The following is a 72,089-nucleotide window of genomic DNA, read 5'->3' on the forward strand; positions in this document are numbered from 1 at the left end:
AAGAAAAAGAGTTTATAAAACATGATCAAATAGATTAAAAAACTAAGAAGAATGGTATTACTTAGACAAAAATATACGGAATTGACCTAGACAAAAATATACAATATTTCTGGAGAGTTCTGGCTCCAGAAGCAAACCCTGGATGCAGCTGCAGTTTGCTGCCATCTGGCGGGAGCTGTCCACTTCAAATAAATCTAAACTAAAGAATCAGGTACTGTGATTGGATGAAACTTCCAGAACAATGGCTAATAAAACAAAGTATTTTTTAGTTGTGGATTTCCCCTTCTGTCCAAACGTAGAGCATTGCCATGAAACCTTTCCTAAATTGAAATGGCAGAAATCAAAGAAGCAGTACCATTATTAATATGGATTTTTTTAAAGCATTTCCCATACTCAAAAAATAACCTCTCATGTTTCTCTGATACCTTATGACACATCTGGTTAACAGATGCACAAAATAAATTGAGATGAAGCACAGATGTTCACAGACAAGTTCAAAGCAATGGTGGCTTGATGTTGAGATGCTAAGTGCAGTTCCCTGGGAAGGAGCTTCGCTGTGCCTCTATAATGGTTTGCTGCCAAACAAACGCTGGATACTGTTTTCATTTTTCACCTTTTTTTTCATAAAAGGGAAAATTCCTTTTTGATATATTTTGCATAGTATAGTGAAAACACATACTAATGTAGGTTCTTCATAAAAAGCAAATTGGCTTAACGAAAACTTTCAAACCACAAGGGGTATCTGTACTGGTTTTCATCCCCATTATATTGTTCTGAACGTGGGAAATTGGTTGGAAATAACTAGAAATGGGCAAAGTCACCTTATACCTTGGCCAGAATAAGTCCAGTTATACCTGTTTTATTTTCCTAGCTAAATTAAACTTCTTTTCCAATATGCCTAAGTAGCAGAAAGGCAGTTATCTTAGTTTTTTTTTTCATTATCAATTTAACTAAGGACCTCCATAGGTATGGTAGATTTCAGATACCTACTGCTTTTCACTGAACATTGAAGAGTCACTGATGGCAACTAAACCTAAATTTCCTACGGATAAAACAGTTCTGCCATTGATGAAGTTGCCTACACAGGCTATATGATATTCAAGGAAGAAAGTTACATATTTCCATTCATTTTTTTAAAGGATAGTCTTACTCTCTGAAGGCCAAATTCTATTAAATGTTGCTTCTCTTAGTTCTCAGCATTTTTTATTCCATCCTCAAGAAAAGACCCACTAAAGTATGACAGTGGATCCAAGAATATACAATGGGGGAAAGAACAGTCCTTTCAATAAATGGTGTTGGGAAAACTGGACAGCCACATGCAAAAGACTGAAATTGTACCACTATCTTACATCATGCAGAAAAATCTAACTCAAAATGGATTAAAGACTTGAACATAAGACCTGAAACCCTAGTGCTCTTAGAAGAAAATATACAGTAAGCTCCTTCAGATTGATCTTTGTGTTGGTTTTTTTTTGGATTTGACACCAAAATCAAAGACATCAAAAGCAAAAATAAACAAGTAGGACTATACCAAACTAAAAAGCTCCTGCAGAACAAAAGAAACCATTAACAAAATGAAAAGGCAATTCACTGAATAGGAACAAACATTTGCAGATCATATATCTGAGGAGGTGTTAGTATCCAAAATCTGTAACAAACTCCTACAACTCAACAGCAGAAGAAACCAATTCAGTTAAAAAATGGGCAGAAGATTTGAATACATATTTTTCAAAGAAGATGTACAGATGGCCAACAGGTGCATGAAAAGTTGCACAACGTTACTAATCATCAGAGAAATGCAAATCAACACCACAATGAGATATCACCTCATACCTGTGAGAATGTCTATTATCAGAAAGGCAAGAAGTAACAAGTGTTGGTGAAGATGTGGAGAAAAGGGAATCCTCGTATACTGTTGGTGGGAATGCAAATTGGTGCAGGCAATGTAGAAAACAGTATGGAGGGTCCTCAAAAAATTAAAAAATAGAATTAGCACATGTTCTAGCAATTACACTTCTAGGTATTTATGGGAATAATACAAAAAACACTCACTTGAAAAAATATATGCAACACCACATTCACTGAAGCATTATTTCCTATAGCCAAGATATGGAAACAACCTACGTGTCTTTCAATGGATGTATGGGTAAAGAAAAATGTTATAATGATGGATTATTATTCAGCCACAAACAAAAAAAGAAATCTTGTCATTTGTGACAACATGGATGGACCTTGAGGGCATTATGCTAAGTGAAAGAAGTCAGAGAAAGATAAATACCATATAATATCACTTATATGTGGTATCTTAAAAAAAAAAAAGAGAGCTCAAAGATACAGAGAAAAGATTGGTGGTTGCGAGGAGTTGGCAAAATGGGTGAAAATGGCCAAAAGCTACAGACTTCCAGTTCTAAAATAAATAAGTCCTGGGGATATAATGTACAGCATGGTGACTACAGTTAATAATATTGCATTGTATATTTGAAGGTTACTAAGAGAGAGATGTTGACATTTCTCATCTCAAGAGAAAAAATTTTGTAACTCTGTATGGTGATGGATGTTAACTAGAGTTATTGTGATGATCATTTTGTAGTCTATATTCATAACATTGTACACCTGCAACTAATATAATGTATGTAAATTATATTTCAGTTTAAATGGTTACAATAAATAAAAAAGAGAAAAATCTGCAGTGATTAACAGCACTATAGTTATAATTCTGTGATTGAACTAAATATGATTTGTTCTGGAAGCCTCCAAGGTGGGAAAGTCTCCTGCAATGTAAGTAAAATAAGAGCGCACATGTTAGCTATTGGATTAATTGATACAGATATAGACAAATAATGTCATGATTTGTCTTGTCATAGCATTGGCTTCTGCAGGGTCCTAGTGCATTTTGAAAGAAATTTGGTAAATTCTCAGTCAAGTAATTTCATATTTTCAGCTAAAAGAAAATATTCACCCACTTCTTCATTTCCTTTTAGTAAAATTATATATATGTATATATATATATGTATATATATATATATATATATATATATATATATATATATACACCTCTGCCATTCCTTATAGTGGGCTGAACGAACAGACTTTCTCCTTGGCCATATAACTTGTCTGAAGAATGAGATGTTAGGGGCGCCTGGGTGGCTCAGTTGGTTAAGCATCTGACTTTGGCTCAGGTCATGATCTCAGGGTTCTTGAGTTTGAGTCCCACATTGGGCTCTCGGCTCTCAGCAGCTCTCAGCACGGAGCTCACATCAGATCCTCTGTCTCCCTCTCTCTCTGCCCCTCCCCCCTCTCAAAAATAAATAAACATTAGAAAAAAACAATGTTAGCAGACATGTCATAAACATGAGGGTTGGGCATATTCTCTTGGCAATTGTGATTCTCTGAGAAGACTATATCTCAAGTAACTGCTACTCCTCCTTCAGCCCAGGCCCCAGAATGCAACATGGAATTCGCTTGAACCCAATCCCAGACAGGAGCTTCCACCTGAGAACATGGAGCCTAAATTAGAGATGTTCAGACAAGCCTATTTTAGATGAGACAATAGCAGTCAACCCGAGAACCTAAGCATGAGAACAAATACTTACTGTTTTAAACTACTGGATTTGGGGCTGAATTTCTGACTGAATTTATTATGTAGCATTACTATAGCAATAGCTGACTTATACAAGTAATGTTATTTTTCATTTATTTCTTTTATAGTGATAATTATAATAGGGGCGAGTAAAGACTCTTCTGCCAAGACCAAGTGTTCACTGAAGAAAATAGGAAACAATGAAGGACCAGGAAAGAGCCAACTGGAAGATTTCCATAGAGACAACCAGTAGACAACTCTAGGTCAAATGACTACTTCCCCAAAGACAAACAGGTCTGCCTATACTCCAATGACAGTGTATGATTTGAGTGGATCAAAACAATGGGACTCTTTATGTTGGTCTTTATTCATTATCTTTTGTATTTGATAATTAAACACTACAGAATATTTGCAAATAAGTGACACTAGGGTGTCCAATAGATATAAGGGGTTCCTAAAAAAAAAGTGTTTCAACACTCTCTAAAGAAATCAAGCCCCCTTTGTCTGATGAATCAAGTCTCTTTTATTTGATGCTTCTCTGAAGAAAAAGCTCACTCCAATACAATTGTGCTATGTAGACAGTGTGTACATAATATGGTACTGACCTTTAATTATTGGCAAGTGAAAATGGGAAAACCATTTATTTTTAAAATTTTGATTATAGTGTAGTTAACATACAGTGTATATTAGTTTCAGCTGTATAATATAGTAATTCAACAATTCCGTATATTACTCAGTTCTCATCAAGATAACTGTACTCTTAATTCCAGCCACCTATTTCACCCATCCTTCCACCCACCACCCCTCTGGTAACCACCTGTTCTCTATAGTTAAGAGTCTGCTTTTTGGTTTGTCTTTTTTTCTCCTTTGCTCATTTGTTTTCTTTCTCAAATTTCACATATGAGTGAAGTTATATGGTATTTGTCTTTCTTTGACTTATTTCTCTTAGTATTATACTGTCTAGATCTGTCTGTGTTGTTGCAAGTGGCAAGATTTCATTATTTTTTATGGCTGAATAATATTCTCTTATATATAAATACCACTTCCTCCTTGTCCATTCATCTATCAATGGACATGGGCTGCTTCCATATCTTGACTATTGTAAATAATGGTGCTATAAACAAAGAGGTGCATTCCTTTGAACTCTTGTTCTTGTATTCTTTGGGTAAATAACCAGTAGTGCAATTACTGGATCATAGGGTAGTTGTATTTTTAATTTTTTGAGCAACCTTCATAGTGTCTTCCACAGGGGCTGCACCAGTTTGCATTCCCACCAACAGTACATGAGAATTAATTTTTCTCCACATCTTTGCCAGCACTTGTTAATTTTCGAATTTTTTATTTTAGCCATTGTGACAAGTGTAAGGTAATATCTTTTTTGTGGTTTTGATTTGCCTTTACCTGATGATGAATGATGTTGGGAATCTTTTTGTGTGTATGTGTGTGTTGTTGAAACTTTGTATGTTTTCTTTGGAGAAATGTCTGTTCATGTCTTCTGTACATTTTTAAATTGAATGTGTGTGTGTGTGTGTGTGTGTGTGTGTGTGTGTGTGTGTGTTGAGTTTATATATTTTGGATACTAACCCTTTGTCTGATATGTCATCTGCAAATATCTTCTCCCATTCAGTGGATTATATATATTTTTAATATAAATTATTGTCAAATTGGTTAACATACAGTGCGTAAATTGTGCTCTTGGCTTTTGGAGTAGATTCCCATGGTTCCTCGCTTACATACAACACCAAGTGCTCATCCCAACAAGTGCCCTCCTCAATGTCCACCACCCATTTGCCCCTCTCCCCCACCCCCCCATCCACCCTCGGTTTGTTCTCTGTATTTAAGAGTCTCTTACGGTTTGCCTCGCTCCCTCCCTCTCTGTTTGTAACTATTTTTCTCCCCTTCCCTTCTCTCATGGTCTTCTGTTAAGTTTCTCAAGATCCATATACAAGTGAAAACATCCTTTAGTTTTGTTGGTTCCTTCTTTTGCTGTGCAGAAACTTTTCATTTTGATGTAGTCCCAATAGTTTACTTTTGTTTTTGTTTCCCTTACTTCAGGAGACATATCTAGAAGGATGTTGCTATGGCTAATGTCAGGGAAATTAATACCTGTGATCTCTTCTAGGATTTTGTGGTTTCAAGTGTCATATTTAAGTTATTAATCCAGAAAATGGGAAATGTTTAAAAGGTAAAGATGTGAAAAAGTTTTTAAAAATCAGCTAATTAATAATCTTAATTTCCTATACAAATTCCCTTTTTCTTTGTAACAATGGCTATGGCACTAGAAAGCAAAGGTTATGGGGGCCAAAATGCTTACCATAGTCCAGTTCTCATACCAGAGAAGACATCATGTTTAACAGGTTTCCACCTGAACTTCTGGGAAGATGATGGTAGTTATTGGATCTTCTTAAATATCCACACAGAAACAGACAGAATATCTAGAAAACAAAACCAAACCTCATGGACAATTTTACAACAAATTTATATGACAACGCATGAGAGTGAATCTCTAAGTACAAGAAGGTGACAACAAACCACCAACAGTCTCAAGAACTGAATGTAATTGGCTGCTGTGTGGGACAAAGCAAATGAAGAACGGGATTTCTAATACACAAGAGCAGAGAAAAAAATCAAAATGGCCAGCAGATATTCACTGGAATGTGTGGCAGACCATTTAGAGAATATGAGCTGAAATTGGGAGAAGTTCTACCCATTAAAATGGGGTGTGTGTACCAGGGACCTGTGGTAAGGGCTTTCAAAAGGAACCAACTGGACTCCATTTCAGGACATAGCCCTACATTGAAATGATCCCAATTCTTGCCCCCTTCCTTTGCCCATGCTCCGTGCTATACAATTGCATGTTCTCCCACTTAGGTGAGGCTGCTCTGCCCCATGCCTTGATTCAGCCATATCGCTCACTCTGACCAATGAGATTATTACACTGAAAAGTGCTAGTACATTTATGCTTTCACTTTTCTCTCTCAACCATCATAAGACATGCCCAGGGTTGCCTGCTGGAGGGGAGGACACACATGGAGAAGAGAAAACTGCTTGAGTCATCCCAGCTAAGGCCCACCTCAACCAGCCAACAGTACAGACTGCATGGCCAGGATCAACAGAGTTGCCTAGTTGATGACCTCAGTTGCAACCTGTGGTTATATGACACTAAAGTTTTATGGTTGCTCTCTATATGTTATTTTTGCAATGTGTATGCTAATAAAAAATTTATTTAAGCATTTTATCTTGTGTATTATATTCTGAAGTCTGTAATAACTGAAATTCAGTATAAGTTATACTAAGAATGACTACAGTTTCATGTGTTTATTTTCTTCAAGTTTATTGCTTCTTTCTTGTATGTCAGTAAAATAGACACATTCTGATATTTGGACCCTCAAACTGGAACCACAACTTTAGTCCACGGGAGACGACAAGGCCTTGAGATAGTAGTTGTAATTTATATTCAAATAGACTTATTTATTGATTCTTAATATTAATTATGAATACACTAGTAGCATTGTAATGTATTTTGTGGGATAATATGCAAAAAGAAATCATTTAGCAGGGGTAAGATCCGATGGGAAAATAAGGACAATGAACCCAGACAATTCAAGACTATGAGCTGTCACATAAAAGCATCAGTAGATAAATTCAGTGAGACTGTAGAAAGCAGAAATTACACCGAGGGATGGAAGTCATGTAAAATATATATCTCAACCTTAAAACAAGTTTTTCTAACAAGAATATATGGAAAGAGACCAGAGTTAATTCAAGGTGAGTAATAAGAGTAAATATAACCCGTAATCCATTCTCTTTGTCTCTTCTTGTGTGGCCCTGTGGGATGGATGTGGAGCCTGCCATTGTTATCGTCCTGTAATTGACTTATTCTTACTTCTTTCTGAGGGACTCTTTCCCAAGCAATGCATGCTGTAACTACCTGAAATGGTTGCAGTAGAGCTAACTAAGGGCACCAGGACTCTTCCTGGTGTGTTCCCCAGGCCATCAGGGACTGCACTATTCACTGGTGATTTTGCTTTGCCCTACTTAAATTCCCATTTGCTGTCATCGCCCTTGTTCTGAGGCCTGTGACATACCCCCTGTGCAGGAGAGGCATCTCATGCAGGGTGGCTCTAGAGACTCAAGGGTGGCTCTAGAGGCTCAGTTGCATTTTATTTTCGGTTTTGATAAAGAAACATTCACAGGGTTGGAAAAGTCTTCACTGAACCACCTCTTCCATCCCCTTGTCTCTACAAAGGTACAAAATTACAGGGGATTTTCAGGCAGAAACACTGATAAAGAAGATAAAAAAGGCAATCTTAATCGAAGAAAAGGATAATATTAACTTATGAGCAGAGCCTAAAACAGAATAAAACTATGTAATTATTTTATATCTTGTATGAAATGTTAACTCCAAAAAATGTTTTATTTTGTCATTGTCCTTAATTTCCTTTATATAGTTTTATACACTTTTTTGCATTTCTGGAATTAAACACAATAGCTTTTGTATTCTTGCATCTACCATTAGAGTATTGCTCAAGAGAAGTAAAGAAAGGAATATTCAGGTAGGAGACGAGATAAATTTATGTTTATTTCAGCCAAATAATTAGTCATTTATGGATATGTCTATGTGCCTTCATGTACAAAAATTATTTTATAACTGGTAAGATTTCTCTGTTACAAATTATAAAAAACGTTAGTATGCACCTCAAAAAACCATACCCTTTTTTCCTGAGGGGCAAATCACAACATACTTATTATTTCATAATAAAAAGGTAAGCAAAGAAAAAAATGCAATGCACTTGTACTCTGGGAAGAAACTCCTTTATGATACTTGTGTATTCCTGTACTTTGGCTGGCGTACCATAGGTGGCCCATAGTGTTCAGTGACTTAACGAACGACTGGATGAATACACATTACTCTTGAAAAATGAGAGCAATCTCAAAACAATGATTTCTTGTCACTGCATACTGCCTGATATAGTTTCAGGCATATATAACTTGGTTAATAACAATGAGAACTATAAATAAAACAAAGAAAAGTTTCTGCTAATACTGCCAGATATCCAGTTGTATGATGTGAATTTGGTAGCTTTGACAAGGCCTTCTTACTTTCTCTAAAATCTCTAGTCTTTTTTCTGTTCCTTTACTCACTTAAATTTGATGTCTGATGCCTGAAATTCCACTGTTAAATGTTTATTCCTTTAAGCCTAGTGTTACAACAATACTTAATTGCAGATGTCCTTATACAAGTTAACATTGGCACTTAGTGCTTTGCTTAATTAAGATTATTTCAGTGGATTTTGGTTTGTCCTGGGAGTGCAGGGGTAAAGAAGAGGCTGAAGGATTTCATTATTGAGATGTTGCTAGTTTTTTCCTCATGTGCACTAAGTTACTAATATTTTGAGAAGGTTGGTATCTGGTCGAGAGAAGAAAGATGGGCTGAGAGCAGTAGGAGCTGAGGGACAAGGGCAGAGGATTGAAGACAGACAGTCACATGCTGATGGAGACTGAGAGCAGAGCATGGTGACTCTGCCCACACGTGCCAAGTTGAAAATGAATACTTTAGATCATTTGGCGCTTTTGATAAGCCACGTGAGCTGTCCCCTCTGTTGGGTGGTTTAAGTCACAATTGATTTTAAAATCTGAATAACAGAAATAGCTGCATCACTTTATTGGAGAAAACAGAGAGTTTCCAATGTTATAGGACAAAAAAAAAATCAGACTATTTCTAACTGTGTAACAGGTTTAAAATAATTGTTTTAAAAATTCTAATATATTTATGGATCTCACTCTAAATGGAGACATCATAAAATTACTTTTCCAAAATTTAATCAATACATTGTTTTGAAGTGCCCCCCTTTTTTTCTCATTTGCACAGATGTTTAAAATCAAATTGGCTTCTTGACAGATTTGTGCACAGATATGTAGAATCTATGGATTTCTTCTCCTGGTAGTGTGTCTGAGCTTTGTCCACTTCAAGAAGGTGATGATGCATTCTGTTTTCCAAGATTTTTATTTTGGATACTGACTAAATCTCTAGGTGACCTAAACTCTCACAAACTACTTAAATAGTAACCTCTATTTAGATCTAATGTTTATTCATGAAGTTTTAAATCACTTTGAAATTAGATTTTTCTATTGTATATTGGAAGCATTACAAGGATAAAATGAGTTTAAAATTACCAATTAAAGATGAGGACAGATACTTATGCAACTCTAAAACCTTCAGACATATCCAACTTACCATGACAATCAAGTGAAGAGTTAAACAGGTTTAAAGAAATAATGTTTTATGCATAAATGTCACATGTGCTATAATGGGAAGAACGCTGGATTTGGAGAATCACATTAGAAAACTATGAGTTGGATAATTTACATGTTGTGTACTGAGGGACAGTCACAATTATACTTTAGATTCACCTTCTATCAAAAGGCACAGCAAATCATACCTACCACAGTTGGATGGCAAGAAGGATAACAAATTTCAATGTTGTCCACAGAAAGGGTGTTTTATGATACCAGGAAATAAATAGGAAGTTCAATGTTTAATCTTGTCTTGTACCTCTTATCAGGTTCTTGCCATGGGTGACAAGGGAGCAGGCAACCACTCAGATGTAACTGACTTCATTCTTGTAGGCTTCAGGGTTCATCCAGAGCTCCACATTCTCCTCTTCCTCCTATTCCTGCTGGTCTATGGCATGGTTCTTTTTGGGAACATTAGTATGATGACAATCATTGTGACTGACTCCCAGCTGAACACACCAATGTATTTCTTTCTAGGCAATCTCTCCTTTATTGACCTCTCCTACTCCACTGTTATTGCCCCGAAAGCCATGGTCAACTTCCTGTCTGAGAAAAAGACTGTCTCCTTTGTGGGGTGTGCTGCCCAGCTCTTCTTTTTTGCCTTCTTCATTGTAACAGAAGGGTTTGTTCTGGCAGCCATGGCTTATGACCGTTTCATCGCCATTTGCAACCCTCTTCTTTACAGTGTGCACATGTCAAGACGACTTTGCACTCAGCTGGTGGCTGGTTCCTATCTCTGTGGATGGCTCAGTTCCATCCTCCAAGTCAGCACAACATTCTCAGTGTCTTTCTGTGCTTCCCGAGTCATTGATCACTTCTACTGTGATTCTTACCAAATTGAGAAGATCTCCTGCTCCAATCTCTCTGTCAATAAGATGGTGTCTCTTAGTTTGGCTGCCTTCATTATTTTGCCTACCATAGTTGTTATTGTAGTATCTTACATGTACATTGGGACCACAGTCTTGAAAATCCCTTCCAGTGAAGGGAGAAGGAAAGCCTTCTCCACCTGCAGCTCCCATTTGGGAGTAGTAAGTTTGCTCTATGGGACTGTCTCCTTTGTGTATCTCACACCTCCAAGCAATCCTGAACTGCGTAAAGTGGCTTCAGTATTTTATATATTGGTCACACCCATGTTAAACCCTCTGATCTATTCTCTAAGAAACAAAGATGTCAAACAAGCTTTGGGAAAAATCCTGTGGAAGAAAAAAGCTTTATACTAATTCACTTTTTTTGTGACTCATAATGGGTTCATTGATAGTTTTGTCCTGATTTGGTTTTAACATGGGGTCAAGTATGAGTCACTTAAGGATCCTTTAAGTTGACCACCTACAGATGAATGAATAGTTTTCATTGAAGGAGTAGTAGCAACCTATCATTCACTCTTCCTTGAGAGCAGTGTTATATCTTCAGCATCAATAGCATTTCCAGTCATCTGATCAACATTATAGTCTCCAGTCTTTGTAGGTATAACTTTATGATGGTGGAGATAGTAGGGAAAGGGGGATTTAATTTTGTTATTATTTTCCTTTGGAACTACTTAGATGATAGACAGAAAATTGGTTTGGTAGGATGTTAATCTTAGAATATATTATCTCTTATTTATGAGTAGAGGAAGTGTCAACTCAAAGCAGGATGATTTCTCGGTTGTAATATTTAATTTCTGTATGAATCTATTCATAGTGACTTAATTTTGGGCCCACCATTCTTGAGTAGAAATATGGTGTCATATTTTAAGATTTTTTTTGTGTGCCATTGTGAGTTTATCTCAATAAATCATGGGTGTTTATATCTTGTTATTTTTTTAAAAATATTGATTGTTATTGATTTATTATCATATAAAAGAGATGAAGAAAGTTATTTCATACCCAGTGTTTACAAAACTGGGCCCCCATATCTAGTCTTCAGTATCAGTGTTCTATCTTGAGGGGACAAAAATTGCATTGGATGTTCCAAATCACTTTTGCCAATTTGCACTGGATTATTTTTTTTCTTTGATAAATGCTATTTACCTGTACAAAATTTTTGTTTGCTTTGTATTTGGTATTTTAGTTGCATATGATCTTTTTGTTTTCCTAATATTTGTTGAATTGGTGTTGTAATTATAATGAAGTAATATGCACTTGGAGAGTAATATCTTTGTTGTCATGTTGCTATAATTTTTAAATTCGGGTTGTGCTTTCCAATGCAAATTGTAGTTAATTCCAATATAAAAAAAGCAACAGAAAATATTGCTGGAAAAAATCAAGGGTTCACTCCTATTGTATATCTTTTATTTGTGTATTATGAGATAAAATTGTAATGATGGGAAGATGCCCAAGGCAGAAGTGGAAGGATGTTGTAAAAGATGTACTGTTTAATGTGTTTGCCTGTTTCTACAATATCAGAATATATCAATACAGCCAGTAAATTCTGGGGAATCTGGGGAGTACACTACTTGTAAGGTTAGGAAAGGAGGTGGCAAAATAGGTGGCAGATGGGGAATGGTAAAGTACGCTGGTATGTAACCTACTACTAACAAAAATAAGCTTCTCTTTTAATTCTTACAAAACCAACTTAGAAAAATTCTTTTACCAAAGACTACTTCAATATTTTTGTTACAGGACTATGTTTTTTGTTTGTTTCTTTGTTTTTAACATTCTGAATGTGGTCTAGAATTTAAAAATAGATGTTCTTGGCTCCATACCAATGTTTCCAATAAAGGAATTATTATTTTACTGTCTTTGACTTTTTTCATTCGTTTAACTGAGGGTACAGTAGTTCCCTCATTATTCATGGTTTTGCTTTCCACGATTTTGGGTACCTGAGGTCAGTCATAGTCCAGAAGCAGATGATTCTCCTTTGACACAACATCAGAAGATGAGTAGTAGCCTTGCACTATGTCACAATGCCTACATCATTCACCTCACTTCTCAGCACATAGGCACTTTATCCCCTCACATCATCCCAAGAAGAAGGGTGAGTACACGACAGTAATATATTTTGAGAGAGAGAGCGAGAGAGCACATTTACATAACTTTTATTAAAGTATATTGCTATAATTGTTCTATTTCCTTATTAGTGTTTGGTTTTAATACTTTATTGTGCCTAATGTATAAATTAAGCTTTGCCATAAGCATATAGGTATAAGAGAAAAAACAGTATCTAGAGACTTTGGTACTATCTGCTGTTTTTTGGCCTCCACTGGGAATCTTGACAGCGATCCCCTGTGGACGAAGGGAGACCAGTATATATATGTTAGGTTTGTTTGTTCATAAAACATTAAAAGTTAATTTGGCTAATATAAGCAAGGGAAATTTATTAGAAGGCTCTGTAGAACACATGAATGGATAGAAAAACTAGGGAACCACCCTTATAATTGAGTAGAAACCAAGGAATCCCAAGACATGAAGAGATAAGAACTGTAGAAGAGTCTGCTAGCAGAATTCAGTCTCACTGAAGCCTATATCTGGAGCACGTGAGCTCCAAGCATTTTCAAACCTTTTCCCCCTTTCCAATAATTTAAATTCTGATTTAGTGTTCCATATATGCTGAATTTTGAGTCCGTGTGTGGCCCTTTACTAGGGGATGGCTAGCCACTTGCTTATAACTTTATTTAATTAGAAAAAAAAGAATCTTCAAAATAAAATGGCACACCTATAAAATGGCTTAAGTCCAAAAACCTGACAATACTAAATATTGGTGAAGTGGTGGAGTGATAGAAACTCTCGTGTATTGCTGATGAGGAATAGCAGAAAGTATAGCAGATAGTTAGCAGATGCTTATTTATTAAACATAGACAAATTCTGCAAACAAGCCTTTGTGGTCCCACATATTTACCTAGCTGATTTGAAAACTTATGCTCACATGAAAATCCAAGGGCTATTCAGTGGTGGAGTTAATCTTAATAGTACTTCTGTGGCCGATACTTGGCACCATGCATTTGTCAAAGCCCACAGGCTTTCGTGACACAAATGATGAATAATCACATATACACATTTAAAAAATTTAGGAGGTTACGGATCCATGGATGAAATGTAGACTGTGATAAAAGAACCACACTGTTACAAATATATGACATAATTGTAATGAAGAGAATCAAGGGAAATATAAGACAAAGTATAAAAGGAACAGTGCATACACATTGCACTCTGGTTGATAATGTTCTTTCTCACAGAGAGACAGGTTACAACTGTGAAACTTGGCTGCATGTATAGTGGGATGGAACAAATTAAAGTAAATGCATGGCAAATGGTGGAGACCATCACATTTCTCACTTCTGAAATGGGAGGTTACAGATCAGCAAAACAGAAGGCTAGCCTAAGTCACATGGCATGGGATTAGAGTTGGGGACTTTAGTATGAACTCGTTTTTAGATTAGTGTAGATGCAGATTAGCGTAGTGTAATCTGCAGATGCAGCCTAGGGTAGATGCAGAAACGATTATAGATTTGTATGTAAACCTACACACGTGTGTGTGTGTGTGTGTGTGTGTGTGTGTATCTTGACACAAGGAGGCAATGACATCTCAATAACGATAAGCATACCTAGGAACCCAATTCTGGTTTCTAATTACATTCTCTAGCAAAAGGAACCAAGAATCAATGTACAAATTGTTGATTCTAGGTTTGGGCAAGGGACATCCAAGGTGAGTATGAAGAATCTTATAGTGCCAGAAAGTAAGAGAGTCCATAATACATAAAAGCATGGGACATTTTATTTTATTTTATATTTTATTTATTTTTTTGAGTGAGGTCAGGGGCAGAGGGAGAGAAGGAGAGGAAGAGAGAATCTTAAGCAAGCTCCATTCCCAGTGCAGAACCTGACACAGAGCTCGATCTCACAACCTGACATTATGACCTTAGCTGAAATCAAGAGTCAGACACTTAACCAGCCTAGCCACCTAGTTTGTTTGTTTGTTTGTTTGTTTATTACATCCAAGTTAGTTAGCATATAGTGCAATAATGATTTCAGGGGTAGACTCCAGTGATTCATCTCCTACATATAATACCCAGTGCTCATCCCAACAAGTGTTCTTCTTAATGCCCTAAGCCTATTTAGTCCATGCCCCCACCCACAGCCTCGCCAGCAATCCTCAGTGTGTTCTCTGTACTTTACAGTCTCTTATGTTCATCTGTTTTGTATCTTAAATTTCACATACGAGTGATCAAATGGCAATATTTCATTCTTTTTGATTGCCGAGTAATACTCCATTATATATGTATACCACTTCTTTATCCATTCACCCATCGATGGACATTTGGGCTCTTTCCATACTTTGGCTATTGTTGATAGCACTGCTATAAACACTGGGGTGCATGTGCCCCTTTGAAACAGCACACCTGTGTCCCTTGGATATGTACCTAGTAGTGCAATTGCTGGGTCATAGGGAAGTTCTACTTTTAATTTTTTGGGGAACCTTCATACTGTTTTCCAGAGTGGCTGCACCAGTTTGCATTCCCACCAGCAGTGTAAAAGGGTTCCTCTTTCTCTGCATCCTTGCTAACATCAGTTGTTGTCTGAGTTGTTAATTTTAGCCATTCTGACTGGTGTGAGGTGGTATCTCGTTGTGGTTTTGATTTGTAGTTCCCTGATAATAAGTGGTGTTGAGCATTTTTTTCATGTGTCTGTTAGCCATCTGGATGTCTTCTTTGGAAAGTGTCTATTTACAACATAGGACATTTTTAAAAAATACAGGAGGGGCACCTGGGTGGCTCAGTCAGTTGAGTGTCCGACTTCAGCTAAGGTCATGATCTCATGGTTCGTGGGTTCGAGCCCTGCGTCAGGTTCTGTGCTGACACCTCAGATCCTGGAGCCCCTTTCAGATTCTGTGTCTCCCTCTCTGTCTGCCCCTCCCCTGCTCATGTTCTGTCTCTCTCTCTCAAAAATAAATATTAGTTTTTTTAAAATGTCACAGGAATCAATTTGAAAGAACTCCATATGACCAGATGTGGGAAAATTTGAGCAAGAAATAAAGAAGCCATACAGAGAAAGACAGATACCATATGTGTTCACTCTTACATGGATCCTGAGAAACTTAACAGGAACCCATGGGGGAGGGGAAGAAAAAAAAAGAGGTTAGAGTAGGAGAGAGACAAAGCATGAGAGACTCTTAAAAACTGAGAACAAACTGAGGGCTGATGGGGAGTGTGAGGGAGGGGAGGGTGGGTGATGAGTATTGAGGAGGGCACCTGTTGGGATGAGCACTGGGTGTTGTATGGAAACCAATTTGACAATGAATTTCATATATTAAAAAAATAAATAAATAAAACTAAAAAAAAGAAGATAGTATTAGATTATAACTCAAAGTATAAAATAAATACCAAGTCCATAATTCATAATGGTTTAAGAAATAAATAAATCAGAGAGAGGAGACAACTTTCCTGTAGAGAAGAATTCCCAATAATTTATGCAGATACCTTCCAACCTCAAGAAAGTAGAACTTAGCCTCTTGAATATGAGATCCTGTTAGAGAACTGCTTATAGAGAACAGTGTTATGGAAGGTGTGAGGATAATTTGTTTTGATAAGGGAGAAACCTGGAAAACACTATCTCAGCCAGATAACTCTATAGTTTATATCATCAATGTTAAGTCATGTTGACAGTATGAATGTGGTCATATGGTGTGATGAGAATAGCACTTTATTTCTATGGTTTTTCTTCTCAAAACCCACTCTCAGTTTAACCAGGATAAAAGCATCAAACAAAGCCAAATTGAAGGACATTTTGTAAAATACCTGACCAGTGTTCTTCAAAACAACAAGGTCATCAAAAACAAGAAAAGCCTGACAAACTGTCTGAGTCAAGACGTGCCTCAGAGACATGAGAATTAATGCAGTGTCCTGGATGGAATCCTGGAACAGCAAAAGGACATCAAGGGAAAAAATGTTAGTGAAATCTACATTAAGTGTGGAGTTTAGTTAGTAGTATACTATTCTTGCTTCCTTTATTGTGATAAATATTCCATAGTATTGTAAGGTGTTAACAGCATGGGAAGTTTGGCAAGGGGTATGTAGGAACTCTCTGTACTATCTTTGTAATTTTTCTATAAATATAAAACCATTAGAAAGGAAAAATTATATTTAAATAGAAGTAATGAGGGCTATCTGACTGGTTCAGTCAGTAGAGCATGTGACTCTTGATTTTGGGGTCGTGAGTTCAAACCCCATGTTGGGGATAGAGTTTTACCAAAAATGAAACTAAAATAAATAAATAAATAAAATATTAAAAAACCCCAAAAAGCTCGTGCTTAAAATGAATAAATTAAAATATCCAACATATTTTAGAAAAGGAAAATTAACACCAGACTAATTTAAAAAGAAAATTCACTTCAGTCCAGCACTTTTTTTTTAATGTTTATTTTTTTTTTGAGACAGAGAGAGACAGAGCATGAATGGGGGAGGGTCAGAGAGAGGGAGACACGACTCCAGGCTCTGAGCTGTCAGCACAGAGCCCGACGCTGGGCTCAAACTCAGGGACTGCGAGATCATGACCTGAACCGAAGTCGGTCACTTAACCGACTGAGCCACCCAGGCGCCCCATAGTCCAGCACTTTCAAAGCCAACTGTGACATGCCCATTCTGAAACACATATTTCTGTTTCTGACACCCAGCAATTATTCTTGGGACTGACAAAAAAGAAAATCAAAATAAAAAACCTCCAAATTTTCCTAAAAAGAGAAAAATACCTTGTGACTTCTTACATTCAAAATCAAGTCAGAATTTTTGGATGATAGCTATTAGTTCCTCTCTATTTGCTTTAGGCAACTACCTGGACATATGGCCATCTGTGGAATAAATAGTAAATTAAATACCATTTACACATACCATATGTAGAAAGAGAAGTGAAAAGAAGACACATGGTACTATATATATTGGTGCTATATTATATATAAGAATAATAAAAGAAGGTAGCTTAAATCACCTTTAAAAATTCAAAATTTTTCTTCTCCACTTTATAGCAACCTATTTCCCTTGATACTCAGAGTTAATAATCTCAATCTACTCCATAATCCACTTTTTTGGTCTAGTGGCATTTGGAATCTAAGTTTAATATGCATGTTAATTGTTACTTTTAAGTTGGACTGAAATGTATTATGTCTCTCGGTAGGAGTATTCCTCCAGTGGGTACTAAAATCTCTAAGCCAACAGATATTAGAGCCCTAAATATAGGAATCTGATATTTTTAAATGGGTCTTCAAGTATGAATGAGAGATACCACCCATATCTTTACTCCTTCTTCGTCAAAACAGTATATTCTGGTTGTCAGTGAACAACATTATGTGCTGGTCATATAATCCGAGAAAATAATTGCATAATGATGAATAGCTTGCTAGTCTTACAATGATTTGTTTCTCTGCTGAAAAATCAATTCAACAGTTGGTTCCATTTTACGAAGCTATTTCTTTTGAGTAGACAAGGTACTTGAGAAGGTACTTGAGAAGACAAGGCCTCTGGAAGGCAATCCTGATTTTTTTTTTTAGCCAATTTTTCATAGAAAACTCTCGAAGAAGCCACAGACATGTGTTAATGGGCCACCCATGTGACAGAAGCAGGTATGTTGGGAGAGTGATTAACCTGTTAACAGAAATTGCTTATGATTTCAGGCTCTGTTAGTTTTCCAGTTCCACTAATAAAATGTGTGATTTGGAGTACTGGAAATGCCCACTTTATGATTCAGTTTAAAATGCCCAATTTAGGTGAGCAGCTCAGGTTCTAGGGTCGTCTATTGCATTATGAGCAGACATTCAGCCTCCGCTAGAACTTTTTGAAAACCAGACATTTTCTAAAATAGTATTTGATTTTTGAGGAAGACAAAACTTAGCTTCAAAATGTAAGGTTCTTTTTATTTGAAATCTCATTGGGGTTTATTATTTGGCTTCATCAGGCATATTGATCTCCCATAAAAATTTGAAGCTCCCTTGGACTTAATATACCAGAAGAGCTAAACAACAGAGCCTGGATCATGTGGTAAGCTTATTTAAAAAAATGTCTAAGTAGGTCAAGTGCTTTTTCTCAATACCTCTTAGTAAAGATCAAGGGAACAGTCTGCTTTCAGCTAGAAAGGCCAGCAATACAGGTTTAATACTCTGTCCTACCTCAAGGGTACATCAATTCCAACCCCTTGTCATAATTTCGTTTGTAGGCATCTTGATTACCTTTCCCTTCCATGAGATATCACACTGATCCATTACATTGATCACATTAAACTGATTGGATGTAGTGAGAAAGAAGTAACAACTACTCCAGACTTATTGGTAAAACATTTGCATGGCAGAGGTTGGGAAATAAATCCAGCTAAAATTCAGAGGCTTTCTATCTCAGTGAAATTTCTAGGTTCTGGGGCATATCAAGATATCTCTTCTAAGTGAAAGATAAGTTGCTGCATCCGGCCCTTCTTTCTTTAATTTTAAGTTGATTTATTTTTCAGAGAGAGAGAGAATCCCAAGCAGACTCTGTCCTGTCAGTGCAAGGCCTGATGTGGGGTTCAAACTCGCAAACTGTGAGATCATGATCTGAGCCAAAATCTAAAGTCCGATGCTTAAATGACTGAGCTACCCAGGGGCCCTGCCTCTGGCCTCTCTTAAAGCCAAAAATAAGGCACAACATTTAGTGGGCCTTTTGGAATTTTGGAGACAGCTTAGTCCTCATTTAGGTTTGTTACACTGGCCCATTTATGGTGTGACCTGAAAAGCTGTTAGTTTTGGGTGGGGCCAGAAACAGGAGAAGGTTGGGAAACAGGTGCAGACTGCTTGTGAGATCACACGATCCAGCAGATCCAGTGATGCTTAAAAGGTCATGGCAGCTAGAGATTCTGCTTGGAGCCTTCGGTGGGTCCCTATAGATGAGTCACAGCATGGGTCTTTAGGATTTTGAAGAAAAGCCCTGCCATATTCTGCAGATAATTACTTTCCATTAGAGAAATAGCTCTTGGTCTGTTACTAGACCTCAGTGGAGACTAAACATTTGACAATAAAGCCCCAAAGTTACCATGCAATCTCAGCTGGCAATCATGAACTGGGTGTTTGTCTAATTCAAGAAGCCATATAGTTGGTGTGGACAGCATCTCTCCATCATCAAATGAAAGTGGTATATATGTGTTCAGGTTCAAGCGGGCCCTGAAGGCACAAGAAAGTAACCTGAAGAAGCTGCCAAACACCCATGCTCCCCATTCAGGCTACACTGCCCTCCTCTCCCAGCCTGTACCTCTGGCTTCATGGGGAGTTCTCTGTGATTAAATGACAGAGGAAAAGAAGTCTTGGGCCTGCTTTATAGATGTTTCTACATGATATGCAGGAACCACCTGAAAGTGGATGGCTGTAGTTCTACAGCCCCTTTCTGGGACATTCCTGAAGGACAGTGGTGAAGCAAAACCTTCTTAGTGGGCAGAGCTTCAAACAGTGCATCTGTTTGTTCACTTTGCTTAGAAGGAGAAATGACCAGGCATGCAATTCTATACATATTCATGGACTATGTCCAATGGTTTCATTTAACGGTAAGGCACTTGGAAGTTACATGATTGGAAAATTTGTGACTAGGAAATTTTGCAGGAAAGCATATAGATAGACCTTACTTGAGGGCAAAAATATGTGAGGATATTTGTGTTCCATGTGAATGCTCACCAAAGGATGACCTCAGCAGAAGATTTTAATAATTAAGTGGATAGGTTAGCCCATTCTGTGGATACCAGTCATCGTATTTTCCCAGACTTTCCCATCATTGCTCAGAGAGCTCAGGAACAAAGTGGCCATAGTAGCAGGGATGGAGGTTATGCAGAATCTCAGCAGCATGGATTTGCATTCACCAAGGTACCAGCAGCCCAGTATACCAGAAACAGAGACTAAGACTGAGTTCCCAAAATTGTCTGTTTCCCGGGGTGATCATCCAGCTAGCTACCTGGTGGCTGGTTGATTACACTGGGCTGCTTCCATCGTTGAAGGGGCAGAGTTTTGTCTTACTAGAATAGACAATCTACATATGAATTTACCTTCCCTGAATGCAATGCTTCTGCTCACACTGCCATTCATGGAGAAAGAGAATGTGTTGTCCTCTACCATGGTCTTACATACAGCTTTGTATGTACAGTTTTGATCAATGAACTCTCTTCATAACAAAGGGAGTATAGCAATATGCCCACACTAATGGAATTTTCTGGTATTACTATGTTTCCTACCACCCTAAAGCATTCCATGGTGGAATGGCTTTTTGAAGACCTAGTTCTATCACAAGCTAGGTGACAATACCTTGCAGGGCTGGGACAAAGTTCTCCAGAAAGCTGTATATGCTCTGAGTCAGCATCCAATGAATGCTACTGTTTTCTTCTAGAGTCAGGATTTATGGGTCCAGGAATCAATGGGTGAAAATGAGAGTGGCATCACTCATTATTACTCCAAAAAACCCTCTAGCAAGATATTTGCTTACTGTTCCTGTGGTCAAATGATCTACTGGCATGGAGGTCTGCCATCACTGGGCATCTTTGGGTTGCTGTGGCTTTGGAGCTTGGCAGAGGTTTGGTTGGGCCTCAGACTTCTATACCAGAAGAAGTCCATATTGTTGTCCTAAGGCATTGGGCCTCCTGGAAGACTATAGATTTGCACCCAAGCATGTGCAGTTCATTCTTTCCTTCTGGCCTATGAGGTCCCTCAGCTGCAAGTCTTTGGTCTGATGCCCTTTTCCAAAGCCTAGCCTAACCACTGGGGAGAGGTCCTGCATGTTGCAATCCAGGAAACAGTTGGTCACACAGTGGAAAAAGCTCTATGGACTGTTTCATGTAGACAATCTATGTTTAATCTGAAAGGCTGAGATTCAAGTGGTATGCAAAATTTTTAATTGGGTAGCAGTGTCTGGCACTAACTCATTGTTTAGGAGTAAAGCTAGAGGGGTGGAGAAGGGAGAGGTCAACAGCCAAATGGGCTCCTGCCCTAAGTTTCTACCTGGCTACACAGCAGAACTAGAGACCAAACTTTCTGGGTAAGACTCTCAAAATGAGTGAAAAGTAAAAGAGAAAGAAAAATGTGGGATGAGGACAGTGGTTACAGTGAAATAAGCAAATAGAGGGGAGAAAGTTGTGTATTTTGCTGGTTAATTAAGTAAAGCTCTTCGTTTATAAGGAGAGGTTCAAACCATGAGTGAGAATCAAGAATTATCAGCCATAGAAAAGAGGTGAGCTGCATAAGAATGAGTAAAAATCTGTGAGACAGAAAATCCTTGAAATGTAAGGAACTATCTTTTTTAAATTTTATTTTTATTTATTTTTATTTTTTTATTTTACTTTTTAAAAATATATGAAATTTATTGTCAAATTGGTTTCCATACAACACCCAGTGCTCATCCCAAAAGATGCCCTCTTCAATACCTATCACCCACCCACTCCTCCCTCCCACCCCCCATCAGCCCTCAGTTTGTTCTCATTTTTTAAGAGTGTCTTATGCTTTGGCTCTCTCCCACTCTAACCTCTCTCTCTCTCTTTTTTTTTCTTCCCCTCCCCCAAGGGTTTCTGTTAAGTTTCTCAGGATCCACATAAGAGTGAAACCATATGGTATCTGTCTTTCTCTGTATGGCTTATTTCACTTAGCATAATATTCTCCGGTTCCGTCCACATTGCTACAAAGGGCCATATTTCATTCTTTCTCATTGCCACGTAGTACTCCATTGTGTATATAAACCACAATTTCTTTATCCATTCATCAGTTGATGGACATTTAGGCTCTTTCCATAATTTGGCTATTGTTGAGAGTGCTGCTATAAACACTGGGGTACAAGTGCCCCTATGCATCAGTACTCCTGTATCCCTTGGGTAAATTCCTAGCAGTGCTACTGCTGGGTCATAGGGTAGGCCTATTTTTAATTTTTTGAGGAATCTTCACACTGTTTTCCAGAGTGGCTGCACCAGTTTGCATTCCCACCAACAGTGCAAGAGGGTTTCTGTTTCTCCACATTGTAAGGAACTATCTTAAATTGCACAATCCAAGACCACACATTTAGTATCCCTTGTTTTCCAAAATTTCTATAAAAATAACAATGTCCTAACCTCAGATGCTAGGAAGACTACTAATATAATATTAGACCTGGTTCCTAGTAACTTTTGTAAAGATTGGTTGTAATTTTTTATTTTATTTTATTTTATTTTTCCTTAACCTTCCAGTAGGAAAATTTGGTTTTCTAACTATTGTTGCCAAAACAAATTGCCCGGTTTTATCTGTTTTTTTTTTTTTTCTTTTTTTTCCCTAAGTATCACAGGGAATTCTTGCAGGAAAACAACTAAAATGTCTCTGGAGAGAGATGTTCCTGACAAGTGTACCCTAAAGTTTAGATGAATAATTTTAATTAAGTATTCTTGGCAAACGGTTTTTTTTTTTTAAATTAAACATCAGAAAGGTGCATAATGTATAGAACAATAGTAAGGGAAAAAAAGTCTTAGAATTATTTTGGGTTTCATATTATCAATGTTATTTTATTTTAACCCGAGATAAATGTCTGTCAAGGCACTATAGTCCAATTTCATGTAAACTTGCAAAGAGGCAGAAAATAGCAAGAGAAAAGGGCCACAAGGATATAAAATGTGCTATTCAAGCGTTTCATTTGTTAATAAAAAACATACTGAGTACCTATTTTAGGTAAGGTAGAGTTAGTAGATAGGCACATCATCCAGATACAGTCCAGATTGTAAGACTGATTTATAAAAATAAAACTCATGAACCTGGTTATCTGGAAACCTCCTTACCTATTGCTTCTTCCACATTAGAAAATAAGGCAAGCAGACTTTATGTACTGTTTTTTTTTTTTTTTTTTTATTTCTCTAATTTTTTCTACCAGTCCGTTTGGGATCTGATAACTTGTTTCCAGTTACTGAATTAGTTAATTCACATTTTTGTCTTTTTCTTACAGTATTTTTTTACGCATGCTGTGTTAAATTCTTTTTGTCTTCAGAATGATATATTTGCCCTTTCCTGAACTTGCTGTAACAGATGAATCTATGGGAGTGGGGCAGGGGGGAAAGCTGGTGGCTTAGGCTGGTTAACTTATTTTAATAGAACTTTAAATAAAGGCCAGAATTTTTCCAGCCAAAACATAGTACATATTCCTCTTTTTTCTAATATTTTGTAATGTCATGTTTAGCACGATTTGGGCCATTTAAAAGAATTCTCCACGCAGTTTCCAGGAAAATATTTCCTTTCCAAGATATGGCAGGTAGAGTTTAAAGGAGTCTCCATGATTCCTAATTCTTGCTGTCCATGTTCTCGTACAATCTCATCTCCACAAGGCTAGGCAGACTCCATAACTTGCTTCCAGTCAATACAATATGACAAAGATGATGTGATATTGCTCTCATGATTATGTTATGTGCTATAAAACTCTTGCTAACAAACTTGCTGTGGAGTCTCTCTCTCCATTGTTATAAATAAGCCACCAGGAATTTGATAGCCATTAAAAATGTGATTCTGCCAACAATTTTGAAGTGGACCTACCCCGAGTCAAACCTTCAGATCATGATTCAGGCTTCATGATGGCTTGATTGTAGCTTTGCAGAACTCCCAGCTAGACAGTGCCCAGGTTTCTCAGTTAAGAAATTGTGAGATAATTTGTGTTTTAAGGTGTTAAGATTGTGGTAATTTGTTATGCAGCATGGAAAACTATTATACAAGGTCTTCCTTCTGTTCATAAATGATGTCTTTTTAAGAAATCTGGTTCAGATCCTGAAAGCTTTCCAATATTTTTCCTTTGGACTCCCTAGTTATTGGCCATCTGATACACAAAAGTTATTATTTTTCCATTTAGTGAATGATATTCCTTCTATGGTAAACTCTCATTAACATTATGAGTTTGTATTTGTTTTTCATTAAAATTTTTTTTGTCACATCTCAGAGTCCAACTAACTTTCCTACACCTCACAAAGTTCCTACATTACTCCTTGTTTTCGTGTGGATTTAGAGATGATTATTCTAGTCTTCTAATTACATTGAGGGCTTGAGCCCTGGGTAATGATACATACACTTGCTTTTTAAGTTATTGTTTTTAGAAGGTGTGTGGAAGGATTTTTTATTTGGGGAACATGATTTTTCGGAAAGAAACTAGACTTGAAAAAGCATTTATTTCCTTTGTCACTTCAGCTAGATTTAAAAAAGTCAATTAGCAAATGTGTGCTAACTAGCATAGACTCTTCCTTTAATTCTTAAATCAATAAAACATTTCCTCACTTATAAGTTGCTCCTAAAGAGCAACTTTAGGGAGAACAGCATACTCTTGCCTAATGTAAAGCCCCTATATTTTGATCAAAAGCAGATTCAATCTCTTTACCAAGGGAAGGGAACATTGTCATCTGTTTTATTTTTCTTTGGGTGACATTCATTCCCCTTGTAGTTCAGTGGAAAGTCTCTCTTTGATGCCTTGCAAAAACATGTTTAATTACCTCGTTTAAAGTCATCATTGTCTTTTTTTTGGTATAAAATAGTTGGAAGAATGTAAACAGGTAACAGAACAAGGAAAACATGAATAATTACCACTGTGCTTCTTTTCTTCAGTTGTTCATAAGGCCATCATTGCTATACTATTGATGATTATCTGTGGTGTGCTTCATTAACAAACAACATCAAAAGTTCAGTGGTTAAATCTTAATTATTTCTCCTTCCCAACACATGTCAAATGCAGGTTGGCTAAAGACTCTGCTCCACAAGATGCTCTTTCTGGGATCCGAGTGAATATCATTTAAGATAACATCAGTAGTGGGGCGCCTAGGTGGTTCAGTTAGTTGACGTCTGTCTATTGATTTTGGCTCAGGTTGGATCTCAAGATTCATGAGATCGAGGCCCATGTCAGTTTCCATGCTGCCAGTGAAGATCCTGCTTGGAATTCTCTCTCCCTCTCTCTCTGCCCCTCCCCTGCTCGTGAGCTCTGTCTCTCTCTCTCTCAAAAGAAATAAATAAACTTAAAAAAAGGATATGATCAGTAACAATCAGGAGGAAGTTAAGGTGCAATACAATGTAGAGGCTACTATATACTCCCACTTGTAAGTAGCATAGCTTTTCTACTTATATTTCATGGTCCCAAGTAGTCAAGTAGACATATTTATAATCTTGAATATGAGGAAATAAAAGTATACTAAGTGTCAGACAGGAAAATATGCTAATTTTTAATGACAATTTTCAACTCCACTTAATACTTCGCTCTGTGATATTGGGGATCGATGCTGAAAAACTACACCACCCAGTCTCCTTTGCTGTCAGGTTTCCTGATAGACACTGACAATAAGAGGCACTGCAGAAAAAGTAGAAAGTGGGAGAAAACAATCAGATTTATTTTTTCCAGTATTTGGTCTTGGTGTCTGTCTGATGGCCCTAGCAGCGGAAGTTGACCTCCCAAAAGCAATTGGCTCCAGGGTTTTTCAGAACCAGATACATCGTGGCCTTCAGATGCATAAGCAGGTGTAGGAAGCGCCCTGTCCTCAGGTTTCTCCTCTGAGTTCCCAGAAACCAAAGCATCCCTACATCACACCCTCATAAGTAAGAAGCACAACCCCAGGCAGTGGCTGCTCTGAGTACTTGAGGTCTGGGAATCCACCTCATTCCCCAGAAGAGGCAATCCAAGGGCCAGGCAGAAGCAGCAATGTTTTTTGTGACCTAGCCTCAGGAGCCATACATTTCCTTTTATTTAAACCACATCCCTGAAAGGGTAGTTATTATCTCTGCATTACCTCAGTGTTCTTTTGTTTGCTTGTTTCTGCCTCTTGTCTTGCTCCCTTTACAACCTAAATAGCAAGTTCCTTGTGTGGAATTCTCCGTGGTGATATTTGCCTTTTCCTTTCCTGATTGTAATCAGTATGGAGAAGAAAGAAATAGCGAGGAATAGCAGAAGCAGCTACCGTACATGGTATTTATATATCCTGCCTCCATTACCTATTCTATTTTCCCTTTGGCAATGGCCCAGACTTGAGAAAAGTATATTTAGTTACTGACTGGAGAGACACAAAAACTCATTACTAAGGGTTTTGAATTTATAATGATTTTGCCTGCATTAAATTTCAAAAAGCTTCTTTTCCTTTATAAGCAAAAGGGTTTTTTAAAGTGTTTATTTATTTTTGAGAGAGAGAGAGTGACAAAGCATGAATGGGAGAGGGGCAGGGAGACAGAAGAGGAGACACAGAATCCCAAGCAGGCTCCAGGCTCTGAGCTGTCAGCACAGAGTCCAACGTGGGGCTCGAGTTCCCTAACTGTAAGATCATGACCTGAGCTGAAGTCGGAGGTTTAACCCACTGAGCCGCCCTCGTGCCCCCAATTTCAGTAAGTTTTAATGAAGAGACCACTGAGTGTCTTCACTGAGTGGATTTCCCTGAGCTTCTTGATTGAGTCTGTGGGTTGATGTTATAGCATTTTAGAAAATTCTTTGCAGTATTTGCTTTGAATATTACTTCTGCCTTATATTCTCTCTCTTATACTTCTGCGGTGCTAACTTACATGTATATTAGAACTATTGGCTGTGCCCCACATGTACCTTACCCACCATATTTTTCTTTTCTTTTTTTTTATTTTGGGCATTTATTATTTACCTGTCTTCCAATTTATGTTGCCAGCCTTCAAATGTTATTAAAATGATTTACTACGTTCTTACATTTAGATGTTTTATTGTTTAATTCTGCTAAGCTGATTGATTCTTTTATATAGATTTCAAATATCTATTGAAATTTCCATATTTTAATCATTTTATTAATTTCTTTCTATTTCCTTGAACATACCATCAATAATAAACATATGATCTTAATATCCTAATTATAATATCTATATCATTTATTACTTCTCATATTGTTTTTTATTGGTCTTATAACTCTATATTTTTACTTGATTATTTATTCATGTTGAATGCCAAACATTGTTTTAAAGAATTCTTGTATGTTTCTGATAAGTTACTATTTCCTTTAATATGAAGATAGAGGTGAGGCTGACTGACTTAATCCAAACAGGAATTATGTTGAATTGAAGCTAGATTTATGTAGATAGATCCAACCTATTTCTGGGTCACTCTTATATCTAGTGTGTGGCTCTCCAAAGATTCTAATTAATGCTTTGAAGTGGGATGGATGCCTTTTGGCACACAGAATTTGCATACATATATATCAGAAACATAAATATCAGCTGTTTAGGACTCCTGCTTTATTCATCTTCAAAATTTGGCAAATATCTTGAGGAAGAAACTGCTGGATTAGTTTAAATCATTAGTCTTAAATACCAGACAGCTTTAGAGGCTGGCACAGGTCTGTAGTAGTAAAATTAGCCATCTGTTTGAGGTTCTCAATTTTTCGTTCCAATTATACTGGACTTCCCAAAGTGTTTTTGATTTGTTTGACCCACAAAAGTGGTCCTCTACCAAGGTTAAGCCCAAATTCTCATATTTGACCAAAAGTTGGATGTAGCAAATGATCCCAGTGAGTAGACATTAGTTCCTTCTGTGAAAGTTTCTTTTCTTTCTGGAATTTTAATGTCTCTAGTCCACATTGCTTCTGCAGAAATCTGTCATCTTTGAAATGAACAAATCAGGAGACTATAGATGTTGGAGAGGCTGTGGAGAGATGGGAACCCTCTTGCACTGTTGGTGGGAATGCAAACTGGTGCAGCCATTCTGGAAAACAGTGTGGAGGTTCCTCAAAAAATTAAAAATAGAGCTACCCTATGACCAGCAATAGCACTGCTAGGAATCTACCCAAGGGATACAGGAGTGCTGTTGCATAGGGGCACTTGTACCCCAATGTTTATAGCAGCACTTTCAACAATAGCCAAATTATGGAAAGCCTAAATGTCCATCAACTAATGAATGGATAAAGAAATTGTGGTTTATATACACAATGGAATACTACGTAGCAATGAGAAAGAATGAAATATGGCCTTTTGTAGCAATGTGGATGGAACTGGAGAGTGTTATGCTAAGTGAAATAAGTCATACAGAGAAAGATAGATACCATATGTTCTCACTCTTATGTGGATCCTGAGAAACTTAACAGAAGACCATGGGGGAGAAGGGGAAAAAAAAATGTTACAGAGAGGGAAGGAGGCAAATAAGAGACTCTTAAAAACTGAGAATAAACTGAGGGTTGAAGGGGGGTGGGAGGGAGGGGAAAGTGGGTGATGGGCATTGAGGAGGACACCTGTTGGGATGAGCACTGGGTGTTGTATGGAAACCAATTTGACAATAAATTTCCTATTAAAAAATTATTTTAATAAAAAAAATACATAAAATAAAAGTAAAATTTCCCCTGTCTCACATCTGGCTTTCTTCTGAAATACTCTATTTCTGCCACAACGTTAGGGGGCCACCAGAAACAGAGGCAAGAAACATATATTTATAAGCTTTTTTCCCCATTCAGTTCCATAATTGTGCATGGCCAATATCACTAATAATCAGTTGCTTCTGGTATCAAACCCTAGCAAGTATTCCATCCTTCTCTGCTGTTTTCAAAGTCCATGTGAAGAGGTTCTACCAATACCTAAAAAGAGAAAAAAGTTTTGTTAGTTTAGTATTTGAATTTAGACATTTTCTAAAATTATCTGTTCACACATGGAATGTAAGTTCAGTGAAAATAGGGGCTTTAATTTGTTCAACATGTTATTCCCAAAGCCTAGAGCACTCTCTATATGCTACCAAATGGTGCTCAATTGTATTTGTCAAATAAATAGATAAGTAAATAAATAAATAAATAAATAAATAAGTTTATTTAACTATAGAATCATGTTAATCATCCTTCATTAATATACTTAGAAATTTTCTTGAAGAGTTTCATGGTTTTGTTAATGTAACACAGTAACTCATGTTTGCTATTTATAAGGTAATGCTTTTTATATTTAAACTGGATAGGTTATTGATAGTTCATTTTAATTACCTTTTTTAATTCAATCTGATTTTTGTCTTTAGTTTTTTGTTTTTAATAACTATTGCATATTGTTCATCATAGTTTAACATAAGATTTTTCTATGTATATCTTTGCCTACTTATCTGTCATCTATTTATCATTTTTCTATTATATACCCATAATCTATTATCTGTTTTTATAATTATATTTTGCTTATTGACTTTATTCTTCTCAGTAGTTATCTGTGTTTTTTCTTCCTTTCCATTGCTTATTTTCTCTAACTGTGGTATACTATGCTTCCACATTTTAAACTTTCCATTGTTTTTTGTCCTCATCTATTAAATTATTTCCTGCCATTTAAAAACATTCTGAGTTTGGGGGAAACTTCTTTATGTGTATTCTGTTAATCACAGATTTGAAATGATGCAATGTCATTTGCATCATTTGCATTATTCATCTGACTTGTGATTCTATTTTAGTTGATATCTTTCTATAACTTTCTTTTATAATCAAGCTTTAAATTTTTTCTTATTTCCCTTTACTTTTTAGTATTATTACCATGATTAGATTGCTCTTTATTGAACAGTTTTATATTTATTTTTTAAGTTAACCTTGTGTGTGCGTGTGTGTGTGTTTTAAGATATCAAACTTGCCAGCAATCTTTCAAACTTTCTTCTGGATTCGTGATTATTTTGGAAGTAGCTTTTCCTTTATTTTCCTTTGTTTCTTGTTTGTTTTCTTTTAAAATTTCTTTTCTCTTATTCTCCTTTCTTTTCTCTCTTTCTTTCCTCCCCCATTTTTTCTTTATTTTTTGAGTGTGTTGGATGATAGTTATTTTCCGTATAATTTCTTTTTTCTTCCATTTTTATCTGTTCCTTCTTAAATTTTTTCTTCCTGTCTTCCAATATTCCTAATAATGTTTTATTGTCTAGATGTAGCGAAGTTGATTTATCTATAGACTTGCTGAAGGACATCTTCGTAGTTTCCTAAATTTTAACAATTGTGAATATAGCTGCTATAAACATTTGTGGGCAGACATTGTGTAGACCTAAATTTTCAACTCCTTTGGGTTGACTCCTTTGCTGACCATATTATAAGAGTATTTAATTTTGTAAGAAATCGCCAAATTTTCTTTCAAAGTGGCTGTCCCATTTTGTATTTCTACCAGCAATGAATGAGAATTACTGTTGCTTCATATTCTCACCAGCATTTGGTGTTGCCATTGTTCTATATTTTGTTTATTTATTTATTTTTTGAAACAGCTCACTACTCTTGTAAGGCAATGTGTTGTATACAGTTCCCATTACTACTTTTGTGTGTGACTTATTCTAAAATGCCTTCTGCCTGTTTGATCATCTGAATTTAAAGGAATCAGTAAAAAAAATGGACTTATCCACAAGGTGTATGCCCAACATTTTTCCCAAAAGAGCTTTGTATGTGTGTGTTATATATATCAAAATCCAATGAGCCACCACCACTGCTCACCACACAAAATGCACTCCTTTTACATTTTCTTTTATTTATTTTATTTTTTTATTTTTTGGGACAGAGAGAGACAGAGCATGAATGGGGGAGGGGCAGAGAGAGAGGGAGACACAGAATCGGAAACAGGCTCCAGGCTCCGAGCCATCAGCCCAGAGCCTGACGCGGGGCTCGAACTCACGGACCGCGAGATCGTGACCTGGCTGAAATCAGACGCTCAACCGACTGCGCCACCCAGGTGCCCCTACATTTTCTTTTAAAAGTGTGGATGTATAGGGTAGCTTGGGTGGCTCAGTAGGTTGAGCGTCAGATTCTTGGTTTGGCTCAGGTTGTGGTTGCAGGGTTGTGGGATCAAGCCCGGCGTCAGGCTTCATATTGAGCATGGAACCTGCTTAGGATTCTCTCTCTCTCTCCCTCCCTCTACCCCTCTGCTCCTCCCCCCCCTTTAAAAAAATAAAATAAAACAAAAGTGTGGATGAATCTGTTGAAGATGCATGATTATGTAGTAAAACATCATTCTGATTATTTCACACATCAAAACTTATGGGGATAGAAAAATAGCTGTGAATTTCCTTATTCCCAGCCTCCCCCCCCTCCCCCTCGCAGTACAAAAATTAAATAAACAAAAATCCTCTTCCTGAGATGGCTGTGATTTTTCTCCATCTGGATTATTTCAAGGTTTCATTTTTTTCTGTATTTTGAATATGGATAGTTGTGATTTTTTAGGTATGTATCCTGTTTGATGTTCTCTAATCTTCTATATCTGTGTTTTGGTTTCTGTCATTAATTTTGAAAAGTTCTACTGCCAGAAAACATGAATAGACACTTCTCTAAAGAAGACATCTGGATGGCCAACAGGCACATGAAAAGGTATTCAACGTCGCTCCTTATCAGGGAAATATAAATCAAAACCACTCTCAGATATCACCTCATGCCAGTCAGAGTGGCCAAAATGAACAAATCAGGAGACTATAGATGCTGGCGAGGATGTGGAGAAACGGGAACCCTCTTGCACTGTTGGTGGGAATGCAAATTGGTGCAGCCGCTCTGGAAAGCAGTGTGGAGGTTCCTCAGAAAATTAAAAATAGACCTACCCTATGACCCAGCAATAGCACTGCTAGGAATTTACCCAAGGGCTACAGGAGTGCTGATGCATAGGGGCACTTGTACCCCAATGTTTATAGCAGCACTCTCAACAATAGCCAAATTATGGAAAGAGCCTAAATGTCCATCAACTGATGAATGGATAAAGAAATTGTGGTTTATATACACAATGGAATACTACGTGGCAATGAGAAAGAATGAAATATGGCCTTTTGTAGCAACGTGGATGAAACTGGAGAGTGTGATGTTAAGTGAAATAAGCCATACAGAGAAAGACAGATACCATATGTTTTCACTCTTATGTGGATCCTGAGAAACTTAACAGAAACCCATGGGGGAGGGGAAGGGGAAAAAAAAAAAAGAGGTTAGAGTGGAAGAGAGCCAAAGCATAGGAGACTGTTAAAAACTGAGAATAAACTGAGGGTTGATGGGGGGTGGGAGGGAGGGGGGGTGGGTGATGGGTATTGAGGAGGGCACCTTTTGGGATGAGCACTGGGTGTTGTATGGAAACCAATTTGACAATAAATTTCATATATTGAAAAATAAATAAATAAATAAAATAATAAAAAAAAAAAGAAAAGTTCTACTGCCATTATTTCTTCAGATATTCCTTTTTCTCGTTTCCCTTTTCTCCTCCCAGTATTCCAATTAAGTATTTGTTACACTTTTTCAGATTGTCACATAATTCTTGGATGCCATGCTCTGTTAAGTTTTTCTCTTTTTTTCTTTGCATTTAAGCTTGGTAAGTTTCTATTGAGCAGTCTTCAGGAATCACTGATTCCTTCCTCTAAGTTGTTCAGTCTACTAGTGTGCCTATCAAAGGCATTCTTCATTTCAGTTACAATGTTTTTGATATCTAGCATTTCTTTTGATTCTTTCTTACATCTTCTCTTTGTCCACTTATATTAGTCATCTGTTATTGCATGCTACTTTTTCCTTTAGAGCCCTTACTGTATTAATCATCATTATTTTCAGTTCCCTGTTAGATATGTCCACCATCTGATTCTGTTACTTGCTTTGGGCTCTTTCTTCCTTTTGTTACACATAGTAATTTTTTTTGTTGTTGTTGAAAGCAGAACACCTTGTATAGACAATAGAAACTGATGTAAATAGGCCATTAGTGTGAAGATTTATGAAACTCTTGCTAGGATAATCTTTTTAGGATGTGTTTAATATTTGCTGTGTTGCTGAAGCTCTAGGTACTTCTGGAAAAGTAGTATCTTCTAATGTCTTTGCTTTTGTCTTGTCTCTTGACTCTGAACTCTTATACGTATTCTTTCTCAGAGAGAAAAGGGCTCTACAGCTATAATACACTGTATTATGTTATATATTGTGTGGTGGTAGTTGTGGCAAGGGGTAGTGTTCTGTAATATTATGGTTATACCTCAATATTTTAGGCCTGTGTCCGTAAGCTGTGATTTTCCCAACTGTTTCTCCAGTGATGTCAACTAAGCCACCCAGACCCCCCTCCTTTTTAACTCAATCTTAAGTTTGGTTTGTTTCTATTATTATGTATTCAAGTTTAAAATCTTTCCCTCCTGATTTGTTTCCTCTTTGTCAAGAATTATAGTAATTCACTGCTTATTGTACAATCTCTGAAAATAGTTGTTCATATTTTTTTTTCCAGAATTTAGTTTTTTGTCACAGAAGGCAAATCTTGTGGGAATGCTTCTTACATGACTAGATGTGGAAACATCTTAAATTCATTATTTTCAAACATTAAATGACATTTACATTTGTAATGTAAGCACACATTTCAGTGAGAGTTTACTATTCTTTATATATTGACATATTTTATTTGTTTATATTCTGTTTAAAACTTTTGAAGTGAAATTTATGAGACTGACTTACCTATAATTTTTATATTAGTTTCTATATAAGACTCATGACAGACTCATAAATATAGGTTGGAAATATTGCCTTTATGATCACTCTTGGGTTTGTAAGAATGGTCTTGTTTCTTTTATTTATTTATTTATTTCTATTTTTTATTTTAAAAATATATTTAATATGAAATTTATTGTCAAATTGGTTTCCATACAACACCTAGTGCTCATCCCAACAAGTGCCCTCCTCAATGCCCATCACGCACTTTCCCCTCCTTCTCTTGAACATTAATAATAATAGTGAAGCCAATTACAAAAGAGTCATTTTTCACTTGAAGATTATTAATAAAAATTTAATTTCTTTAGTAAATATTTTAAAATCTATGTTTCTCCTTTATACATCATTTGATCTATTTAAATTTTTTTATTTAAAAAATTAATTTTTGGTAAAAATATTGTTTATTATACAGTTGAATCCCTGAGCAGAGGTTGGGAGCATAGAACTCCCATGTAGCCAGAAATCTGCATATAATTCTTGACTCCCTAAAGTTGAAACTGCTAATATCTTACTGACAACCATAAGACTTACTGATAACATAAACAGTTGACTAACATATATTTTGTGTGTTATATGTATTTTATGCTGTTTTCTTACAATTAAGTAAGCTAGAGAAGAGAAAATGTTATTAAGAAAATCATAAGGAAGGGACAATACATTTACAGCACTATACTGTATTTATTGAAAAAGATCTGTGTTGAAGTGGACCCATGCAGTTCAAGTCCATGTTGTTCAGGGATGAATTGTGTATATATTTTAAATATCAGGAGTACCTGTCTATAGTGCTATCCCCTTTTCATTCCTGATACTTGTGATTTGATGTTGCTGTTTTTCCATTGTTATATTGGTTAGGGTTTTATACATCTTACTGGTCTTCCTGAGAATCAATGTTAAGCCATGTGATCATCTCACACCTGTCAGAATGGCTAAAATCAAAAACAAGAAACAAGCGCGAGTGAGGATGCAGTTCTCCATGAAGGAAACTTCATGCACTGTTGGTGGGAATGCAAACTGGTGCAGCCACTATGGAAAACGGTATGGAGTTTCCTCAAAAAGTTAAAAACAGAACTACCCTGTGATCTGGTATGCACACTACTGGGTATTTACCCCAAAAATACAAAAACGCTGATTCAAAGGGATACACACACCCCTGTGTCTATTGCAGCATTATTACCAATAGCCAAATTATGGAGGTGGCCCAAGTGTCCATCGATAAATGAATGGAAGAGAATATGTGGTCTAAATATACAATGGAATATTATCTAGCCATAAAAAAGAATGAAATCTTGCCATTTGCAACGACATAGATGGAGCTAGAAAATATAATGTTAAGCGAGATAACTTAGAGAAAGACAAATACCATATGATTTCAGTTATATGTGGAATTTAAGGAACAAAACTAAATAGCAAAGGAAAAAGGAGGCAGAGACACAGAGAGAGAGAAACAAAGAAATCAACTCTTAACCATAGAGAACAAACTGATGGTTACCAGACGGGAGGAGGAGAGGTAACTGGGAAGATGGGGGAAATAAAAGAAGGGGATTAAAGAGTACACTTATCATGATAAGCATTGAATAAAGTATACAATTTAAGAATCACTATATTGTACACCTGTGACTAATATGACATGTATGTTCACTATACCAAAATTAAAATTAAAAACTTAATAAAACATACAAAAATAGCCAGTAGAAAAAAATGTTAAGCCATGTGAATATCCTATATTATCCTTATTTTTTCTATTTCATGAATTTTTATCTGCATTATTTACTTTCATTTTTTTTTGTTTTGACTTGTTTTCTATTTCACTATGTTAAAATAGAAGATTAATCTAGTTGTTCCTGCTTTTCTTGCTTATAGTACCTACTTAGTGTTTTTCATATATCTCTTTAAGTACTTCTTTTCCTGTATTGCAGAAGTTTAGACATAGCAAACTGTACTATATAGTTCAAAGTCAAAATTTAACTTGATTTGTTTTTGATCCATTGAGTTTTAGCTAATTACCTAATTATTATTTATTTCTATATTAACCTGAGCATCATCAAAGAACATACCCTGTATGATTTCAATCGTTGAATCTGTGGAGGGTTTCTTTATGTCCCATCACAATAGTGAATGACAGTAAGTGTTCTTATGTATTTTGAGCACTAGCATGTTTTTATTGCTAATGCCATTGTGGGAAGTTTAAGGAATTGGACGCTTGTACATTTTATAGATTAGATAGTCAAACTCTACCCTGTGTGCTTTCTAGTTGGAGATGTTGGAGAGTTCAAATATCTCCTGTTACTATAGTTCTTGGCACAGATTTTGTTCTATCGATGAGGTCCACACACACTCAGAATTGGAAAGGGCAAAGTGAGCTGAGGATCAACTTTCTGGTCCGTTTGACATTTTATACCAAGGAAATTTCATCTTAGAAAGGTTGTGAATACATGTGGGCTATTTTCCAAGCAGTATTGAGACCCCAACTTCCTAGTGAAGCTATTTTAATGGATGAGGAAGCAGTGACATCTTTTTGCTTTCATTTATCTGGTCCCTGGACCACAGTTAAGGTTATGCATTTTTAAAATTGTATCTCTAATGGTAGCCTATCTTTGTGAATTTTACTATGTGCTCTTAGGGTCATTATAAGAGTGTCACCCAGAAGTTCCTCCAGTCTTTCCAAGTTTCACAAGCCTCAATTCACCTTAATTAATCATTTCCTGTTTAAAATACTTAAACTGTTTACTTCTCCTACACTTACAAAACTTCTACTAATACAACGTTATAGTATGGAAGAGCTCTGGGCCCATATGTTTTGCTATCTACACACTAAAAAAGTTCCAGGTAATTCTAGAAATAATTTTTAAATAAAAAAGAGATTTTCTAAAAATAGAATTATAATTAACTTATGGAAATATTCAGGGAAAATGGCATCCAAACAATATTAGTTACATTAAATAGAGTATTATGTCTCTGGTTTTATTGTACTCTTTAGTCACATATGATTATTAAGGATTTTTAAATACAGATCGTGATCTTTTATACATATTCTTACTAAGAATTTAAAAAATATTTTTTTAATATTATCATTCCTTCCACTATATTTTCAAACTATTTAGTATTTACACATAAGAAAGCTTAGATTAGCAAAACTTTATCTGATTTTGTGACTTCGAGGGCATTTGTCATATCATGAAATACATTGACATCAGGAAATACAGGTAAATCATTATGTGGAGTTAATTTCTACCTTTTTTTAAAGCATAGCAAATACAACTTATGATGATTTAATATATTCATTTGTTTTAAACTTATATATCACAAACATTTAAATCTGTTTTTTTATGTTTATCAATAAGTATGCTAGGATAATTATCAGAACATTTTTCCTTATCAATGAAGAAAATAAAGTCCAGAGGAAGCCCTCAAAGGATACACGCAACCAGAGAAGGAAAGCTCCTTATGTTTGGGCTATTATTAGATTATTTGCTTATGTCTGAGGTTACTGCAGTCCTCATGGACAACAGCCCTTGAGCCTGCACTTCTGTCCCCATAATTGACTTTATGATTGCTCCTCTCCCAATGGAATCCATCACAGAGGATGAGCAAAACCTCAATGTGGAAAACTCCTGAAGAAAGGTATCAGAAGTCAAGTAAGTACTATTGATATTTTACTGAGTGATCATGGACTCTGGAGACCCAAGGTTGTTATGGTCCTCAAATATCCACGGTTATCCTGTTGTCCTTATATTAAGATATATAAGGCATAATAGAATACAAGAAAGGAACTCTCCTTCATATATATATTCCTTAAGGCCGTTGGCCCTGACTGAAGAGTGAGAGCCCTTGAATTGATGCAGCTTTGATAAAAAGTTTTTCATTGTCATGTGAAGATTGGAATGTTTATCAGCTTCTTTCTCTGCTTCAAAGAAAATGGCTAATATGTAATATATGAAATCACAGAACTACTAATGGAAATAAAATATATACAATGAGGCAATAAAATGCATTTGTTTGGGAAGAATATCCTTGACCTGAGATTTGGAAAGAGCTTTAGAAATGCTATCTAGGCTTACTGATTGCTTTGATGTTATTAATTTTAACATACCGATAACTAATCACTTTTTATTCTATTTTCAGAGTTGGCACAGTAATAATGGAATTCAAATAGAGGTAAAAGAAGGCAAAAATATTTCTAAATATGTTTGTTACTGTTTTTAATGATTCAGACACTGATAGGCAATCATGATGGCTATGGCACTATCATACAGATTATATGTATTCTTTGTATTTTAGATTATATTCTTATTTTAGGTAAAGATAATTATTTAACGATAAATACATTAGGAATAGAAACTCAAAACGTGACAAACATTGGACAATATATTAAATTACTTCCTTGGTAAATACTCAGCAAAATTATGATCTAAAATACAATAACCTTTAACTTCTTTCACTGCTTAATAGAATAACAGTCTTATGGACTTAGTGTTATATAGTTCAAATTCCTGATTCCTTATGACGTTAACATGGTTTTATATGCAATATTTAATTAAGATATAACTAATTTAGTCTACACTTAAGAAAGTATTTGTGTTACTAGAAACAAAGCCCAGATTTCATTTGTTTGTTCTTCCTTGTGCCTTTCAGCAGGTTTCTGCCATGAGTGACAGGGGAACAAACAATCACTCGGAAGTGACTGACTTCATCCTTGTAGGCTTCAGGGTCCGCTCTGAGCTCCACATTCTCCTCTTCCTGATCTTTCTGCTTGTGTATGCCATGATCCTTCTGGGTAATGTTGGGATGATGACCATTATTATGACCGATTCCCGGCTGAACACACCGATGTATTTCTTCCTAGGCAACCTGTCCTTCATTGATCTCTTCTATTCGTCTGTTATTGCACCCAAAGCCATGATCAACTTCTGGTCTGAGAGCAAGTCCATCTCCTTTGCAGGTTGTGTGACCCAGCTCTTTCTCTTTGCCCTCTTCATTGTGGCAGAGGGATTTCTCCTGGCAGCCATGGCCTATGACCGCTTCATTGCCATCTGCAACCCACTCCTCTACTCTGTCCAGATGACAGCACATCTCTGCACGCAGTTGGTGGGTGGTTCCTATATTTGTGGCTGCTTTAGCTCAATTCTTTTGACCAGCGTGACATTTACTTTGTCCTTTTGTGCTTCCCGAGCCATCGACCACTTTTATTGTGATTACCGTCCACTTCAAAGGATTTCTTGTTCTGATATCTACTTTCTTAAGGTGGTTTCTTTTTTCTTATGCAGCATTATTATTTTGCCTACCATAATTGTCATTATTGTGTCCTATATGTATATTGTGTCCACGGTTTTAAAGATAAGATCCACTGAGGGACGTAAGAAAGCGTTTTCCACTTGCAGCTCTCACCTGGGAGTTGTGAGTGTGCTGTATGGTGCTGTGATTTTTATGTATTTCATCCCTGATAGATTTCCTGAGCTGAGTAAAGTGGCCTCATTATGTTACACCCTAGTCACTCCCATGCTGAATCCTTTGATTTACTCCCTGAGAAACAAAGATGTCAAAGAAGCTTTGAGAAAGATTCTAGGGAAAAAAATACTTTTATTTAATTCTATCTTAACAGTGACATAACTGAAAGACATGGGTATTATGACAGTCTAGGGAGGCATTGACACAAAGAATGCACCAATGATTTTGAAATATTTAATTTTAGAAAGTTTATTTATTTAAGTCCCTTGTACTTATAGCTGAAGAATACATTTGGTCTATATTTTGCCTAGCTGTTGATTTTGGGATGGAATGGCTTTCTCCATACTTCATCTTCATTTGAGTAAAGACAAAGATTGCCACGTAATTTGATTTTAAGGAAAATATATTCCAAGGGAATTTTTTCCAAGGGAAAAATATTTTCCAAGGGAAAATAGAACTAAACTGCCATATGTTAGTCCAGTGAAAAAGACATTTATGGAAAATACAAAGAAAGTGTAGTTTCTAAAGGTGAGTAGTTCTATGGTCAATGAACTCTTCCTAAGCACATTTTAAAGCAAATAGCATTAAGCCAAGTGAAATAAATAGCTTTCTGTGCAAATGGAGAAAATAACTTGATGGTGAACTTCATGTGGTTTGTAAGTGATTTGTAACACACAAGACAAAGAGTGAAGCATGAGACTTAAAGGGAAATTCATGGAAATCATACAGACCTATATGTCAGGCCAAGGAAGCTGACCTTTATTCTGTAGACGGGGGTAAGCATTGGGGATTTTTAGAAAGACAGTATTGTATTCAAATTGTCATTATATTAAAATCATACTGGTAGCTTTGAGGAAGATAAATACTCTTTGGGAGAAAGACGGTAATCCCAAAAAGTGTGTGGTCATCCAAGAGGTTATGGTGGCTTTAATGGAGGGAGTCTTATTAGGGACAGCGAAGAAAGAGATGACCTTTAGAATGGAAGGTAAAGTAAGCTGAATACTGATTGCTGGTTGATCACATGAGAATGACCTAGAAGTGAGTAATGATGCTAATGTTTGCATCTGTGCTGGAGAAATGCTACCTCATAATGAGGAAGGAAATATAAGGGTAAGAATAGTTCATCGGGAAGAGTTAAGAAAATAAGCTCAGGTGTCAGACAGAGCTTTCAAATTCTGTCTTTGCCCCCTGCAGCTTCAGGTAAGTTACATAGTATCTCCACATTGTTATTTCCTCCTGAAAAATGGGGTGTATAAGAGAATCTCCACCATAGAGTCACTTGAATGATTGAATTATGTAAATTTCATATGTTTGTTAAATCCACATCAGATTTGTCTTTTCCTCCTGCTCTCAACACTATTCATGTTACGTCTGAGAGAGGAAGACACTAACTTTCTCTGCCCCTTTCTCTTTACTCTGTGCCATGAAGTGTCCCCAGCTCTCCAAGTGTATCTGCTTTCATTTCCATACACAGAGATTGAGAAAAGTTTACTAGTTATTTCAGTCTTTACCTTTCTCTCTGTAGAAAATTAAAGGAAAAGACTGTAAAATGACCAAAAAGGCAACAGAAGCCCCAATTATTTTTTTCTAAGTAGTGTTTTTTTGTAATGTACATTTTAGCTAGCCAACATATAAGGCAATATTGGTTTCAGGAGTAGAATTCAGTGACTCATCATTTACATACAACACCCAGTGCTCATCACAAGTGCCCTCCTTAATGCCCATCACCCATCTAGCCCATCCACCAATTAAATGCAAAATAGAATCTAACCATCAAATGCTGTATCTAGCCATCTCTATACCCATGTCTTTCTCTAGGTATCCTCTTTATAATTTAACATATGCATCTCTTACACCCAGATTTAAAAAAAATGCAGATTACTAGGGAAAATAGAGGTCTTACTAGGTAGAAAACCTTGATGAAGATTTTTAGATAAATGGTCACTGTGCCAAGATGGTGTCTTGTCTCGTGGTGCCTGGGTGGCTCAGTCGGTTAAGCGTCTGACTTCGGCTCAGGTCATGATCTTGCTGGGTTTGTGAGTTCAAGCCCCGCGTCAGGCTCTGTGCTAACAGCTGAGAGCCTGGAGCCTCCTTCAGATTCTGTGTCTCCCCCTGTCTCTGTCCCTCCCAAGCTCATGCCCTGTCTCTCTCTGTCTCTCAATAATAAATAAACATTAAAAAATTTTTTAAAAAGGATGGTGTCTTGTCTCTTTCCTGAGATGAGGAAGAAAGATGTTTAGGATGAGAGAGGCACATTTTACTAACGCTTCCCCATGAATAAAGTGCAGAATCACTCGTGACAACATTCAGGTCCTATAATGGAATGACCCTACAAAGAAAGAGGCTCCTCATCCTTTGAATCATCATCTATTGGAAATGAGTAATGCTTTACCAAACTGAGAAAGAGAACCTAACAATAGGGTTGACTGTTAGGAGAACAATGTTCCTCTATACTCACCATATGCTGCACCCCACAACCACCATCGGACTCACACACACATATGTACAAACATTACCGTGGTCTGTCTCCTTCCCTCTGTCTCCATCTCTGTCTCTGCCTTTGTCTCTGTCTCTTTCTCTCACCCAGACACACACACACACACACACACACACACACACACACACATCAGACGAACACCAAGAAAGATCACTGGATGTAAAACTGAACCTAGAACAATATACGCCCAATGTCATGCAGCTGACTCAGAAGAAAATCCTCTCGTTGTTGTAGAAGCTAACAGACCTCACCGTGACAAGATATGTACAATAATTTTTTAATTCTGACCTTTTCCCTTTTCCTGATGTCAAGAAATGTCTGTGTTGCTATAAGAATTGCATTCTTATATTCTGTTCTCTCTCCTGTTAGGAAATTACTCTTCTCTTTTTTCTTTGGATTCAAGGAGGATGCATGTGCTGTACAGTGTTAAGTTCTTAAAGCAGGGATATATTGAATAATAATGATAATAATAGTAACTAGTATGCGAATATAAATGAATCAAAATAGATACATAAATGTACAAACATATATGTATATGTAATTCTTTGAATATGATATATGCATTATAGGACCACTTATAAACAAATCAAAGTTGTAGCACAAGTCATGTATAAAATCATTTTAATATTTGTAGCTAATATTTTAATTTTGGGATTACATGATTTTTTATTAAGGTTTTATTTTAATTCCAGTAGAGTTAGCATACAGTGTTATATTAGTTTCAGGTGTACAACAGAGTGATTCAACACTTCCATACATCCTTATCAGTGCTCATCATGATAAATGTACTCTTTTAAATTTTATTTATTTATTTTTTTTAACATTTATTTATTTTTGAGAGATAGAGAGAGGTGGAGCATGAGCAGGGGAGGGGGAGAGAGAGAGATACAGAATCTGAAGCAGGCTCCAGGCTCTGAGCTGTTTGTTAACACAGAGCCCTATGCGGGGCTCGAATTCACAAACTGCAAGACCATGACCTGAGCTGAAGTCGGACTCTCACCGGACTGAGCCACCCAGGCACCCCATGATAAGTGTACTCTTAATCCCTTTCATCTATTTCACCCACCCTCTTGTCTAAATCTTTATGTACATAAGGCACGTCTTCAAACTCATCTGATGACTTCCCATTAAATGTATAATTATACCTGACAGTCTGTCAATAACTAGTAAAGTTTTCTTAATATAAATGATAGTGTTGATGGTAGTGAATCCTCACTCCACACCTGCTATGCTAACAATTATAGTAAAAGGTTTGAGCCTACTTTTATCACTGAGATTTTTTATATAATAAACATCTTCTATGTTCAGTAGTTTCCTGCTTTTGGCCAAAATTAAAACTTCAATCCACCCCCCCCCCCAAAGAGAGAGAAAGAGAGAGAAAGAGAGAGAGAGAGAGCGAGCAACATCTCTGAGTCATTGCTCTAAAATGTAACTCCTTCAACCTAAAATACAAGATCTAACCAATTCTTTCTTCAACCACTGTATTGAGAAACAGTTGGTATAAAATAAACTGTATTCCTTCAGAGTATACAATTCTGAGTTTTGGCAGTTTTATACATCAGTGAAACCCTCACCAGACTAAGATCCCTAACTTGTATTTTAAATTTTTTTTTTTCAACGTTTTTTATTTTTTTTTTATTTTTGGGACAGAGAGAGACAGAGCATGAACGGGGGAGGGGCAGAGAGAGAGGGAGACACAGAATCGGAAACAGGCTCCAGGCTCCAAGCCATCAGCCCAGAGCCTGACGCGGGGCTCGAACTCACGGACCGTGAGATCGTGACCTGGCTGAAGTCCGACGCTTAACCGACTGCGCCACCCAGGCGCCCCCTTAACTTGTATTTTAAAGTTTATAAACCTTTACTTAAGTAATATCTACACAGAACATGGGGTTTGAACTGATGACCCTGAGATCAAGAATCACCTGCTCTTCCTATTGGACCAGCCAGGAACCCCAAGATACAGAAGTTTTCTATCACCTCAGAAAGATTTATCATGCCCCTATTTAAGTCATGCCTCCTTCCAATCCCATTCCCAGATAACCAGTGATCTGATTTTTTTTTTTTTTTTTTGCACCTATCCATCTATTTATCTACCTATTTAACCTGCATGTGATATGCACTCTTTCCTGGAAGGCTTCTTTAAGTGAGTGAAATGAATTTGAATTTATTACTTTTGTCATGTGTAGAAGTAATTCACTCTTTTTATTGGTCAGTAGGATTCCATCTTTAGTTGCATATATACACCAAATTTTGTTTATGCACTCTTAAATTGATGGGCAATTGATTAGATATTGTGAATAAAGCCAATATGAACATTCACATGACATGTATTTGAACAGGGCCTACTCTGTCTCTCCCCTCTCCCAGCCCAGCATGATAGGAAGCACACAGGCAAGTGCAGACTCCTCTTCCCCTAGATCCCAGTCAAGGGCTACTCTATCACCTTGAGAGTGGCAGTCTGAAAACATTTCTTACCCCTTCCAGCTCCATGCTGCAGAAGCTCCACTCAAGGCAATGGTAGCTAAAAGGTCTAGAGATCTCTACCTCTACCCAGCGTCTATTCATAAGATAGAAGGTCTACCCCAAGCATGATAGGCCAAGAATTACAGGGCTCCACTTCAACTGAGTCAGTTCAAAGGATAGAGGTTTTTTGCCAAAAGAGATAAGCTTAGAAGACCATAGGTTACTGACCTCAGCAGAAACCTGCTCATAAACCAGGGTGTCACTGTGAGAGAACTGAACCATGCTCCTGTTCCAGTTCCAGAACAGTTGAGCACAGGTTTTACCTGGAATGAAAGGCAGGCAGTAATAACAGAGGCTCCAAACTCTCCTCAAGTGAACTGACTTTATTTGGAACAAAGTGTGGGAAAATTCTAGCTTAAGTGACTCTCAAACACAATGCACATTTGGTGATAAGACATTAAGAGGAGTCTGGTAGCTCCATGAGAGCAAAAATCTAAGTGTAGACCCACTCCAACTAGATGTATATTAGAGAGAACCAGGGAAGGAGACAGCTAAGAAGCCCCTTCTGGAATTAGTGCAAACCTCTAAGACTGGCCTTAAAGACCATCCTTGCAGAGGGGGCAGAACAATTGGATCAGACAATGGAGAAATATGTGTCCCACAATGTTTTCAAAACAATAGAACAAGGAGAATTCCTGGAGTCTCTGTGCTCAGTGGAAAACCTACAGAAGCACATCACTCAACAAAATGATCATGGGAGGACACAGCAGAAGCTAGCCTCAATAAAACCACTGTCATCGAAGAGTGTGCACAAACCTAAGCTTGTGCCTCTGGGAAAGGACACAAAGGGTTTCTCAGAGCAAATAGATTTGAATAATACAGTCAAAAAAACCAAAACAGAAAAAAATGACAAAAATACAAAAATTATTTCAAAAACACATTCTGGAGTTTAAAGGTACAATGACTGAAAGATGTTGTATAGTGGGAATCATGTAGCATGTACCGTTTCAGATTGGCTTCTTTCATTTGATAACATGCATTTACAGCCACATTTACATGTCCTTTCACAGCTTGAAAGAGTTGGCTCGTTTCTGGTCTTTTTTTTCTTTTACCTTATTTTATTTTATTTTTGAGAGAGAGAGAGAGAGGGCATGAGTGGGGGAGGAGCAGAGGGAGAGAGAGTGAATGTTAAGCAGGCTTCCCACCCATCATGGAGCCTGAGGCAGTTTGATCCCAGGACCCTGAGATCATGACCTGAGGCAAATCAAGAGTTGTATGCTTAACGGAATGGGCCAACCAGGGGTCCCTTAGCTCATTTCTTTTTACCTCTGAATATTGTTCTATTGTCTAGATATATCAGAGTTTAGTATTCATTACCTGTCAAAGGACATTTTCATTATTTCCGTGTTTTTGCAATTATGAATAAAGCCGCTAGACACATTCATGTGCAGGATCTTGTGTGGACATGAGAGTTTTCAACTTGTTTGAGTGAATATCATGGAGGACAATAGCTGGATTGTATAGTAAGAGTATGTATAGTAAGAGTAAGAGTATGTTTAGTTTTGTATGAAATTGAAAAACTTTATTCCAAATTAGCTGTACCATTTTGCATTCACCATAGCAATGACTGAGGATTACTGTTCCTCCGCATCCTTGCCAGCGTTTGGTGGCATCAGTAGTTTCTATTTTGGCCATTGTAATAGAGTGTAGTGGTAGTAGTTTACTGTTCTTTCTTTTTGTTTCTTTTTAATTAAGACTTCAATTTTTTTAGAAAAGTTTAAGGTAGAGAGATTTACCTGATATCTCCTGCCCCCACACATGCATACCTTCTACCATTGCCAACATTCCCCACCAGATTGGTATGTTTATGTCAATTGATGAACCTATAATGACACCTATTATCATCAAAAATCCAGTTTGCTTAAGGGTTCACCCTTGGTATCATATGGGTTTGGACAAATATAAATGACATGTATCCATAATGATGGAACCATACAATCTTTTGTCCTAAAAATCTTTTCTGCTCTGGTGTTCATCCCTTCCCCAACCCACAGCCCTAGCAACCACTTATCTTCTTTCTCACTCTATAGTTTTGCCTTTTTCAGAATGCCATATTTGGACCACACATAGGTATTCTTTTCAGAGTGGCTTCTTTCACCAGTAATAAGCATTTAAGATTCCTCCTGGTCTTTTCGCAGCTTGAGAGTTCATTGTTTTTTGCACTAAATAATATTTTGTTCCCTGAATATACCATGGTTTATTTATCTAGTCACTTACTGAGGGAAATCTTGGTTGTTTCCAAATTTTGGCAACTATGAATAAACCTGCTGTAAACTCCCATGTGCTGGTTTTGGTACAGACCTAAATTTTTAGCTCTTTTGGATAAATACCAAGCAACATACTTGCTAGATCATAGATCAGTAAGAGTGTGTTTAGTTTTGTGAGAAACTGCCAAACTGTCTACCAAAGTGGCTGTACTATTTTGCAATACCCACTAGTGATGCTTAAGTGTTCCTGTCGCTCCACATGCAATGATTTGATGTTGTCGGTATTCTGCATTTTGGTTATTCTGATAGGTGCATAGTGGTATCCCATTGTTGTCTTACATGACATTCCCTCATTGTATATGGTATAGAACACATTTTCATATGTTTATCTGCCACCTGCATATTTTCCTTGAGGGGTGTCTGTTAAGGTCATTGTCTAGTTTTTAATAGGGTTGTTTGTTTTCTTATACTTGAGTATTAAGTGCTCCTTGCATTTTTGCATAACCTTTATTAAATATATCTTTTCTACATATTTTCCCTGAGACTATGTCTTTTCTTCTTAATTGCGAAACGTGTGTTTCACAGAGCAGAAGTTTTTAATTTTAGTGAATTTCAACTTATCAATTATGCTTTTTATGGATTGTGCCCTGGTCTTATATCTAGAAAGACATCACCAAACACAAAGTCATCTAGATTTCTCCCATGTTATCTTCTAAGGGTTTTGTAATTTTGTGTTTTACACTTAAGTTTATGACTTCTTTGAGTTAATTTTTGTGAATGTTGTAACGTCTATGTCTATGCTCACAGTTTTGCATGTGGGTGTCCAGGTGTTTCAGCACTCTTTATTGAACATCCTGTCTTTTCTTCATTGTATTACCTTTGCTTTCCTCCTTTTTTGAAGATCAGCTGATTCTATCGATGAGGATCTATTTTTAGTTTCTGTATTGGATTCAATTGATCTATTTGTTTATTCTTTCACCAATAATACCACGCTGTCTGGATTAGTGTAGCTGTATTGTTTTGCAGAATCGAAATTGTTTAATATCAGTCCTCCCATGCTGCTCTTCTCTTCAATATTGTGTTGGTTATTGTGGCTTTTTACCTTTTCATATAACTTCATTTTAATATCTGAAGTTTGCCAATAACAAAAAATTACTTGCTAGAGTTTTGATTGAGATTGGATTGAATGTATAGAGCAAGTTGGGAAGAAATGACATATTGACAATACTGTCTTCCTCTCCATGAACAATCAATGGTTCTCCATTTATATAGGTCTTCTTTGATTTCTTCCATTATAATTTTATATCTTTCATTCTAGAGATCTTATACATATTTTGTGAGATTTATACCTAAGTATATTATTAGGAAAAGTGATAATATAAATAGTATTGCGTTTTAATTTTAAATTCTACTTTCTCATTGCTGGTATATGGAAAGCAATTAACTTTTGTATAGTAACCATACATCCTGCAACACTCCTATATTTCCTATTAGTTTTAGGAGGTTGTTTGGGCAATTCTTTCAGGTTTTCTACATAGACAACAATCACCTGTTTACAAAGATCGATTTATTCTTCCTTTCGTTGTGTATAACGCTTTATAGTATTTTGCTAGGGCTGCCATAACAAAATACCACACACAGGATGCCCTAAACCCCAATTTTTTTTCTCCCAGTACTGAAGATTGGAAGCCCAGAATCAAGGTGCCCTAAGTAAATATTCTTAAGCTTCTGTCCTTGACTTGCGGATGTCTGCCCTCTTGCTCCCTCTTCACATGGTTGTCTCTGAGTGCATATGCACCTCTAATGTCTCTTTGTGTCTCCTAATATTTCCTTATAAACACACCAGCCAGACTGTATTAGAACCCGGCTGTAATAGCCTTATTTAGATTATTTCTCTGAAGGCTGTATCTCCTAATATAGTCACATACTGAGATATTGGGGGTCAGGGCTTCAACATATGAATTTGGAGAGACATCATTCAGCCCTTTTATGTCCTTTTTGTCTATTACATTACCTAAGACACCCAAGAAGGGTGCTGAAGAGATATGGTGAGCGGGGACATCTTTGCCTGATTCCTATCTTATTGAGAAAGCTTTTATTTCTTTTCTTTTTTTTTTTTTTTAGAGTCTGATCCAAATTTTATTTAAAAATCACATGTTTGTTTGGGAAGACCTTTATCTCTCCTTCTAGTCTAAATGACAGACTTGCTGGATAAAGGATTCTCGGCTGCATTTTTTTTCTGTTCATCACACTGAAGATTTCCTGCCTTTCCTTTCTGGCCTGCCAAGTTTCAGGAGACAGATCCGTCACGAGTCTTATCGGCCTCCCTTTATATGTTAGAGCACGTTTATCCCTAGCTGCTTTCAGAATTCTCTCTTTATCCTTGTATTTTGCCAGTTTCACTGTGATATGTCGAGGAGAAGATTGATTCAAGTTACGTCTGAAGGGAGTTCTCTGTGCCTCTTGGATTTCAATGCCTTTTTCCTTCCCCGGATCAGGGAAGTTCTCAGCTATGATTTCTTCAAGTACACCTTCAGCACCTTTCCCTCTCTCTTCCTCCTCTGGAATCCCTATTATACGGATATTGTCGTGTTTCATTGCATCACTTGGTTCTCTAATTCTCCCCTCACATTCCTGGATTTTTTTATCTCTCTTTTTCTCAGCTGAGAAAGCTTTTATTTCATCAGCATTAAATATAATCTCAGCTGTAGGTTTTTATAGATGTTCTTTTTCAAGTTAAGGAAATGCCCTTCTATTGCTAGTTTGCTAAGAGTTCCTTTACTTTTTATCTATTGGTAACATCACCAAAAACATCATACAAGACCAAAAATGGTGAGATACACTTCCTTGGTGTACTCCCCTCATACTAAGCAGGTAATAGGTCTCTAACCCACAATTTTTCAAATCACCTTTTTTTTTTCCTGATTACATTACTATATTTCAAGCCCACATCAATGACATGAACTGATATAGCAGTATACTGACTCCAATCTTATTCCCTTTAAACAGATCTTCAATACAGACTGAAGACTTTCCCTGATTGCCAGGACACTCTCTCAGGCACCCCACTTTGTAATCTGTATTTTTATCTTTGGCATAAAAATCTGTGGATTTGGATTGCTTGTGAATTCAAGGATATGATTCTCACACTGAATTGTAAGTTTCCTAAAGAATACTATTATTTATACCTGAGCCTACCACAAGACATATTACACTGTCAATGTATTAATCAAATATATAAATATTCATAGGTATAGATGAGTAAGTTTTGGATAACACACTATGTTAATGCCAACTTGCTCTATACCTTTATTAAATATTCTTCACAATAATTAACATAGGAAAGCAATGTACAAAAACCCCAATTGAGGCAATGATTGCTCAAAAATGTTTCCAGGTCACTATCTACCACTTTCTTTCTTTATATTAGGATTTAGCAACTAGTAGTGTCTCAGAACACTCTACAATGCCTGATCATTTGATATAAAAATTTCCAAATTAATCTTTATAGCAAAGATTACTTATTATTTGCTTATTATTATTATTATTATTTCTTCTTGATATAATGCGTATCAGATATTAGATTCAAAATGAATATTCAGTAACTATATAACGTGCTAAAACAAGGTAGTTATATAATTAGAAAGCATTATTTTTTAAAATAAGTTGGACATCCTTGTCAATATTAGTGATTATGTTATGAAGCAAGGAGAAATCCCAAAACAAACCTTTCACAAAACATTGTTTATACACTATATTAAATATAAAATTTGTGCTCAGCAGCAAGTCATTAAATAAATACAAACCAATTCTGTGAACAGAATGTTATTTGAGATAGTGGGAAGGCTCATTGCGAAAAATGCCTCTCTAACATCCAGGACATCTCCAATATCTGAGACGTTCAAGATGAACAATGCTCCAGGTACCTCACTAAAAAACAGTTCCAATAATGTATTTATACTGTTTAATTGAATAACTTTCATTAATGGGTACAAGGAGTATGAAAGAAATAGCCACAAAATCAATGGAGGAAAAAAACAATAATCAAAGAATAGGATTTTTCTTCTCCAGAAGTTTTTTTAGAGCTTCTTTGACATCTTTGTTTCTCAGGGAGTAAATCAAAGGATTCAGCATGGGAGTGACTAGGGTGTAACATAACGAGGCCACTTTACTCAGCTCAGGAAATCTGTCAGGAGTGAGATACATAAAAAACACAGCACCGTACAGCACACTCACGACTCCCAGGTGTGAGCTGCAAGTGGAGAATGCTTTCTTACTCCCTCAGAGGAGCGTATCTTGAGAACTGTGGACACAATATACAAGTAAGAAATAATAATAACTATGATGGTAGGCAAGATGATGATGCTCGATAAGAAAAAGGAAATCATCCTATAGATGAAGAAGTCAGAACAAGATATCCTCTCAAGTGGGTGAGTGTCACAGTAAAAGTGGTCAATGGACCGACAACCACAAAAGGACAGAGTAAATACCATGCTTGTCTGAAGAACCGAGCTGATGCAGCCACAGATGTAAGAACCAGCCACCAACTGAGTGCAAAGACGTGTTGACATCTGGGCAGAGTAGAGGAGTGGGTTGCAGATGGCAATGAAGCGGTCATAAGCCATAGCTGCCAGGAGAAATCCCTCCGCCACGATGAAGAGGGCAAAGAGAAAGAGCTGGGTCACACAGCCTGCAAAGGAGATGGACTTGCTCTCAGACCAGAAGTTGATCATGGCCTTGGGTCCAATAACAGACGAATAGAAGAGATCAATGAAGGACAGGTTGCCCAGGAAGAAATACATGGGTGTGTTCAGCCGCGGATCGGTCATAATAATGGCCATCATCCCAACATTCCCTAGGAGGATCATGGCATACACAAGCAGAAAGATCAGGAAGAGGAGAATGTGGAGCTCTGGGTGGACTCTGAACCCTACAAGAATGAAGTTAGTTACTTCAGAGTCATTGTTTGTTCCTCTGTCACCCATGGCAGAAACCTGCTGAGAGGCCCAAGGAAAAACAAATGAACTCTGGTGCTTGAACCTAGTTACAAATAACCATTGCAGAATTAGGATTACAAAACTATTGTATAATCATTATTCTTATTAACTTTATAAAATTACTGTGACTTCAATTTAAGCCTTTGCAGTTGAGGATGAATCAAAATGTTAGTTTTATATCCTTCTTTCTGCAATGGTGGATTAGATGTTTTCCCTTGAATCTAATGCAGTTTCCTTCCACCCAAGTGCCTCTCACATTTGCAAGTATCACTTCTGTGTATGTTTCTGATTCACAATTTATGCAATAAGTTCATTGTCATGAAGAGGTTATTGGAAGGGAACACAAATAATTTAATAGTTGACATTTGGGAAGGAATTACAGTGTCTGCATTTGGAGATATGAGCAGATTCAGTACCCTCACTTAGGAAATCTTAACTCCGAGGCCTTAACTTATATTACGTGTAAACACATCTAAAGAATCTGACTGACCTTAAATAAAAATTACTTAAGGGGTGCAAATACTTTTTGTAGGTAATGGAACCTTTGAATTCTGATGTAAGGTTTTTACTCACTAAGATCAAAGTTGTGCACAAATAAATGCAAATGTTATCAGACTGATGTGCTGAGATGTCTCTCCCAGATGGGTGTCCATAGCCCTTTCATAAAGATAATTTCCCTGCATTACCTCAGCTCACAGTCCAGAATTTTTTTAGGATGAGGCCTCCTGATAGTCTAGATGGAAGTGTTACTTTAGAGAAAAATACTGAACAAAAGATACATATAAGGGGTTGTTGACCTCATTCTGATTCACCTTGGATATGACTTTCATAGGTGTCATGCCTCATTTACTACACAGCTCAGCTGAGGATTTGAACTGTTGTAATAAAAAATATGTTAACTTTTCTGTCCTCTCAAGGCTCCATGTGCTTGATTGTGCCTAAATAATAATAATAATAATAATAATAATAATAATAATAATAAAAACAATAAAGTTGTACTTTTGATATGCCAGCCACTTTTCTAAATGCTTTTACAGTAGCTCATTTAATCCATACAACCTAATATGAGGTGAGTCCTATGATATTCCCTAGTTTACAGATGGGGAACTGAGATACAGAGAAATAAAGTCTGTTGATACCATCTACTAGGAATAGAATCAGAATTTGTAGTGTAAAAACTTGACTCCAGAATCCATGCATTCTTTTTTAATTTTTTTTTTAACATTTATTCATTTTCTGAGAGACAGAGACAGAGCAAAAGCAGGGGAGAGGCAGAGTGGAAGTCACAGAATTCGAAGCAGATTCCAGGCTCTGAGCTGTCAGCACAGAGCCCGACCTGGGCCAAACTCACAAACCACTGAGATCATGACCTGAGCTGAAGTGGGGTACTTAACTGACTGAACCACCCAGGTGCCCCCAGAATCCGTGCATTCTAAATCACAGCACAGTTCCACTTTGTTAAATAAGCCCTTCCAGTTCCTTTACCTGACTTATGTCTATTTGTGCTTCAGAATTCAGTTAAATTTTCTTCTTTCCAAATAAATTCTCCAATTTTCAATGTAAGTTAAAACATTTCTTCATAGGGGAGCCTGGGTGGCCTAGTTGGTTTAGCGTCCAACTTCAGCTCATGTTATGATCTCAAAGTCCATGAGTTTGAGCCCCGCCCTGGGCTCTTTGCTGACAGCTCAGAGTTTGGAGCCTGCTTCAGATTCTGTATCTGTCTTTCTCTCTCTGCCTCTCCCCTGCTCATGCACTGTCTCTGTCTCTCAAATATAAATAGACATTTAAAAAAATCTTAAAAAAACCACGTCTGCATATATCCTGCTTTCAAGGATGGTAGCTATTATTACATTTTAATATTCATATTAAATATTAATAAGTCCTTCCTTAAGATCACACTGCAACTTGTCCTCCATAATAAATTCAACACAATGTTCTGTATTTGGCAAATAGCAATTAATATTACTTATATAGATATATATTTCATGATATTTGAATATGCAAAATCAGAAAAACTTGAGGACTTTTAAATACTGAGGTGATTAGCATGGGTTTAGATTTAAGTAAAGGAATGTCCAATGTTGCTTCTCAAATTTACTAACTGGGACCTTGGACTAAGTGACTTCTGTAACTTGTTTGTTTCCAGTACAGCTTACTTATGTTCCTTGTCCCTATATCAGTTCTAGCAGTTTTTTGGTGAAATCTTTTGGGTTTTCCACAATAGAGTATCATGTTTCTGCGAAGAATGAAAGTTTGACTTCCTCCTTGCCGATTCCTTTGTGTTGTCTGATTGCTGAGGCTAGGACTTCCAATACTATGTTGAATAACAGTGGCAAGAGTGGACATCTCTGTCATGTTCCTGACCTTAGGGGGAAAGCTCCCAGTTTCCCCCATTGAGGAGGATATTAGCAGTGGGTCTTTCTATATGGCTTTTATGATCTTGAGGTATGATATTTCTATTCCTGCTTTCTTGAGGGTTTTTAGCAAGAAAGGATGCTCTATCTTGTCAAATGCTTTCTCTGCATCTCTTGAGAAAATCATGTAGTTCCTGTCTTTTCTTTTATTGATGTGATGTATCACCTTGATTGTTTTGTGGATATTGAACTAGCCCTTCATCCCAGGTATAAATTCCACTTGGTCGTGGTGAATAATTTTTTTAATGTATTGTTGGATCTGTTTGGCTCATATCATGCTGAGGATTTTTGCATCCATGTTCATCAGTGAAATTGGTTTGTATTTCTCCTTTTTAGTAGGGTCTTTGTCTGGTTTTGGAATCAAGGTAATGCTGGCTTCATAGAAAGAGTTTGGAAGTTTTTCTTCCATTTCTATTTTTTGGAATAGCTTCAAGAGAATAGGTGTTAACTCTTCTTTAAATGTTTGGCAAAACTCCCCTGGAAAGCTATCCAGCTTCGGACTCTTGTTTTATGGAGATTTTTGATTACTAATTCGATTCCTTTATTGGTTATGGGTCTGTTCAAATTTTCTATTTTTCCCTGTTTCAGTTTGGTAGTTTATATGTTTGTAGGAATTTGTACATTTCTTCCAGATTGCCCATTTTATTGGCATATAATTGCTCATGATATTCTATTATTATTGTTTATATTTCTGCTGTGTTGGGTGTGAGCTCTTCTCTTTCAATCTTGATTTTATTTATTTGGGTACTTTCCTTTTTCTTTTTGGTCCATCTGGCTAGGGGCTTATCAATTTTGTTAATTCTTTCAAAGAACTAGCTCCTGGTTTCATTGATCTGTTCTACTGTTTGTTTTTTTTAATTTTGCTAGTATTGATTTCTGCTCTAATCTTTATTATTTCTAATCTTTTGCTGGTTTGGAGTTTTATTTGCTGTTCTTTTTCCAGCTCTTTAAAGGGCAAGGTTAGGTTGTGTCTCTGAGACCTTTCTTCTTTCTTTAGGAAGGCCTGGATATATACTTCCATCTTATGACTGGCTTTGCTGTGTCCCAGAGGTTTTGGGCTGTGTTGTTACCATTTTCATTGGCTTCCACGTACTTTTTAATTTCCTCTTTAAGTTCTTAGTTAGCCCATTCATTCTTTACTAAGATGTTCTTTAGTCTCCAAGTATTTGTTATCTTTCCAAATTTTTTTCTTGTGGTTGATTTCAAGTTTCATAGTGTTGTGGTCTGAAAATATGCATGGTATGATCTTTGATCTTTTAGTACTTATTAAGGGCTAAGTTGTGTCCCAGTATGTGATCTATTCTGGAGAATGTTCCATGTGCACTTGAAGAGAATGTGTATTCTTCTGCTTTAGAATGAAATGTTCTGAATATATCTGTTAAGTCCATTTGGTCCAGTGTGTTATTCACAGCCATTGTTTCCTTGTTGATTTTCTGTTTAGATGATCTGTCCATTGCTATAAGTGGGGTGTTGAAGTCCGTTATTATTATGGTATTATAATCAATGAGTTTCTGTATGTTTGTGATTAACTGATTTATATATCTGGGTGCTTCACATTTGCAACATAATTGTTTACAATTGTTAATTCTTCTTGGTGGATAGACCCCTTAATGATGGTATAATGCACTTCTTCATCTCTTATTACAGTCTTTCTTTTAAAATCTAGATTGGCTACTCCAGCTTTCTTTTGGAGACCATTAGCATGAAAGATTGTTCTCCATCCTCTTACTTTCAATCTGAATGTGACTTTAGGTCTAAAATAGTCTCTTGTAAACAGCATAGAGGTGGATCTTGTTTTCTTATCCATTCTATTACCCTATGTCTTTTGACTGGAGTGTTTAGTCCATTGATGTTTAGAGTGAGTACTGAAAGATATGAATTTATTGCCATTATGTTGCCTGTAGAGCTGGAGTTTCTGGTCCTTTCTAGTCTTTGTTGCTTTTGGCCTTTTTTGTTTTGTTTCACTTTTTTTCACCTCAGAGAGTCCCCCTTAACATTTCTTGCAGAGCTGGCTTAGTAGTTATGCATTCCTTTAGTTTTTGAGGGTTTTTTTCCTGGGGAACTCTTTATCTCCTATTTTGAATGACAGCCTTGCTGGATAAAGAATTTTTGTCTGCATATTTTTCTGATTTGGCATGAAATATATCCTGCCACTCATTTCTTACCTGCCAAGTTACCATGGATAGGTCTGCTGAGAACCTGATCTGTCTTCCCTTGTAGGTTAAGGACTTTTTTCCCTTGCTGCTTTCATGATTCTTTCCTTGTGTGTGTATTTTGTGAATTTCACTATGATATGCCTTGTTGATGGCTGGTTTTTGTTTAATCTAATGGGAGTTCTCTATGTTTCCTGGATTTTTATGTCTGTTTCTTTCCCCAGGTTGGGAAAGTTTCTGCTAAGATTTGCTCACTTAACCCTTCTACCCCTTTTTCTCTCTCTTCATCTTCTGGGATCCCTACAGTTCAGATGTTATTCCTTCTTAATGACTCACTGAGTTCACGAATTCTTATTTTGTGCCCTTTTGCCTTAGTCTCCCTCTTTTATTCAGCTTCATTATTCTCCATAAGTTTGTCCTCTGTATAGCTGATTCGATGCTCTGCTTCATTGATCCTTGCCGCCGTGACATCCATTCAGTATTGCATCTCAGTTATAGCATTTTTATTTCATCCTGACTAGATTTAACTTCTTTTATCTCTGCAGAAAGAGTTTCAATGTTTTTTCAACCCCAGCTAATTTTCTTATTATCATGATTCTAAATTCTGGTTCAGACATCTTTGCTTGTATCTGTGTTGATTAAGTCTCTGTCATTTCTTCCTTTTCTTTCTTTTGGGGTGAATTTCTTCATTTCATAATTTTGGAGGAAGAAAAAGAATTAATAAGATAAAAAATAAAAATTAAAAACAGAAAAAAGGCAAATAAAGGATGTTAGATCCTAGGTGTGTTTTGTTCTGGTTGCTGAAAAAGAATTGATAGAATAGAAGAAAAAGGGAAAGAAAAGAAAAGAAAAGAAAATGGAAAAAAGGGGACAATGTTTGAAGACTTCATTACATGAATACAATAAAATAGAATAAAATGAAATGATGAAAGTAAAATAGAATAAAAAATTCAAAAAAGTTAAAAATATAGTAGAAAAAATTTAAAGAAAAATCTTTTTATAAAAACAGAAAATAAAACTAAATTTATTCTCTTTATGTATTCAAGAATAAGAAAAGAAAAGAAAAGAAATGAATAGATGGACTGATGAACATAATGGAATACCATTGAAATTACATCCAGTTTCACCTAGAAGTCAAACTATGAAACACTTTATAGTCTGTAAACTAAGCAGTTAGAAGAACTTGTGGTGATCCTCTAGAGCAGGATTGGTGCAGTTGGACAGTGCTTGGTGTAACAGCTCTGTTCTCCACTATATGGCTCTGCTTAGCTTACTGGGGTTGATTGTTGGGTTATGTGTACATGTGTATGTGCATGTGCGAGGGAGGTGAAAATGGCATCACCCAGCTACCCAGTCTCTGGTATCAGAATTCTGTGCTCTCACCAACTGGCAATCAAGAACCCCTCCTTTATCTCTGGCCTCCATCCATTTCTGCTTCTACCCTGTCTGTGACAAGTCATCACCTGCCAGTTGGCACCTCCCTCCCAAGTTTTATCTCAAATGGAGCTGTGTTTCCAAACCCTCCCTCTGTGGGCCCTGGGGCTTTGACTCACTCAGACCCTTAGGGAGAGGGTCTCACCAGGCAATGGCTGGTGCCAGGCCACCCCTGGGAAAGATCATAGGACCGTGCCCCAGCAGATGCCCAGAGACTTAGACTGGGTGCAAGCCCACCTCAGAAAAAGTTTGTGTGATTGTGTAGCAGCAGTGTTTCAGGGATTATGGTAAATCACAACTCACATTTGGCACCAGATTCACTGCTTCCTAATGTCCTTGTTCCAACACCAGCAAATGTGGCTGTTCTCAGGGGTCCACTGGGACCTTTGCTTGTGGGGAGGCTTCACAGTATCTATCAAATGTCCTCTCAGCATGGGTACTGCCTCTCCCTGTGTGGCCCTAAGGACATCTTGGACCTCACTATCTGTTCCTGGGGATTTTCCCTTCCCACCAGAGCTCTGCCAAGTATTGAGCTGCAGAGTTTCAGAGTCTGTGCTCCACTGTTCATAGGGGTTTTAATGGTATCCAAACTCTCTCCCTTCTCCTTTCTCCCCTACTTATTCCCCTATGGGTGTTTACACTCTTTTTCTTTCTCTCCAGCTGCTGTCATGGGGAATGCCTTTCCAGTACTCTTCTTCTTATCTCTGTCCTCTCTCTGCGAGTAAAAACAGCTCCTTACCCTCTGTGCCTTCTCTCTTCCCCAGTTCACCTCTTTGCACTGCCTACCTGCTGAGGTCTGTCATTCAAGGTATGCACATTGTTGAGTTAATCCTCAGATCAATTTTCTAGATCGGCAAGATGTTTTGTTTGGTGTTGATCTAGCTGCATTTCAGGGAGAGAAATGCAAAAAAATTCCATCCTGCTCCACCATCTTGGCCTTTCTCCTCCACCCTTCTAACTTTCTAAAAGTCTGGTGAATTTCTAACTAATCATTTCTTCTCTCACTTTACTTTTGCATTCTGATACAAATGCATTACTGGTGGGAAAGACCTTAGTCTCTTGTTAATTCTTGGAGAGGGAATGCACACCCTCTGGTTTCCCTCCTCATGAAAGAACTTCTATCAGGATCCATCCCCTGTATGGCTGTTGACTTAATCAATGAAAAAGTACAGTAAACTTCAAAAAAAAAAAAAGGAAAGAGAGAGGGGAAAACTATAATTGTTGTTGGTATTTGTTCATCTTAGCAGTTGGAGTCTGATCTGAACAGTGAAGAAATACAATCCATGTTACAGGAAGACTTCCTGTTAAACAAAGGTGTGCTATTCATACTTTTGAAGAAAAAGTATTAATTGATTTCACGTATAGTACAGGGTTTACAAGGTAAGAAATGGACTCATTCTTAAGAATATATTTTATATTTAATTTATTTTTAATACTTCAGTTTTAGATAACTTTAGTTATATCTTTCTTTTTTTTACCTTTTTTTCTCTTGAAACAAGAAAAAAATTTTTTTTTTAATTTTTTTTAACGTTTATTTATTTTTGAGACAGAGAGAGACAGAGCATGAACGGGGGAGGGGCAGAGAGAGAGGGAGACACAGAATCGGAAGCAGGCTCCAGGCTCTGAGCCATCAACCCAGAGCCCGACGCGGGGCTCGAACTCACAGACTACGAGATCGTGACCTGAGCTGAAGTCGGATGCTTAACCGACTGAGCCACCCAGGTGCCCCAAGAAAAATTTTTTAATACAAAACATGAATTTAAGAACACCATGAATTTTTGTTGTTGATAGGCCCTCCTGGAGACTCTTTTGGCCATTCTACTGGCTCTTAAAATCAATCTGTCAATATTTCTATTAACATTTAATGCATTTTTTAAATGCTTATTTATTTGTTTTGAGGGAGAGAGGGAGAAAGAGAGAGAGAGAGAGAGAGCACAAGCAAGGGATGGGTAGAGAGAGAGGGAAAGAGAGAATGCCAAGCAGGATCTGTGCTGTCAGTACAGAGCCCAATGTGGGGTATGATCTCATGAACTGGGAGATTATGATCTGAGTCAAAATCAAGAATTGGACACTCAGCTGACTGAGACTCCACAGGCACCCCTGTTAACATTTAATAATTTAAAGAAAGTGGACGTTGTAGACACTGGACCTAATTCCCTCTGATATACTTCCATAGTCCCAACGAGTCTTAAAAGTATGTCAAAGTTAGTGAAACCATAGCAGTAACAGCAACAGAAATTACATGCGACAAGATGAGACATTGTATAATTTAATTCATATATAATTTAATTTATTGTGTTGATACTTGTATGTATATATATATATATATAGAATTATAAGCTTTTATAATTATAAAATTATAAAAGACATTTCCTTTGTATATCAATTTTTTGATTTACCATAAGCCAGTTTTCTTTCACATGTTATGTTAGTGTATTACTAACTTTTTAATTAAAATTTTTTTATTTGGGTATAGTTGACACACAATGTTACATTGGTTTCAGGTGATTGGACAAGTGTATACATTATGCTATGCTCACCACAAGGATAGCTACCAGTACCTGTAACACTGCTATTAAAAGATCATTGACTGTATTCCTTGTACTGTGCTTTTTAGTCCCATGACTTACCCGTTCTGTACCTGAAGGCCTGTATCTCTCTCTTCCCTGCACCCATTTAGCCCAACTTTCTGTCCTCTTCTCCTCTGTCAATTATCAGTTTGTTTTCTGTATTTATAAATCTAATTCTAGTTTTTGTTTATTCATTTTTTTAAGTTTATTATTTTTTTTTAATTTTGAGACAGAAAGAGAGGGAAAGAGCAGGCACAAACAGAGGAGGGGCAAAGAGAGAGAGAGAGAATCCAAAGCAGGCTCCCCACCAGCAGCACGTGGAGCCCAACATGGGGCTAAAACCCATGAACCATGATATTATGACCTGAGCCAAAACCAAGAGTTGTATGCTCAACCAACTGAGCCACCAGGCTCTCCTGTTTATTCATTTTTTAAAAAGATTCCTTTAATGAGTGCAATCATATAGTATTTGTTTTATCAGTCTGATTTCACTTAGCATGGTATCTTCTAGGGTATTATGATAGATTATTGCATAGTAAACAACTGCACTGCTTAATTTTGTTACTCTAAATAAGCCTTTTACATCTGTTTTTGTTTCAATCCACCCATTCATACATTAGAATTAAATTTACTTTCTTTCTCTATTCTCTACTATATTTCATTATAGGCATTTAGAGATCATAATAGCATAAGCTTAAATAAATACAATGCAAGCCTGTTTCAATGCCCATTTCTTTTTTTTCATTTACACCCATATTTAAATTTTTTTGTGTTCTTCTATCCTTCATATGCACAGATGTTTCTATTTCTGATGAGATTTGTCTATTTCTGAAAAGACAGAAAAATCTCTGCTCAGATAGAGTTCTCCACGTGCATTTCAATCTACAAACTCCAAATAGAACAACAACAACAGCAAAAAAGGCAAGAGGAAAGAAAAGGAAACAATGAAATCTAATTTTTTGTATTTCAGAAATACAAGCAAGGCATCCAAATCAGCCAGGAGGAGGTCAAACCTTCACTCTTCGCAGATGACATGATACTCTATATGGAAAACCCAAAAGATTCCACCAAAAAACTGCTGAAACTGATTCATGAATTCAGCAAAGTTGCAGGATATAAAATCAATGCACAGAAATCGGTTGCATTCCTATACACTAACAACGAAGCGACAAAAAGAGAAATCAAGGAATCGATCCCATTTACAGTTGCACAAAGAACCATAAAATACCTACGAATAAATCTAACCAAAGAGGTGAAAAATCTATTCGCTGAAAACTATAGAAAGCTTCTGAAAGAAATTGAAGAAGACACAAAGAAATGGAAAAAGATTCTATGCTTCTGGGTAGGAAGAACAAATATTGTTAAAATGTTGATACTACCCAAAGCAATCTACATATTTAATGCGATCCCTATCAAAGTAACACCAGCATTCTTCACAGAGCTAGAACAAATAATCCTAAAATTTGTATGGAACCAGAAAAGATCCCGAATAGCCAAAGCAATCCTGAAAAAGAAAACCAAACCAGGAGACATCACAATCCCGGACTTCAAGCTGTATTACAAAGCTGTAATCATCAAGACTGTATGGTACTGGCACAAAAACAGACACTCAGATCAATGGAATGGAATAGAGAACCCAGAAATGGACCCACAAACATATGGGCAACTAATCTTTGACAAAGCAGGAAAGAATATCCAAGGGAATAAAGACAGTCTCTTCAGCAAGTGGTGCTGGGAAAACTGGACAGTGACATGCTGAAGAATGAACCTGGACCACTTTCTTACACCATACAACAATAAACTCAAAATAGATAAAAGACCTAAATGTAAGACAGGAGGCCATCAAAATCCTCAAGGAGAAAGCAGGCAAAACCTCTTTGATCTTGCCCACAGGAACTTCTTACTCAACACATCTCTGGAGGCAAGGGAAACAAAAGCAAAAATGAACTACTGGGACCTCATCAAAATAAAAACCTTCTGCACAGCGAAGGAAACAATCAGCAAAACTAAAAGGCAACCCAGAGAATGGGAGAAGATATTTGCAAATGACATATCAGATAAAGGGTTAGTATCCAAAATCTATAAAGAACTTATCCAACTCAACATCCAAAAAACAATCCAGTGAAGAAATGGGCAAAAGACATTAATGGACACTTCTCCAAGGAAGACATCCAGATGGTCAACCAACACAAGAAAAAATGCTCAACATCACTCATCACCAGGGAAATACAAATCAAAACCACAATGAGATACCACCTTACACCTGTCAGAATGGCTAACATTAACAACAAAGGCAAAAACAGATGTTGGCGATGATGCGGAGAAAGAGGATCTCTTTTGCACTGTTGGTGGGAATGCAAGCTGGTGCAGCCACTCTGGAAAACAGTACGGAGGTTCCTCAGAAAACTAAAAACAGTATGGGGGTTCCTCAAAAAACTAAAAATAGAACTACCCTACGACCCAGCAATTGCACTACTAGGCATTTATCCACACGATACAGGTGTGATGTTTCAAAGGGACACATGTACTCCAATGTTTATAGCAGCACTATCAACAATAGCCAAAGTATGGGAAGAGCCTAAATGTCCATCGATGGATGAATGGATAAAGAAGATGTGGTATATATATCCAATGGAGTATTACTCGGCAATCAAAAATAATGAAATCTTGCCATTTGCAACTACATGGATGGAACTGGAGGGTATTATGCGAAGTGAAATTAGTCAGCCCGAGAAAGACAAAAATCATATGACTTCACTCATATGAGGACTTTAAGAGACAAAATAGATGAACATAAGGGAAGGAGTACAAAAACAATATAAAAACAGGGAGGGGGACAAAACATAAGAGACTCATAAAAATGGAGAACAAACTGAGGGTTCTGGAGGGGTTGTGGGAGGGGGGATGGGCTAAATGGGTAAGGGGCATTAAGGAATCTACTTCTGAAATCATTGTTGCACTATATGCTAACTAATGTAAATTTAAAAAAATAAAAAAAGAAAAAAAGAAAAAGAAAAAAAAGAAAATCTTAAAAACAAAACAAAACAAAAAGAAATACAAACAAGAATCACTTCTATCTTTAGCAGTTGAAATGTGTCAGTAAAAGTGTATGTCACCATAGGGACAAAAATAATAGAAGAAAGAAGAATATGAGGTTAACATGTAATAGAATGATGCATTTGTCAGGATCTGAAATCTTTTTCCTGATAGAAGAAGGACAAATAGGGGCGCCTGGGTGACTCAGTCAGTTAAGCATCCGACTTTGGCTCAGGTCATGATCTCGTGGTCTGTGAGTTCGAGCCCTGCATCGGGGTCTGTGCTGACAGCTCAGAGCCTGGAGACTGTTTCATATTCTGTGTCTCCTTCTCTCTCTGACCCTCACCTGCTCATGCTCTGTCTCTCTCTTTCTCAAAAATAAATAAACGTTAAAAAAAAATTTAGAAAGACAAATACAATTTTGGGGTAGATTAAGAAATGGAGTAATCATTTAAAAAAAAGAGAGAGAGAGAGAACATTAATGGAATGGAATTTCACTCCAAATGAAATCTTAGATAGATGATAATGTGTGTGGGAAGTATCTTCCACTAAAGGAGGCAATTTTCAAAGACAGTGAACCAACAATCAATTAAAAAAGAACAAACAAGCTCTTGTTTCCAGACATTTTCCTAGTTTCCCATGACCCCAAAGCACACTGAGGGGGCAAATCTGCTAAGTATATCTACAAAACTTAACCAGCCCAATTGAATTCTTCAGTAGGAAGACTTTTTAAAATAGTAATCCATTCTTTGTGTTTGTGGATGTTTTGTTAAGTATGAAATGGAAGGAAAACTTTCAAACTCATCCTATAAGGCCAGCATTAACCTAATTCCCAAACCAAACAAACACTCCACTAAAAGGACAGTTACAGGCCAATATCCCTGATGAACACGAATGCAAAAATTCTCAACAAGATACTAGCAAATCAAATCCAACAGCACATTAAAAGAATTATTCACATGATCAAGTGAAATTTATTCCTGGGCTGCCAGGGTGGTTCAGAATTCTCAGGTCAATCAGTGTCATACATCACATTAATCAAAGAAAGAACAAGAACTGTATGATCCTCTCAATAGGTTTAGAAAAAGCTTTTGACAAAATACAGCATCCATTCTTGATAAAAGCCCTCTACAAAGTAGGGACAGAGGGAACATACCTTAACATCATATAAGTCAAATACAGAAGATCCACAGCTAATCTTATCTTCAATGGAGAAAAACAGAGCTTTCCCTCTAAGGTCAGGAACAAAACAGGGATGTCTACTCTCATAATTGTTATCTAACATAGTACTGGAAGTCCTAGCCTCATCAATCAGACCAGAAGAGAAATAAAATGCATCCAAATGAGCAAGAAATAAGTCAAATTTTCACAATTTGTAGATGACATGATACTTTATGTAGAAAATCTGCTAGACTGCACCGAAAAATTACTAGAACTGATATATGAATTCAGCACAGTCACAGGATATAAAATCAAGGTACAGATATCTATTGCATTTGTAATATCAATAATGAAGCAGTAGAAAGAGAAATCAAAGACTTGATTGCATTTACAGTTGACCATAGGGTAAGAGGAGAAAAAAGAGAGAGGGAAGCAAACTGTAAGCGACTCTTGACTATAGAGAACAAGCTGAGGGTTGATGGAGGCTGGCGAGTGGGGGATGGGCTAAATGGATGTTGGGTTTTAAGGAGGACACTTGTGACGAGCTCTAGGTGTTACATGTAAGTGATGAATCACTAAATTCTCTACCTGAAACCAATTTTACCATATATGTTAACTAATTAGAATTTAAATAAAACCTTGAAATAACAAAAAATAAATAAACAAAAGAAGATGTATATAAACACAAGAAGATTGGAGTCAGCATAATCCTATATAGTTCATGTTATTGATGTGGATTTGAAGTATACCAATGTAATTGAAAAAAAAGGCTGATTTGAAAAATTGTAGGTGAGATACATAGAACTAATTAACTAATTATTATGAGGGGAGTACACCAAGGAGATGTGCCTCACCATTTTTGGTTTTGTATGATGTTTCTGGTGATGGTACCAACAGATAAAAAGTTAGGGAACTCTTAGCAAACTAGGAATAGAGGGGGAATTTCCTTAACTTGAAAATAACATCTACAAAAACCTACAGCTGAGATTATATTTAATGGTGCTGAAATAGAAGTTTTCCCACTAAGATAGGAATCAGGCAAAGATTGCCCCCTCTCACCACATCTCTTCAGCACCCTTTTGAAAATTTTAGGTAATGCAATAGACAAAAGGAAATAAAGGTATTATGGGCTGAATATTGTCTTTCCAATCTCATATGTTGAAGCCTTAACCCCCAGCACATTGGTATGTGACTATGTTTGGAGATAGAGCCTTCAAAGAAGTAAATAAAATAAGTCTGTTACAGTGGGTTGTAATACAGTCTGGTTGGTGTCTTTATAGGAAGATATTAGGGCACACAGGGAGGCACTAGAGGTGCATATGCACTGAGGGGCAACCATGTGAAGAGGGAGAAAAAGGGCAGACATCTCAAATCCAAGAAGAGAAGCCTTATTTATGGCACTTCGGTCATGGACTTCTCTCTAGAATTGGGAGAAAAAAATTGATGTTTAAGACACTCATTCTGTTGTATTTTGTTATGGCAGCCCTAGTAAATTACCATAAACATTATACAGAGTGAAAAGGACGATTAATCTGTCTTTGTCCACAGGTGACATAGTTGTCTATGTAGAAAATCTGAAAGAGTTGCCCAAACACCCTCCTAAAATTAATGGGATATTTAGGAGTGTTACAGGATACATGGTTAATATACAAAAGTTAATTGCTTTCCATAGACCAGGAATGAGAAAGTAGAATTTAAAATTAAAAACAGAATACCATTTATATTATAACTACCCCCAATAAAATATTTAGATGTCAACCTCACAAAATATGTACAAGATCTCTAGGAGGAAACATATGAAATTCTAATGAAACAAATACAAAAAGACTTGAATAAATGGAAAATGATTGAATGTTCAAGGCAAGGAAGACTTAATATTGTCAAGATATCATCTTTTCCCAGCTTGCTCTATTTATTCAATGAAATCTCAATCAAAACTCTAGCAAGTTATTTTTTGGTGTTTGACAAATTTTAGATATCGAATGAAGTTTATATGAAAAATGCAAGAGATCAGAATAACCAACACAATACTGATGGGGAGAACAGAATCAGAGAACATTCAAAAATATACTAATTCAACTATACACAACCATACAACTATATTAATCCAGACAGTGTGGTATTGGTGGAAGAATTAACAAATAGATCAATGGGAATAGAATAGAGAAACTGTGCTAGAGACTCTCATTGAAGAAGAAAAACATAATGTTCCCAATAGGTGAGGAAAAGTATTTGATACAATTCAACACACATATATATGATACTTTAAAAAATCATAACTAATTGAAGGTAGACATAAGAATTAAAGAAAAACTTCTATACACATAATTTTAATGGGAAACTGTTACAAGCCTTCTATTTGAAACCAAAAATTAGAGAAGTGACTACCAATGACTCATCTTCATTTACCAAAGATTGTAGCCAATGAAATAAGGAAACAAATTTAAAATGTAAGAGAGGAAAAACACTCATTATTTTAAGACATAACTATCTTCTCAATAGGAAATTTGTATACACATTATGAAGGTAGAATGTTTTTAAATTTACTATTAATATTTAAGATGGCTACCAATGTGGGTTTAGAACTTCTTGTTTTTGTGTGGTGAATATTATAACCATGAGTTATCCCCTTCATCAAGAAAGAATGAAATGTGGTATATATTTATGACTTGTGTCTTTTTATGTACGTAATACTTTTATGGAAATTGGTAATGACTATGTCTCCACTGATCATAAGTATTACATAATCAATGAAATATATTTGTATCATATACATTTACCTGTATATAATTTTAGGAAGATTGAGATTTTCTTTTTGATCTCACAATTAACCATATTGTGAACTTGCAAACAAGGCCACTGAAATAACTGCGATAGGCTAATTAAACAGAGGAAGCACAACCATTGTAAATAATTATTTATATCATAATTTCTCACTCATTACTACCATCTCATCAAGGATTACAAGGAAATGGAGCAACCATCTTAAAATCTCAAAAAATATTTCAAGTACAAAACATCTTTTAAAAGTTGTTTTCCTTCTAAATTTGAGATCTTAAATTGGGGAAAGCAATTCCAAAAATATCAAAGTTGTCTGGTCATTATGTGAATATTTAAGCATAGGTCGTGGATATTTTGAGATAAGATTGGAATCTTAGGGGGCACCTGGGTGGCTCAGGTGGTTGAGCTTCGACTCATGGTTTCAACTCAGGTCATGATCTCACAGTTTCATGGGTTCAAGACACGCATTGGTCTCTGCTCTGGCAGCATGGAGCCTGCTTGGGATTCTCTCTCCCTCTCTCTGCTCCTCCCCCACTCATGCTGTCTCTGTCTCTCTCAAAAGAAATAAATAAACTTAAAAAAATATTGGAATGTTACCATTATTAGTTTCTGAGAAAAAAATAAATAGAGTCAGGTTGATAGGTGGTGCTTCATGTGATATGATAACCAGCTGGAAATGGACTATTACTGCAGCATTCTAGTCCAATTCAAAGTTACTTCCTATGATACTTGTAAGGAAAATATTCTTAATAGACATAATTTTAAGCTGCATAGTTGTTCTCTTGTCTGGAATATAGTCTCAGACACATATTTGCACTGACTTAGGGTCAGTAGGCTAGTGGTTTATGTGGATAGTTAGGAATTTGCCTTTTTGTTTTTTTATTTTAATTTTTATTTTTTTAATATATGGAATTTATTGTCAAATTGGTTTCCATACAACACCCAGTGCTCATCCCAAAAGGTGCCCTCCTCAATACCCATCACCTACCCTTCCCTCCCTCCCACCCCCCATCAACCCTCAGTTTGTTCTCAGTTTTTAAGAGTCTCTTATGCTTTGGCTCTCTCCCATTCTAACCTCTTTTTTTTCCCTTCCCCTCCCCCATGGGTTTCTGTTAAGTTTCTCAGGATCCACATAAGAGTGAAAACATATGGTATCTGTCTTTCTCTGTATGGCTTATTTCACTTAGCATCACACTCTCCAGTTCCATCCACGTTGCTACAAAAGGCCATATTTCATTTTTTCTCATTGCCACGTAGTATTCCATTGTGTATATAAACCACAATTTCTTTATCCATTCATCAGTTGATGGACATTTAGGCTTTTTCCACAATTTGGCTATTGTTGAGAGTGCTGCTATAAACATTGGGTACAAGTGCCCCTATGCATCAGTACTCCTGTATCCTTTGGGTAAATTCCTGTGTATAACTAGGAATTTGAAAGCAACAATATTGAAGGAATCCAGAACAGTGTTCTGTTTGTAGAGAGACCTCCCTGAATGGTAAAAAGAATTGAGAATATCAATTTCCCATATGAATGCTCAGTAATTCATATCAGATATGGGGTAACTTATCCAAAATCTGGTGAAGGCACTGATTCATTATCTTCCAGATTCTTTGCCATCCCTATCATTGCTCATTCAGTAGGTTCTTATCAGTAATATAACCATGGTAGAAGAGATAGAAGTCACAACACAGATGGCTCAACATTGGCTAACCTGGAAATGAACCATGCTAATTGCACAATTTTCTGATGATGATTATCAAAAATATAGGGAGAAAACCAAGATGTGATGGATGAATGGATAATGTTGAATATACATACAATGGAAACTTATTTGGCATTAAAAAGGAAGTAAATTCTGCCTTTTGACAACATAGATGACCATGGAAGACATAATGCTAAGAGAAAATGCCAATCACAAACAAATACTCTATAATTCCTATTATATAAGGTATCTGAAAAAGTCAAGCTCATAGAAGCAGAGAGTAGAATGATGATTGCCTGGGGTTTGAGGGGAGGTGAAAATGAGAAATTGCCATTCAATGGGTTTCAACTTATTTAAATTATGCATGGTGAATGAGTTCTAAAGAACTGTTGTATAACATTGTTCCTATAGTTACAATACTGTGCGTTGCACACTTAAAACTTCTTTAAAGGGGAAGATCTCATGGTAAATATTCTTACTACAACAAAAAATTTTCCTGATAAATACAGTATAACTTGGGGCTATCAGCCAGTCATCATGCTTCAGTTTGATTACATTGATTTTTCCATGAAGAAGAAGTAGTGATTGTCTAGGCTTTGCTCTAGTTATAATTTTGCCCTTCCTGCTCAAATTACTTATGTCAATACCACTATATGAGATGCAACAAATGCCTTATTTGTTACCATGTCTATTGAACTAGGGCTTTGGTGGAAGACACTCACTTTACAAGAAGAGAAGTGAGGGGATACACTCCTATCCATGGGATTCAAAGGAATTATCATCACCTCGTCAGACAGAATCAGGTGAACTCATGGAATGGTAGAATCACTTATTGAAGACTCCATTTTCGGATATAACTGTCTGTCAGCACTTTACACAGTTGGGTTATTGTCTCTAGGATATTGTATTTATACTGCATTAGCAAATAATACATGAGGTGATTTATTTCATAATGTGACTATTGGCCCAAGTACCGTGGGTCAATGTTGGAATGTCAACTACCACTCTAAAACCTGCTAACCACTTTTTTTTCCTTGCTGCCCCTATGACATTGGATTTTGCTGAGTTATTATACTTACTAATCAACAGAGGGCTAATTTTACTGGGGGTCACAGCAATTGCTCCTGTCTCCTGGGTATTCATTTCACTGAACCGACAGGTGAACAAAATGCTTTATATACTTTTGGGTACTGATAGTGATTAGCAAAAGATATTAATAAAAAAGAGAGGAGGAGGTATAGCAGTAATTAAGGAATTTTCCAGGATGCCTTCTAGCACCACCATGCCTGATGGTAAATATTAATGAACAAGTATGGTATGCTTTTGTACTTCTAATTGTCAATTATCAATGACAGAATATAGCTAAAGAATAAATATGGAGAGTTTTAAGTGAAAAGGAAATGAACTTTATGATTAGGAATACAAGTATCTTTAAATACTATTTCATAATACAATATTTACTTTGGTATATATGTCAGTTTGCCTATGACAAGTTTTGCTGTAATGATAAGTTGAAATGCTTCTTTTTCAGTGAAGTTACACAGATTGAGAGATCATTTTGGTCCCTCCCAAAGGATTCATACCACAAAAAAGGAAAAGAGAAAAAACAAATGCTTTATGTATTTTGACTCCTACTAAGTTTAGGCTCTTCTTTTTCCTCTCCTTTTTTCTCTTTTCTTTCTCTGTCTTTCTTCTCTTCCCTACCCCCAAATCTAGAGCATCTGTGTTCCTCAAGGAGCTTGACTCTGGCACCTAGGTACTTTAATAACGTACTTATACTTCCTTCTCTCCCAGGAGAACTATCTCTCAGAGGATTAGAGAAACCTCAATGGTGTAATTATTTGAAAAAGTTATACTGTTAGGCCAAAACAAAAGGCAGGATGGATAACTGGTGCTGATATTTTGGTAGATTATCGGAGATTCCAGATGGCTCGGGGCCTCTTACATATCCAAGACAATCCACTTCACTTCTTTAAAAGGACTCAACATCCAAGAATGGAGGACAGAATATCCTGTGGATTGATCCCTTGGGTTCACTTTGCAAAATCATAGACTGTAATTTATGAATCTGTTTCAGTCTTAGCAAAGCATCATTTAGAAAATTCACCTTGTGTCTCTTCTACAAAGGACCACAGCATTTTCCAAGAAGTCAACTGCTTAAGGAAAGTACAGTTGTTAAATAGAGAAATAAGGGGAATTAGTCTGATTTCTCCATGGGAAGAACTAAATCTGGATACTAAGCATGCATTTGGAATTTCTTTGCGGGGGGAGGATTCATTTTATCCTCACATACTGATTATTTAGTACTTGTAGCACAGTCATTAATTAACTTCATGCTTCTAAAATTAAAACAATAACAAGAGGAAAACATTGGAATTCTGCTGCTTCATTTTCAGGATCTGAAAAATTACCCAACCATATAAGGTAAGGGTACATCTTAAAACATGAGAGTTTTAAGTCTCAAACTGACTACTTGTTTATTGTCTACTCCTTTCTCCAGATATAAATGTCTTTAGGCATAACCTTATTAACATTAGAATAAGTTCAATAGGAATAAATCTGGATGATTAAAATGACATATCTTCTTACCACTAGTAAAGATTAGAGGAAATAATAAAATATATGATTAAAAAATATTTCATGATGACTTCAGGCTTTCTTCTCACTATTTAAGTAAGTATCTTATGTCTCCTCAGAACCTAAGTGTTATCTATTTAAAATTTTGCTCTTTTATAATACAATTACTTGCATATTTAAGTTTCGGTGGAGGTGGTGAATAATGAAAATATAACAGGGAGACACCATACCACTTTTCTTCAGTGATCTCTTTCTGGGGCAAAATATTATACTTCTATCAGATTTCTTTATTCTTTTAAAACTGTTGACAGTTTCTCTGATTCTTTCCCTCAACATAGAATGGTTTATTCCAGAAAAGCCCATATACATATTATTTATTTTCAGCCTAATTAGTGCCTATTATTTGGTGTGTATTGTTGGATTGAACACAGAA

At 36.6% G+C, this 72,089-nt stretch overlaps 2 protein-coding genes and 1 pseudogene across 2 annotated transcripts; 2 read left to right on the forward strand and 1 right to left on the reverse strand.

Moving 5' to 3' along the window:
• Nucleotides 1–10,155: 10,155 nt before the first annotated feature.
• On the forward strand, nucleotides 10,156–11,097 carry LOC132660321 (olfactory receptor 9K2-like). The gene has a single exon (XM_060604340.1). The coding sequence runs from the start codon at nucleotides 10,156–10,158 to the stop codon at nucleotides 11,095–11,097; it is 942 nt and encodes a 313-aa protein (XP_060460323.1).
• Nucleotides 11,098–38,794: 27,697 nt separating this feature from the next.
• LOC132695346 (olfactory receptor 9K2-like) lies at nucleotides 38,795–39,762 on the forward strand. The gene has a single exon (XM_060659683.2). The coding sequence runs from the start codon at nucleotides 38,800–38,802 to the stop codon at nucleotides 39,760–39,762; it is 963 nt and encodes a 320-aa protein (XP_060515666.2). The 5' UTR covers nucleotides 38,795–38,799.
• An 11,109-nt stretch (nucleotides 39,763–50,871) lies between these two features.
• On the reverse strand, nucleotides 50,872–51,842 carry LOC144616814 (olfactory receptor 9K2-like; annotated as a pseudogene).
• Between the last annotated feature and the right edge of the window lie 20,247 nt (nucleotides 51,843–72,089).

The sequence above is a fragment of the Panthera onca genome, chromosome B4 (assembly GCF_046562875.1).
Source record: "Panthera onca isolate mPanOnc1 chromosome B4, mPanOnc1 haplotype 2, whole genome shotgun sequence".
NCBI lineage: Eukaryota > Metazoa > Chordata > Mammalia > Carnivora > Felidae > Panthera > Panthera onca.

Coding starts and splice junctions, on each gene's coding strand:
- LOC132695346 (XM_060659683.2), top strand. CDS start 38,800: ATGAGTGACAGGGGAACAAACAATCACTCGGAAGTGACTGACTTCATC.
- LOC132660321 (XM_060604340.1), top strand. CDS start 10,156: ATGGGTGACAAGGGAGCAGGCAACCACTCAGATGTAACTGACTTCATT.